At 40.1% G+C, this 72,089-nt stretch overlaps 1 long non-coding RNA gene across 2 annotated transcripts; it reads right to left on the bottom strand.

Moving 5' to 3' along the window:
- Nucleotides 1–59,223: 59,223 nt before the first annotated feature.
- Nucleotides 59,224–62,158, bottom strand: LOC119030313. Of its 2 annotated transcripts, XR_005078234.1 has the most exons (5): nucleotides 62,095–62,151; nucleotides 60,735–60,869; nucleotides 60,014–60,141; nucleotides 59,856–59,900; nucleotides 59,224–59,685 (listed from the first exon to the last, which is right to left on the bottom strand). It is a non-coding gene; the product is annotated as an uncharacterized LOC119030313 (long non-coding RNA). The 2 variants fall into 2 exon arrangements; XR_005078233.1 differs by lacking the exon at nucleotides 60,735–60,869 and having other exon boundaries at nucleotides 62,095–62,158.
- Between the last annotated feature and the right edge of the window lie 9,931 nt (nucleotides 62,159–72,089).

The raw sequence follows: 72,089 nt of genomic DNA, 5'->3' as shown, positions 1-72,089 counted from the left end.
CTGTCTGTGCGTTGGAAATTAACACAGTCATCCGCTTTATTACTCAGCTGTTTGTCCAGGCACACACACACACAGTGTAGAATATAAACAAACATACACATTAGTTATTTTCGTAGGCAAAGTAGCAGAAAAACAAGGCAGCAATACCCTGGGGCGGCTATTAATATTGAATGTCTGCATTAATTTCCACAGGTGAACACACACACATATTAACAGTGAATGCACCTCGGGGAGTCCGAATAAACAATGTAGTAGTTTACCCCTTCAGCAAACAAAAGTAAGGATGCACTGATTTCATATTCTCACTGCAGACAGTTTGAATGCTGACCTTTACAAGTTTGCCAATGCTGAGTTCCAGTCCAATTAATTATATTCACTGGACACTTATAACATTTGACACAGAGTAGAGAGGAGATATTTCCTATCGGTGGATTGTTTTTTTTTTTTTGTTGTTTTTTTTTGTTTTTTCTCTGTTATTGTTATCAAGCAACAGTTTGAGAAAAGTTAAGAAATGTCCTGTGCCATAATGAATGGAAGTTGAAAGTTGAATTTGATGTGGATTGCAGTGGCATTCATTATTCAACACCCAACGCACACTACCATGTAAACAGCGCGGTCATCATGATAAAATGTTGGCAGTTAACATACCACAATGACATTTCCACATATATGTGTCATATCACGTCCACATTGCACGTTGATGTCCTGACTTTCACATGGAGGTGGAGGGGACGCTGGTGGTGTTATAGGTATATAGGTACTTTATGACCACAGAGTGACACTGCTGGACATCTTGGACAAGAGACCAATGGCTATCAAATGTGTAAGTGTGACATTACTGGATGTTTCAAAGTAGACTTTGGGAGAATTTCCAGCCATGCTTGTGACAATGTATCTTGGGCCAACCAAAGCTGGAATTTTAAGCCAACAAACAATCTTTTGTGAACCCTGACCAAGTGGTTTTTGTGCCTAAGCCTTTTTCCTACATCATGACATTGAAAACTGAACCCAAAGAAGTGCAAAGTTGCAGCATAAAGAAATTAACACTTTCAGCATATCTTTCTCTTTTCTCTTTTTGCATTAAAAATATCTTTGTTGTGTTTTCATCAAAAGTCTCCTGGCCAATTTAATCTTCTCCTTGCTGGCAACTACATAGTATAAGAAAAATATGCCATTATATTTTTTGAACTATAAACTAAATGTACAAAGTAAATGTCACTGCACATCATGCAGACTGTGACCGGGTAGCAACTATCCAACACATCCTTATACCTAAACAAATGGGACATGAACAGCAGTCTGTTCATGTCCCTTGGGTGAGAGTCCTGTCTTTGTCTGACCCATCCATCCACCCCAGCCTCCTCCATATGCAGACTGTTTTGCACATTGCACCATTCACCTGACTGCTTCCTTTGTGAGTATAATTTTACCTATAGCCACTAAGGTCATCGCCTCACAACGCATGTGTATTTTGGTTGTCATAAACTGCTGGCACAGTTTTTTGCTCACGTTTTTCATGGTGAGGGTGCTGTAACTGTCATCAGTGGTCCCCAGTGTTTCATTCAGTGTTTAATGGAATCAGAATATGAATATAGTGTAGTTATTGTTCAAATGGGCTTTGAGTGAAGCCATGTGCTGCCAAAAAAAAAAAAAGTACGCTGAGTTTGTCTTTTCTCTCCAAATACAAGTCAATCCGACCTTGAACTTTACTGAACTTGCACTGCTGGCAAGTCACGTAAGCCTGTGGGGACAGGAGACAGACTTGACCCAGCCACAACCCTCCTCTTCCCCCTCTCTTCCTCCAATCCGTCCCTTCCTATTTTTCTTTATCACTTTGCCTCCTCTCGACATGTAGCATTAGTCTCGTCCTCCCTGTGTCTCTGCACTCTCTGCGGTCACCTCCATCTGCTCATTGACTCTCTACCCTTCAGTCTTTACGTTGTATGATGTTTCCAATTCCTTCTTGCACTAAGTTAAAAGAAGGGTCAGGGAAAGAATGGTGTCATGCAGCAAAGGTTGTGAGCAATTAATGAAATCCATAAAGGCAGATTTTTCTGCAGACTGCACCATACATAGCTAGGGAAGTTAGCTATAATGCCATCATTAAATTAAAAGCAGTATGGGATGCTGTAGAGAATGGAAATAATGAGTATAACACATGTTTGAGCATGCTATACATTTGCATTCACACATCATTTTCAGCTTCACATAAACATGCCTCCACTTGCTACTAATATCCTTGATTTTCTTCATGCCCATGGCAAGGCGAATGGATTTGTATGGCGCCGTGCAACAGCAAGGAAGTTAAACATTTCCTGTACATAGAAGATTCAAAGGCATTAAGACTTCACACGTGGATACTTCACACCTATTTGTGTCATTCTATGGACTTTGAATGCAGTTGAACTGACTTTGAAATTCACCTTGCATTCTGTCTGAACACAGCTTCCTCTTAAGTCTAACTGCAAACAAACAAGACACAAACTTTTTGTTTTCAACTTTTGACTGTATTATTGTCATTTATGGGCAGCAGACATTGCTTTTAACTTTTGGTAAATTCTTGCTCTACTGACCCCCCCAGCATAAGTTTTGCATGTGAAGAGCTCAGAAATCAAGTTAACCATGTAATGTATAATAGACAACATCAGGTTAGACTATCAAAATTAAGCTATCTGACAATCGGTTCACAAATTCTGATGTACTGATGTTACGGAATCTGAAGTGACTCTGTAACTGTTGTTAAGGTCATGAAATGGTCATGATTTGGATAGGCTTAGGCACCAAAACTACTACTGAAACTACTATCGATGCATTTTGCTTCAACCAGCAGTGACTGGTTGGCCAGAGCTGAAAGGGGGAGCAACCAACACAACAGAGTAGATTTCAGCAATAGCAGTATGAAGTATGGGTATTAGAGATGACAGAAAGGCAGACAACAGAAATTCTAATGTTTGTTGGAATGTGGGAGAATGTGAGGAAACTTAATAACTACTTCAAGGGAATGTAAAACTATTTCAGCAGAAAAAAAAGGACAGACAACTCTTATTGCTTTCCAGTGTCTTTATTATTCCATAATACATCATGCTTTGTGGCTCCATCATCTGTGTCATAATTTACAATCAAGAGAGTTTTCGCTTGGCCAGAAGTTTGTTTATTTTTGGAGAGATGGGAAGAATAGAGTGGAAACAGTGAGATACCTCAACAGAAGGAAAACAGAGTAAAATGGTATGAGGGTCTAGTGAAGTATGCCCAAAGGAAGGAAGCACAGGTCACTGGGTGTGAGCGAGAGAGTAAAAAAGATGGAAAAGGAAAGTGAGAAAGAGAGTGAGAGAGCCTTTGTTTAGTGTTGTCAAGGGAAGGACAGGTCTTTGTAGGTTTTTCTGTAGAACAGGAAGACTATTAATCTGTCCAGGCTGAGGAAGGGAGGGGGGAGAAATGGCCGAACAGAGGACGGGAGGAAAAAAAAAAGGAATGCAGGGACAAGGGGAAGACGAGATGGAGCGTCAACCCGCCGAGAGAAGGACAAGAAGGTGGGAGGAACTGATGCAGTGCTGGACAGTTGGGAAGAATGAATGATGAAGGAAAAGAGGTATGGAGCTGGAATTAATGCACAGAGGAAGAGGGGAAGAAATGTGCAAAGGGCAGTGCAGAGTCAGGTTTGAACATCATCAATCTGCCCCAAAACTTCACCCTGAGGAGCAACAGATCATGTAAGAGTACAAAAAAGGGGGGGTAAAGGAAGGAGAGAGAGGAGAGGAGGAGGTGAGATCGAAGGATACAAGAGGGATGGGGAGGGGAAGGGAGTGGAAAGAAGACATCGAGGGGACTGAGGGGAGAGGTCTTTAAGGAATTATTAAGCACCATGAGCACTAAACACTGCAGAAACTGACAAACCTGTTGCCATACTCCTACGTTATGCTCAGGGTGGGAAGCTCACATGCAAAGATAATGGTGTGCTGCTGCTGTCAAGATGTATAAAGGTCCTGTTGTCCAAATAGCGGAACAGCGGAAAAACCTATAGACCCTGGCTAAAATTAGCATTCAACCACTTCAACCATAGCTAACATTACCATTTAATTACATCCAGTGTTCTTCACTTGCTTGTTTAAATAAAAGCGTCCAAGAGATGTGTTGATATTTCTCAACTGATTTACTCATTAGCTCGTGTATCACTTTCAAAGAGTAATGGTAGCTACAATGAGGCTTCTCCTGGTTAATGGCAGGTCAGGTCAGGTCAGAAAAAGAAATGTACAAATGAGACTCAGGTTGGTCATACAAGGGGTAATCAGGTCCAATGGAGCACAGGACTACAGCTAAACAAGGAAAGGCAGACTCAGTGTTTATAGCATTGGTGCTCACACGCAGTCAAAGTAGATGGACAGTGTTTTCCTGATGTCGCACTCTTGATGTGAGGATGACCATGTTGTCAATACCAGTTACCCCAACGCAAATTCAAAAGATACTCTATGTGTTCATGTATTCTCACTCGAATTGAGGGTGTAAGGACAGAACATGTCATTCAGTGTACAGTTTGTAAAGCCCACTGAGGCAGTGTGATTCTAATTTTGGGCTACATAGATAGAATTGATTTGATGTATATTTTACATATAAGTAACTGTATATGTTCTGTAATTTATGTAGCACAAAGGAGTTTATGACCTTCCATTTCATTTTGCAACCCTGCATTGCATAACAGTGACTGAATTAGCCCACCTAGTATTACCTAGATTTGAGTCAGTTCTGGTTTATTTGGCTTGCTCTTGGCTTGACGTGGCCATGGGACAGCCTACTTGCTGGCTCAGATCTGGAGCAAAACAACACAAGTACCATCATTCCACGCGGTATGTGGGCTGGATGACGGTGCCTTGTACAATTTTGCAATTTGCTGCATAGAGACATAAAACAGTACAAAAACAGTACTACGTAAACACAACTGATCATGGGAGCCAAAGATTGGATTTGTCGCTCTCTAGCAGCAACAAAAGACACATGGGCAACGACTGTACATGGTGGATGTTCTCGCCTTTCCCTCTTGGATCAAATAACAGAGGGGGGGATAGTTTCTTGTACTTACAATATCTATATTTCTAGGTAGTTGGTCAGCAGCATTTGTGGTGAGCAAAAGTCAGCAGGAGAAAAACAATGCAGAGACAGTCTTGCTTGGGGCAATCTGATAGGGTCAATAAAGCCGATCAAACCTAGAGTTTACAAGGGAGTATGTAAAAAAGAAGTTACCATTCAGGTTTAGAACTAGCTACACTCAGGTCAGAGAACACAAATTACCATCCATGACTGTAAATCGCTGGACATAAGTAGACAGCATCAAACTAACCCCTGCAACTATAATTGTAGATAGGACAGAAATTATGTGCTTGGCTCAAGAGACCTGAGCAGCAGTTTCTTGAGGGAGAGTAGAACTTACCTGTCATCTCCTCTTAATTAGGCTAAGAAAAAGATCTGAGGTGATTTTCTCATGGCTAATAAATCAGTCATTAGCATGACATAAGTTGTGCAATAAAAATCACATGCGTTTAAAGAAGGAAACGCCCCCTAAAGTATCATAGGGTGAGCGCAACGGCCAGTTGGAGAGTAGAAATTTTTAACGTGAGTGAGGGTTGGAGTAAAGAATCTGTGAAGACAGAAGGGCAGCCACCCATATCTCCTGTGCTGCCATGATTTATGTGCACACAGACGCACCTGCAGATCAGCACGTGTGGTTACATGTGAAAAAAAAAAAAACAAAACAAAAAAAAAAAACGTATACATCTTGTTCACATCATCTTGTTGTACATGTTCACATTGATGACCTCGGCACACAAGAAACAAAAACAAAAAGGGCAATTTTTTACATTGGCAATGGGAAAAGAGTCAATCACCTTTTTTAGCAATCTAGAAAAATCTATACAAAAACGCTATGGCATTGCTCTCATACGCACTTAAAAAGAATTATGTTCAAAGAAAACTGATGAAAGAACTGAAAAGCTTCAAAATCTTGTAAAAACAAACATCAGTGATTTGATTTTTTTCTAGAAAAAGGTATTCAAACGCAAAAGAGCCAGTAACTTTTCTTCTTTAATGATAAACACAAAGTGAATTTCACCTCAAGTGAAGGTTTGAGTGATTCTGCCAGAATGGCAGCATACAGCATACAAAAGTAAACTACGAATACTTGCCCTACCAATACATGATACTCAAAATACATCCAGTACCACTATCACTACTGCTACAACGACCTGTTGTTAACACATTCAAGGATTTGTGAAGTCAAATGCACCACAGATATTTTTTACGCTACCATTACTAACATCATATAACCCTGAAGAGCTTCAAAGGAACAATCCAAGTGACTGTGTAAACCTTAAAGGAGACAAATTGTGCTAATTTTCAGGTTCTGAATTTATTTTGGGTTACTACTAGTATAGGTTTACATGCTTTGGTGCTCAACAAACACATCAGTTTTCTCATACTGTATTCTCTCTCTGTCTGAGATGCTCCATTTTTGCTCCTGTCTCTTTAAGGCCCCTCTCCCAAATACCCAGTCTTCTCTGATTGGTCCACTCCCACATGCCTGACCCAGCAGCGCAAACAATAACAGTGCAACTGTGCTAAATGGTTTCTTATGTGCCAAACCAGCTGCGAGGCATGGATTATGCAAATATGTGACTTCATGATGTAGTGTGATGTCACAGAATTAAAGGCGAGACACTGAAGAGGTGCTTCATGAGCTGTTTTCTGTGGGAGAGAGGAGTCTCTGTTGGTGTGGACTTTGACCTTTTTAAATTTCAAGATGCGTACATGCAGACTGAAGGAAAGGAATAAAGAAAGTGTAATGGGTCTCCTTTAAGTCCTTTAAAGTCCGTTCATTTTAGACAGGTATTAACGTGGTAAATTGCAAACATCCAGTCAAACTTTTAATTGTTGAAATATAAAAACACACAGCATGACCTGTGTTTTTGCAAGAAAATGAACTCTTACCCTGGGCATTTGAAATTAACTCTGTTACCATATACCATATTTAACATCTCTCATCAGCTGCACCTCACTGACACGTAAAAAAACTCTCTCCCTCTGCACATGGATGATCATGATATTCTTTGGGTAAATCTAAAAAAAAGGATTTGCTGAGTCTCCACACGAGGCTTCTTTTTACACTTCCTGAGTCTCTTAGAAAAACATACAAACCCAGCCGTGTTGCATTTCAATTACTGCGGGTTATAAAAGACAGAGAACATCAGTTTTACATCTCAATCGGGCCTGATTTATGGCGGCACCGCTCTCCGAGGGATCCTGCACCTGTGAGTGATATCCCTTAAGTGTGTGTGTGTGAGTGTGTGTGTGTGTGTGTGTGTGTGTGTGGGTGTGAGTGTGCCCGCATATGGAAGCGCGTGATATCCAGTCACAGCGGAGCGACATTCTCAGTCTGTAAAAGGAGTTGACGGTGCAATACAAGTAGATTTTCGCAATGAATCTCTCTCTCTCCCTCACTCTCTCTCTTTTGCACTTTCCTTTGCACACAGACACACACACACACACACACACACACACACACACACACACACACACGTACTTGCACGATTTTTAAAAACTTGAAAGAAGAGACTGATTGAGTGAGCAACCAGAAGACATTTCCTGGCTATGAATCGGACTGATGATGGAAAGTGTTGCTTTTTGGAGTGCCAGTGCACAAGTGGCGGGGACGATGCACTCTGATTGGGCTGCATTCACTCGCTGCACAGTCCCGGCTCAAAGCAGAAGGGAAGAAGAAATCAGCGCTGCTTGTCGAGAATGGCCACAGATCCTGAGAAGCTGGAGAGTCCTCAGAGTTGGAGGACGTAAATGCATGGGGGGAAAAAAAAGGGTGAATGAATGGAGTAGGCGATATAGATGGAGACCAGCCGAGAGATACAGTGTTTTTTTTTTTTTTTTTTTTTGTCCTAAAGAAAGATGGATAAACGTTTTAATGTAGACAGGAAAGACTAGGAAGGAGTGGCACAATGAATGAAACAAGCATAAAGGCTCCAGAGAAGAAATTTGCTGATTGATGGATGAATGAATGGACAGGGTGGTGAATGGTGGGATTTGGGGATGGGTGAATGAAGACAGGCACGGAGAGAGACAAAAATCAGAGAGGCAGATTGACAGTTAAATGAGTTACTCCGCTTTCATGTGAGTGTGCGCTGTCCAAGCCAAACATTTTTTACTAATTTCAATTCCCACTTCACGGGTGATTTAGCTAAATAAAAGCTGCAGCGGACAAAATATATTCTTGTGGTTTTTGGATGGTGGTCTCATTGTTTGTTTGTTTCTGGCTCCCAGGCGAGCGTTTCATAAACTAGTGAGAAAAAAAAAAAAAACAAACAAAAACATGTTTCATTGTGAATTTTATCATCATTTTGTTAAATATAAAGCCTTCCTTTCTTCCTTTGTTATTGCGTTTGCTCTGCAACCATTTTGCAAATGATCCCTCTCAAAGGAGAAGCTGACATTTGGTTGATGAGATGGAGAGCTGTATTATATTGGCTGGTTACCCTGAGAATCTTAATGCTGCAGCTGAATGTCCTGAGGTTTTTGTTTTCTTTGTTTCGTCTCCTTTTTTCAGACTGACAGTCCATCCTCCCCAGGCATCATGACTGTATGACTTTTGCAATTATCTTGGTTACTCAGTATTTTTTATTTATTTATTTATTTTTATATAAATATATTTAATGTTATGTTAATGTTATGTTTAATGATCAAAATGTCCTTTCAAGCAGGTGGCTTTTCTAACGTGATCGAATAACACTGCTGCACTTCACATTTAAGGTCACATTTTTATGATGTCAAATATTTTTTTTTAAACTCTTTGTAGAAAGCTTCAGAGTTCTACAGTATGTGCCCAGCATAGTGTACTGCCCTAGTGTTAGCTGGCTAGCAGAAGTTACATTACCTTTAGGTAGCGTTTCCAATGTTAACATTAGCTACCTTGTGTTAGTGCAAAGGCTACTAAGTGACAGCTTCTGTAGGTAGTGCAACAAAACTGGCAGCCACTTGAGCTAACAGATGATTGGAACAACAGCAGCATTGTGATGTGGATGCAGTGGAAGGGGGGAGATGGGTGCAATATTTAGGGGGTGAACGTTATCAATAGCTACCTGTTTAGAATTCACAAGTGGTACATAAATATTTACTAAATGCATATAATTCACTATAATTTAGCTATAAACAGACAATGGTTTAATGTATTTTTCGCCAACAATACCTCCTTTGTTGGTTCCCTTAACTTACAACATATCCAAGAGACGTTAATTCAATGTAATTGTCAAATGTTAAGGAGGTTTTTGTTACATCTTTCTTTACCTTGGTTATTGACATCTAAGTGACAATTAAATTGACCATTTTTTACTTAATTTAAAACATTTTTCAATGTTTCTTGTGGTTAAAAAATAATTTCATGTGGCCTTTTTCTTGGACTCACTTCAGCAAAAGTCACAGAGTGTGATCATACCATCCTTGAACTTAGTACATGGGTAATCGCTGAACTACTCAACCAGGTGAGCTAGCAGAGCACACTTCAGCTTCACTTCTTTGATTCTAATAAACTAATTCAAAAGTCCTTAATGACTAATTGAGTGCCATCCTACTTTCATTTAGTATCAGCATCTTTCGTATTAAGGCCTCGTTTTGGTCAGTAAACCTTCATCAGGTAAGCTATTGTTGCAAGAGGAGTGAATGTGAAGCAAAGGAATGACAACATTGTAAGAGTGCAACAGTTATAAATGTTTTATTATTTTTCAAATCTTCACAGGAGGTTAAATTGTTGAAAAATTCTATTATATGTTTTACTCTCCTCAAAATTCAGCTAGCTCCCAATTATTGTGTCACTCTGGCAGTTCATTTCTAGGATAGATATCAAACATTAGATAATGGCATAGCTGTGGATGAGACCTCTGTAAAACCCAGTGTTTTTTATTATTCTGCTGACGATTCATCTAAACATGAATTTGTGTGACATATTTCATTTTAATCCAAAGCAGCACATTAGAAAGCCACCATTTCCATACTGTGGAGCCACGTTGCTAACAAGTGTAATTTCAAACGAACGACATGGTTTTCTTCAAGAGAGAAATTGAGAAGTTGATGAGCTGGCAGACGAATAGCTCTGCCACTTGATGTAAATGAGCACACGGTCTGCTACAGAATGCCTTTCTAATATTTTGCTGTGCTACTTAAGTCTTTGGCCAGGACATTACAGAATGAACATTTGTGAATTTGGCGAGCTGAATTTTGATTTTGGACAGTCAACCCTAAATAACACAGTATTTAATCAGTTCCGCTTCAGTTAACAATACACCACAAAAAGCCACTTCTGACATACTGTCGGACTGAGACTCAGTTTGAAGCCATTTGGCCGTTACAGCTGTATGCATAAAATCAGCCAGCCATATTTTATTATATTTTAGAAAATATGACTTTGTCCTGTTCCCTTAAAAAAAAACAAAACAAAAAAAACAGTCGGTCAGTCTTTGTCAGATTACACTGCAGGGATACAAATGGGGACGGGGGGGAGGCAGAGACAAAGACACCAAGTTTGCATGCTCCTGCACATGTGCTGTGAGCGGAGGGAATGACAGGTTGGTGGTCTGGTGCCACTTGATGCCGATGAATATTGAACCGGTTGGACTGCGAGAGATTGTCTTCATCACTCTGCCCATAACAATTCTTGTTGTCACTGTGTGCTGAGCATTTGTCAGTTTGGCAGACTTTCTCTTGGGCTGCTCCCTCCACCATAGCATTGTTTTGGAAAATGATTTTTGACAGCTGTGCTTTAGTATGCATCGGGGAGTTTATGGGAGATGAGATATGGCGGAGGAAGTTGAGGCGAAGAGTGCAAAAGTGATTAGGGATGCCACTGTAATGCCTCAATTCAGCTAAATTCTGTCCTGCTGAAGTGTCTTTGGGCCAAGTAATGAATTCCTACCAGCTGCAGTAATGCTGCTCAGAAAATGATGCAGAATTCCTGCAGCTATGAGCGTGGAAAGCTGTGATATACAGTCAGTGGACTCTTTATTACTTTATTGTACATTTAACACAATTCAGTAAAAAAGCTGAGCCATAACATCTATCTTTACACTGTGTAGTTATTAGTTGCCATTGTTGAGAATGTGTAGAATCACTCAATAATTAAAGGTGTTTTTTTTGTGTTTGTTTGTTGTTTGTTTACTAGACTGTATTAAATTGAGTTTTTTCTAAATCTTTCTCTTGTCTGTTTTTATATGCATGAACACGGCAGAAACCAAGCATCTGTTGCATCTATAATGCAGTATAGCAAAGAGCACCACCACTGTTACCATGACCCAAATGGTCATATATGTTTCTCACTGCAGCCCAGTCTCCAGGATCAAACGACAGCAACTCAAGATTGGGTTTCAATACTTGTAAGTGTGACATCACTATTTTCAGGGAGATCTCGAGACAATTTATGGCCATGTTTATGATAACAAAAACATATATTTTAGGCCCAAACTTGATCTTTTACTAAACCTAACCAGATCATCAACACAGCATAGCCACAAAATCTGAACCTTGCAACATAAAGAAGTTCAACAAATCCTGCAGGATTGGTTTGGACACTGTCAAATTAAACATTATAGGCAGCATAAAAGTAGACCTTATGGCAAAACCATTTGAATACATATATATTTGATTGCATCAGATTAGCAGGGTGTACCTTATGAAATGCGTACTACATAAGACAAGCTGGAATCTCAGACATTGCAAGAAATGCATACATGTATGTTTTGCCGGTGCTGGTGGTACTTGCTTCTTATTACACATGCAGCAGTATCAAAATCTACTTGTGCGCATTCACTGGACATTTACACATGAGAGAGAGAAGACAGAATGAGTGACGGCAAATGGTTTGAAGAAAGGCTCGGCAACTTAAGAAAGATGAATTTTAACTCAGTGGGAATAGGTAGATTTTGAAATTCATAATTGGGTAAAAAAAAACAAAAAAAAAAACTGACAAATACTGTTTGAGACTGTCTCCCAGTGCAGCCTAACATAAGTTATAGATGTCTTACTTATTTATACTAGAGGCTCCACTCAACGGAGCAGGATTTTTCCTAGTGACATGTCAGGATCGTGCCCATAACAGATCATATGAATTGACATATCAGTTCTAACCTTCCAACCAACTGTCACACCCAGTGTCTGTTTACTTTATTAAATATAGGATTATTACTTCACTATGACAACGGCGGCGCATGAAGATACAGTGACCGGCAGCTCCTCCATATTATATTTTTTTCATTGTCATGTCACATACTACATATGTCAGAAACACTTTTCGTCAGCTTTGAAGAAGAATAGGGAGTGTTCTGGACTCTCAGGGCCCGCAGTGTCTTTCAACAATCCTGTCCAGCTGGACCGCCCAAGGGTGGAACAGAGTCAAAATAAGAGCCATGCTAAACCAGCATAGTTTAAGGCTGCTCCTGGCCAGTGTCTGGTCACAGGAAAAGAGGGGGACAAACTGGACTCAAAAATGTGAAATCAGAGACTGCTGTGCCCACAGAGACGTTTCTCCAACACAAGATGTTGGATCAAGCTTTTGTGCTCAACTCTGCATGGGTGAACAGAGCGCAGGACTACAGTGTAAGGAGGAGAGGTGGACTTTGTGTTTATAGCATTGATGCTTGGTACTCACTCTGATGTTGAACCTTAGATATGAAGATTTTGATCACATTATCATCACCATCATTTTGCTACACTTTACATTTATCCTGATGCAAATTATTATGGTGCACTACGTGTTTATGTATATTTGTATATAACTAACTGCACATGGTCTGTAATTTATGTAGAGTTAATGGATTGATAAAGCCCCATTTCGTTATGTAACCCTGTGTGACCCTGATGACTATTGTACCTTGTACCTTGCACCGTGTATTATAGGTATGCTCACCCTACTTGTGTTTCTAGTTTCTCTCCAACTAACACCATTATGACAGGGTGTCCTTTTTATAAGAAGGCCCCTCGACTGTGAATGTGTCTGGTGTCCATACTTGAGCAAGAGTATGTCATTACCATGACTCCCACTCACAGTTGGCCAACGATCTTGGCAAAGCTGTCAGAACTTTTTTGAATAAGATGTTTCTCAACAACAGTCATTGCTCGGTTATGCTTCTGACATGTGTCGCCTCTACGTAAAGTGTAAGAGTAGTCAGTGTTTTCAGCCACCAGGCCTACATTTCAAGAGGGAACATTTTGAATGTCAGATAGCAGTGAGAGGCCTTTTCTACTTGTTTCCCTGCTATATTTTACATAATTGATGTGGGCATGGATGTTTTATAAGACATGAGTCAAAGCGACATGCTCAAAAACAAACTTTGTGTATTTGATTTTTTTCAGATTAAACTGATATGAAAAATTAAAGGGAATTTAGTGAAACAAAATGTTATGCTTAGGATAGCTCCCAAATGGTTGGACAGGGTCGGAGTTAGTTGTCAGTCCCTCTAATGCTTTCCTACAAGCCATGTTTACCAGGCGGCAGGCAGCTCGTGCTTCCGTTGTGTCTCCACCTAAGGCCACGATGTGTCTCTGCCACCCAACAGAGATTAGGCCAAGACCCTTTGCTATAGGATGCAGTGCACTGGTTTTATATGCAACACAAAAGGGAGAGAATCCTCATTTCAAATGGTGATTATGTCAAGACACATTGTGTAAGCCCCAGGCCACTTTACACACAAAAGGAACTGGGAAAATCCTCAGCTGCAGCCTCCGCACTTCCATGAGATATTTAGTCGTGAGTGAGTCATCAGCGAGCTCTGTGCTCCATCAAAATTGACCATTTTAAATTCATGACTGATGAGAGTGGTTGAGGTATGTGCGTGCCATTAGAGATGACAGTTGTTTGATTCTTGATGTGGGAGAAGAGAGCTCAGCCAATTTAGACTCAGACCCACATTAAGCTAGAAAGCTCTGATCACCTGATTGCATAGATGTTTTATTTATGATCTAGCTGAATTGCCCCTTAAACTGAGAAGGGCTATTAATGCACTCCCATAGACCAAAATGTTCCTTGGCAAATTGATCTGAGTATGTGTGTTATGCATTGTTATGGAGTGACGGACAGTGCAAACAGACTGAGTTACTTGTACATGTGAGAAAAGTTGGATAAAAATAGACGGGAAACAATGTATGATTTGAATTTTGGAGCATCCAGAGTTACTTCTCCTCTTTACAACTAACAGGTGAGATGGCTGTTTCACCTTCATCAACAAAAGTAATATGCTCAGTTTTGCCTTGTGCAGTGGTGAGGATAATTCTCTGCTCTGGCTTCTTACAACAATATTTCCCAGGAAATACAAACTGTGTACAGCCACACTGTGCTCAGAATTTAACCCCTCACTTCTTGTGTAGCAGGGAGTCTGCAACCTCACAGTTAAAAGCTTGTGTACGTGGTTACTACATCTTCCAGCACACGTCTCCTGTTGGATCGGATCCTCTAACCCTGGCAATGTCAGTGTCCTTTACTTGGAGAGAACTATTTACCAGCAGGAATTATTATGCATCCCTTTCATCTTCCCCAATCTCCCACCTATTTAACAACAATTTATTTTGTAACCAATTAAACTCAGCAACACAAAGGACCTGTGTTGTTTCGTGCAAGGGGAAATGTATCATTTGAATGCAAATGGTGATATCCAATCCATTTAGCGCTCAGCTGGGAGGTATCGGTCACAGATGAACTGTATTAAGAAACAACCTCCCTTCTGATGGCTTGAAAAATCAGCAGGCCTTGATCAGCGCTACAAATTTCCCCATCACTTACGGTGGTGTCAGACACATCAAAGAGACCGTTCAGATCCTGTGATAATCGTCGGGCCAGCAGCAACACGACTTCATAGGAGAAATGGAAATGAAACTCAACGCAGCGGTGAGGTGAAAAGAGGAAAATAGGTTTTTTTGTTATAATGGCCCTCTGATCACCGTTGAGAAGCTGTTACTGTGAGCCTGAACATGGAAAACCAGTTACAACAAATATTCCCCTCGCCACAAAAAATAAAGTGACAAATGAAAATTGAGCAACAGGGGAACATCTTAGGATCACAGTAGAGGTTATAATGGTAGAAATTATGGATGAAAACAACCCAGTTGCCAGAATAAATGTTCGCCAAGTATGTTTCTGCAAAACCACTGATAAAACTTCACATTTCTGTCTTACTTTATATTTTATTTAGGATCAATTTTCAATTTCTGTCTTGCCACAATGCTCTGCATATAGTCTGCTTAGGGTTAGGCATAAACACATCAGGAAAACATCATGGTTTAGCTTAAAATAGCTTTCCTATTCAGGTATCCTTAATAAAACACCACGTTTTCTCGCCACAGAAATAGCTGGAGATATCCCCACAGAGTCAAACTGTGGCGATCAGCTTGGCAGCCTTGTGGCTTGTAATGCCACCATCCATTCTGTCTCCTTATGCGAAAGGTGGCTAATAAGCATAATGTGAAAGTGATGTGCCACGTTTGATACACATCTTCACCATGGACATATCTGTGGTTTGCAGAAAGGTTAATTTCTTACATTATATTCCAGCGACTGGGTTCATGAAAAGTACTGAGGCTTTGGGTTGGAGGCCAGCCAGCCCGACTGACCAACCCAAAGCGGAATTTGACAAATTAGGAATGAGACTCAATAATCAAATGTCTTTCAAATTGGATCTTTTAATACAATTTCAAAGATAACAAGCTCCTGTGAGCTCCTTTCCATCTAACTTTCCATTGACATTCTTGAAGTGTACAGCTACAAGACATTTCGCAGACGCCTTCCCTATCAGATGGTCGGTGGTTCAATTCCTCTGGTCTGCATGTCGACATGTCCTCGGGCAAGGTACCGAACCCCAAAGCTCCTGTTGTGCTGGTCAGGATCTTGCATGGTAGTCACCACCATTAGTGTGTGAACTGAATTACTGTAAGTCGCTTTGGACAAAAGCATCTGCTAAATGCCCTAAAATGTAAAATGTAAAACAACTTTGATTGCTGTTTGTCACAGAAAAGGAGAAGATAACCGGTTGTTCCTGTAAATTCTTCATTGTCTTTATGCCCAACATTCAGATGATGTCATGTGTATATAGTCTGTAGGCTCCCTGAAGTCTTGTTATGTTTACCTGAGCCTGTTCCCATGTCTCCCAGTGTCTCCTTGTGGTATGTTCCTGGTTTTTTGTTCCTCGTGGTTTTACTGGCTTGACATTAACTTTTGGTTGCGCTTTGTTTAGCTTTTGCTTTTGGCCTTTGTATTTTTGATTTTTTGCACTTTTTTTTGGATTCCATGTTTTTCAGATTTTTTAGCTTGTCATTAAAAACTTGTTTTTTTGTATCTTAATCCTGCCTGCGTTTGGGTCCTCACAATTTTTGCCAAAACTCGACACCAGCCTTTCACCCAGAGCAATAAAGCAAAAGATTATGAATGTTAAATTAAAGAAACACCACTGAAACCAGTAACCTTAAAAGGGGGGGAGGGTTGCCAGGATTTTTCATGCTTTGGCTCCCACGTTTTTACACAAAAGCAATAACGCAGCCATCCAGAAAACATATTAAGAACCAAAATAAAATAAACTCCTATAAATTCCTTAAGCCTTTCTTGGTGCCCAGAGAGGATGTAGGCGGCCACAAGCAGAAAGGGGGAAGGGAGTGACTGTCGAAGTCTATGTGTGTGTGTATGTATCTGTGTATATGAGTGTGTTTGTGCGTTAAGGTGAGAGGAGGAGGAAAAACATTTCCTGTTCTTTACTGTCCGAAGACTGGAGGTAATAAACACGCTTACAGGCTCCAGCTCTAGACTGCGAGTGTGTGTGGGGAGCTGGCATCTGGCATCCAGCACCAGGACATAAAAAATGTACAAAAGGGAGGTGTAATCTCTCTCACACACATACAAACACACACGAGCATGTGCACTCACCCATACTCACTCAGGATAGTACTTGAGGTCAGACTGCGGGACACAGAGGACAAGCGGCGTGGTGAGGCCCGTTCTACCGAGCTCCAGCAGCACACTTCAAAAGGACCACGCCAATGTTTTGCATGTTTTAGCCCATTTACGACAACTCACCCATACTTTACACTACGGCTGACCGTTTTCCAAAACATTCCACACTGTTTTAGAGTTTGATGAAGTTGTTTTTCCATCCTGCCAGGCTTGCCACTGGTTTCAGGTCAAGTCAGTACAATATCATAATGCTCCTGCAGGGACTTGAAACTTGCTGCAGGTCAGTAATCCATCAAAGTGAGCATTCACTTGGGTGTTGTCACGGTATACGTATGCATTCGTTGAGTCAAAGATACGTAACTGTCGATTAAAAGTGCAGTTGAAAATTGATTTAGAAAGTCATCAAATGCTCTAATGCGCTACAAGCTTGAACTGTGTTAGCTTGGTACACACATTTCATGACGCTGTGATGACATATCCTTAAATGGCACTCGATTTCTGGATGTTAATGAGTGTTTCCTGAACTGTGCATCTTGAGCCAAAATGGGTATTTGTGGGTCTTGACATTATTCCAGGATATTGTTACGTATCCATTTGCATTTCAGTTTGCAGTGAAATGTTCCTACAGTGGCTCATTCACAACTGTCATCTGTTTATATTAATTAGATTGTATGTCATCTGGGCACTACACAACCAAAGGGTCATTTTTGCCCTCTCCTTAAAGGTCCAATTGGTAAAAAGTTGATTTTTGAGTCTTATTCCCAACTTGTCAAATATTGACTCTGTGGGTTGGCGGCCGACCTGACCTACAATCCCAAAGCGTCAGTGTTTGACGAGCTGGAAAACCCAAAGCATCAGTATTTGATGAGTTGGGAATGAGACTTAAAATCCCCCTTCTTACAAATTGGACCTTTGATTGATGTCAAACCATAAAGATCTTTAAAGGTCCACTTTGTGAGTAGATTTGTTAAATCTCATTCCCAACTCATCAAATACTGACTTTTAGGTTTTGCAACTTGTCAAACACAGCTGCTTTTGGAATTGTAGGCCAGGTCAGTCCCCATCCTAAAGCTTCAGTATTTGACAAGTCAAAAATCTACTTTCTTACAAAGTGAACCATTCATAAGATTTTATCCTACTTAACAATGATCTGCACTAGGCATGTGTATTGTGTGTGGAATCACTGTTTCAACTGAGGATATGTAAGGTGCTGGTAATCTCCAGAGGTATTTTAACACTAGTTAGCAAACTCAGCTGGTAACGTGGAATGATAGCCCTGATTTGAATGCATGTATCTCATGTAAAACACATCAGACATAATGCATAAAAGACAATGTCACGACAGGTGCAACCTTAATGGTTTGGTTTGTGTCCTTTTTATGACCTCTTATTTTGTCTCTTCTTGTAGCTTTGCTGTGTGAGAACACATCGATGCTTCAACTCACCAACAGAATATATAGCCAATCGAGTGTGACAATCAAAAGAGACAAATGGGCCTCACTGCCCACAATTGTTCACTGGAGCATGGACAATATATCTACACGGAGAACAGAACTATAAAAGATTCCCAACACCACTGCTGCCATCATAAAAATGAGTTTCTAAAAGAGGGTGACCTTAACCGAAATGATGCTTGAATGTGATATTCACGCATCATATATTGTTAGAAAAACACATCCATTCTCATGTCATGAAAGTTTGTATCCTCAGCTTTTCCTTAAAAATTGACACACTGTCATTATTTATAACTTACTTTTGTATCATCTGAACGTTACAAAAGGATAAAACTCTGGATCAGAAGTGTTCAGGGTTGAGTCCTTTACCTGACATGCTGCAGTCTCAGCCAAACACGGTCATCTGTTTTTTTGTTTTTTTTTCTATTTTCCAGAGTTTGGTCTGACTGCCACTCTGGCCAAATGTAGGCCTGTAATCTGAAACTATCTTAAATATCCTCTCTCCTTTTTGGAGGACTTTCCATTTCTGCTGCCAGTGCGGTAACATATTTCCCCGCTCACATTCTTCCTGTCCCCAAGGGAACGACTGGCCCTGGAATTGATTTTAAGTTAATAAAGCCGACCGTATAAAAGATGCTGGTATGCTGGTAGTAAAAGGGGAGGCGGGTGAGGGAAATCCTGTTTTATGTGATGCTGTTATTTTTTTCTTCATCAGCGTTCAGGCTGAATTGATTTTGTTATAGGGATGGAAAGGACAGTGTATCCGAAGTATAAAAAGCTGGATGGGTTTAACAGATGAGACTAGGGCAGAGGAGATTAGAGCACTATATCTCAATATACAGAAATGATCCAGCCCAGGTTTCATTAAGCATCCAATTAGATCAAGTTTACATACTAGCCTTGTTACGCTCTTAAAAAAATGTAAACAAATGCAGCAAATTTTGATTAAATTAACTAGTTATTCAACTAATCAGCAGTGCAGTTTAAAGGAATAGCTTGGCATGCCTGTTGAGTAAATGTGAAACTACCGTAAACCATGAAGTTACTTTCTAGAGCCTTGTTAACACAGTGAGGGTCCAGGCAACGAGAGACTCCAGAGACGGGATGTTAATACCTTGGCCAAGACAGTCAGTTCTAAAATGGCACACTGTCATTTTTACATCAGTTTAGATATAGATTACACAAATGAAATGTAATGCATTAGTATTTTGTAAGGTTTACTGTACACGTTATAATACAGAGAATCACATCCTCACATCAAAACGACTAAATACGTCGAATGCCAGTGACCCCGAAAAAGACGTAAATCACCATTCCCATAACAACATGTCTGTTGCAGTGTACCAGTGAGCAACATACCGGACCTTTGCCATGCACTTGTAGTTTGGTTATGTTTAAGCAAGGAAACTACTTGGTTAGGTTTTGGAAAATATTGTGGTTTGGCTTAAACATTATGCAAGAATTGGTATTTGGGGCAATTTGGCCACAGTCTCTGAATGCAGCACCACCATGGAAAATATAAATTTCAGGATTCTGTAACCATATTATCAGATGTACTGTCGGATGGTTAACTAGCTAATGGTAGCTAGAGTTAGGAGCAGTTGGCAGTTAGACTTAAGATGTCCAGAAACCAAGAAACCACCTTTTTAAGTATGATCAACTTTCATGATTCAGAAAACATATTTTTGAATATCATCAGGTTTCATGATCCAGAATCCAAACACAGAGATTGTGTTATCCCCCCAATCTAAAAGATTGACATAAGTCAAGTAAATCATAAATTAAGACATTACACTTGTCAATTTGGTTTTAACATGTTTTTGCTTTGACAGCTCCTGCCAGTTATCTAATGTGCACCACAACAATATTTACAGTTGATGCTATTAAATGTTAGATGTAATGTATTAGCCTCAGTTCCTGGGCAAATGCATAATTTTTTTAAGTACACAAATGCCATCATCTAAACTGATATGAATGTTTCCATTTCACTGTAGCTTAAATAAACCATAAACTTGACAGACAACCTCATCTAAAATCTTAGAAAAATATTGCTTCAGGATTGCTTCGGTACATAACCCCAAAATGATGATTAATTTTAGAAAATGCTGCCTAACTTTGCTTCTGGGTATATCCACAACTTTTTTTTAATCACTCATGTTTGTCTCAATATGAGGGAAATGCTCCATTCTGGAGTCCCTGCTGAGATCCCCAAAACATTTTTCTGTGTCAAGTAAATTGCTGAAAAGATCGCCCAGGGTGTCACTGCTCTCTCTGTCTTTGGCTGTATGGCTGTCTCGCTCTGTCTTATTGAGTTCCAGCATCCTTTATTCAGTCCTGTCATTTTTAGTCTGTGTTTTCCGCTCACTCTCTTCCCTCTGCTGGGATGCTTTCGAAGACCTGTCGCTGTCTCTTTTAATTCATTTGACACCCTTTCTCCGACTCTCTTCTTTAGCTCGGTATGAGAAAATATCCATCTGTTTTTGTTCTCTGTTTTTAATAATTCCGTCTTAGAATTCCTTCATAAGTTTCATGCTCATTTCTGTTTGCGCTTCACAGTACACTACATTTTACAAACTGATTTAGTCGTGGTTTGTTGCAGCTGCTATCTGTCTTTGGCCCTTCATTTAGAGAACATCTGTATTTTGTTTGGCAGTGAGACTTAACATTTAAATCGAGACAATGAGAATAAGCAGAAACAAAGCTTCTTTCTTTTCATGTTTTTTTTTTATTGGCTCACATAGTGGTAGTTACTTCCTCTCTGCTCTCCACTGGAAAATACTTAAACACACACCAACACAAGCCAAAAACAATTGTCAGGATTCTGAGTGCTCCATAGTCAGCCCCTGAAGCAGCAGGTAATTGTCTTTTTAGATGTATACTCACATTTAAAGGGGACACGTTATGCTCATTTTCAGGTTCATAATTTTAATTTGGATTACTATTAGGGAAGGTTTACATGTTTCAGTACTTAGAAATCATCAGTTTTATAATACCCCGTCTCCTCTGGTTGGTCAGCTCACACAGAACCTGAACCAGCACTGCTAACAACAACAGGCAGCTGTGCTTAATCAACTCTTACTTTCCAAATTTGCCACATACATTATGGGAATGTATGCCATGGTGACCTAGTGTGATATCACAAAGTCATGGACATAAAGGTGTGACTACTGATAAGGCGTGTCAGGAGCAGCGGTTACTGGGGGGAGAGAGGAGCATCTGCTGGTGTGGATGTTTGCCTTTTCAATGTTTAAGACCTTTTAGATGCAGAAGAACTTATCTGATACCTTTTAGAATATTGACCAAGTACAAGAGTACAACATTGCCGTTGAAATAAATAATATAGATTATTATTATGTGTATGCATTTATAAGAGGTACAGTCTGTGCTGTGGTGGCTAAAATATGTTTCAGACTCTTCCAAACAGCATCTTCCTTCAGCACAATGAATGAAGAACACAATGAAACATTTGTTTCTGCCTTTGTTCTCAGCCCTTTCATCAAGGGATTTAAGTCATAAAGACAGACATTGACGTGCTTGTATAGCAGTGGCAGCTGTTGACTCTTTTGAGGACAGGAGGAAAATCAACCCACTGCTTTTTGTTATTTTACACTAGTTGCCTACTTTCTGTACTTTACTCTAAAATAAAGGAGTTAACAATATCCTGCAATAATTCTCAAAAACAATATAATTTTATTCAATCATTTTTTAAAGCTTAACCATGCAGGCCAAATAGAGGATAGCGTATTTATCAGTGGTGTACATATACAGATTTAGATTACAACACAAACCACAACAATAATATAGGTTACATTTAGCTGCCATGTTTATGAGCAGATGCAGTATATTACAACAACAATTCAATTAGGTCTAAGCCTATGAATAAAGAGGTGAGATTTAAGTGTCTACGGCCTCAAAGGATAAAAGTAAAATGAAATCCTCCCTGCATCCCCGCAGCAGCCAGCAGCAGTCCATCGCCCATTCCATCATACCAGCCCTTGGTGTGTGGGTCTCCGCCGTGGTCCCACTGTGATTCTGGCCCAGACAGCTGAGCAGAGCTCTTCATTCACTGCCCTGCAACACCCTGCCACTGCAGAAACCCCCAGTCCAAATCTACCCTCAGCTGTTAGCTTCAGTCCCCCAGGCTGCTACAACAGGCTAACTGTTGCATTGGCAGGACAGGCAGCTTGATCCAAAAAAAGGAAAACATAATTCTGATAAAAAGAAATGTGGAATCTTTAGAAACCTGTGTAGAACATGTAATTTGCAATTTGCACACTTCTAATATGCTACTGTATGAAACATGGTGGTTGTGGATTGGTCTTCCTTCCTTCGTCCTTTCCTTATAACAAATCCACATTAAAAAAATATGAGGTGGATTAAATTGATAAGAGAAGTCCTGCCCTCAGTAGGACAGCAGGAAGCTGTCCTCCTCTGCCCTCCACCACCACTTCACAATGACTGCCCTTTACTTTCTCGCCTGGTTTGGCTTTTGTTCTTCCTTTTTGCTCTCAGAAATACAGAAGAAGCTCTTCTGCCTTTATCTGGACCATACTCCTCTGGTGGATAGAGACATAAAGTAGCACACACACACACACACGTACCTTATTACTCAAATGGATAGATCCTGACAGGCATATCTTTGTCCTTTCAACTCTCTAGAAAGCGGCTAATCTGCTCAAACTATCAGCTTGCAGTGGCTGTTAATTAGCTGTCTTCTCAGTATTCGCTGATTATCTCGGCATCCTGCCAGTGGGGTTGGTCCTCGATTGTCATCTGTTCTGGAACAGGTGTGTGTGTGTGTGTGTGTGTCTGTTTGTGAGTGTGTGAATGTCAGAGTGTATAATGGGACATTTTACAGCTTTGTGAGGACCCAGTGGGAGAAAGGGGTTTGTGCAGTGTAACCTGATATTTAGAATTTTCAAACATTCTTAATGATCTGATGAACCGGTTTTGATCATTTTAGTCAACCTGTCTGCGTCACATGCATCACATGACAGACAGGTTATCATAGCTCGCTCATACTGATCATCTTTTTCGCGCAGCCTAAATCGGAGCTCAACCTGTCCATCCTTTACACAAAGATCGTCACTTGTAAAATACTCTTTCAGTGTCAGTGTCAGCCCTTAAAAAGTGCCTGGTATGCACTTATAACACCTACAGCACACCTCCAACAGCTCATCACGTATTCAAGCACATCATCAGTCTGTATGATTATAATTAGTACATTATAATTGCACACTCATAATTAAAAGGTAGGCACATTAAAGAGCAAGAACTATTCTTTAAAAATGTTTTAATAAATGTCAGAGTAGAAATTGCATTAAAAAAAACAGTTTAAAAGCTCAATCGCATTTATTAACTTTGCTGTTTTCCGTGATGAGAATGCAACTGTCAGTGCTGAGATATCAGCTTGATTTCGAGACAGTCTGACTAACAAGCCAGCAAAACTTTAACAAGTACACTGTGTGGGTGATATTAAGCACTCCTGCATTCTCATCAAGGCTCATTGCTTTTAAATTTAACTACCCACACGAGCAGCACCAGCTGAGATTCACTTGCTTCCACACCACCAGGGGGTTACCTCATTTGCCACCCTAGTTGTTCAGACTAGCTGGTGCAAAAGGCTTTTTTTTTTTTTAAACCATCAAATCTTTTCAAAAAATGTTTTATTGCTTAAAGTAGTGCATTTCAAACTTTGCAATTCTCCACATCACAGCATAAAGTGTAAGAGTGCTGCACAAAACAGGAGACTTGTTAAAGATGAATTTCAATCATTTATTAAAACTCTATTTTTAATGCTTTAAATTTGCAACCTATTTGCAAAATAAGAAGTTATTGAAAAGCAGCAGTCAACTAAATGTACGAAGTACTGGGAGACAACAGGTAGTGTGGGGTAAAATGTTTGCCAATGTGTTTGATTCCAGGCATCTGTACTTCCGGGTCAGCCATGTGAATGAAGGGACACATCTGGCAGTGTTTGAAGTTGGGAAGCCAGTGAGGTCTTATGTCTGTGGTGCCTACACTGAATGGTTTAGGAACTAGCTTTAATGTCTCTCTCTTTTTAAGAATTCATATCATGTACATTTTCATGTTCATACTTTTATCTGGTGGTCCTAGTAGAATAGGTTCATATTAAAGTAACTTTATTTTTCTCATATGTTCAATCCTTGAGTTACACATATATTTTGTGTTGCACATATGCATTACTTACCAGGCATTACTTACCAGGCAGGATGTAACCAATCAGAGGCCGAGTAATAATGCTGCTATAGCTCGTAACCATGGCTGCGGTACATTTGTATATATATAGAGAGAGAAAGGTGACTCACATAAGTGTCGCTACCCTCGCTACTGTGAGAGAGAGTAACTCCCTTTGTCTTGGACGCACTTTGCAGACGTTTTACATGCACAAAAATGATACATAACAGGGCAAAACCCCCAAAAAGCTAAACATGACCTCTTTAAAATATGTAAATTTAGTTTAAAGTGTTTGAACTGTGTGATCTTTAAATACTGTTACAGTCTATGATCAGTTTAATAATTTTCAGATTGTTACACGATTATTGTCATCTCCCCTCTGTTTTTTTGTAATTCAAGTGGCATATGATAGAGATTCATCAGATGTTAATTTATTTATAGGCTTTCATCCCCAATGAATTATTACTGAGACAGGGTCAATGTCAGAGCTGTTATCTTTAATATTTTGATAACCATTTGTTTTGGGGCATTTGATTGATTTGTGAGCCCCAACACTGAAATTAAGATTGCATCCTGACACTGATCAGCCGGGACAGTCTCTTTAACCTCTCTACACTCTATTTACACAACAGAGGCCTGACATCAAATTATGTAATGGCACAGCTAAAATCCACAAGGCTCTGACCACACATCATGAATGTGTAATAGTCAGGTGTAAAAAGAGGGGTTTGGGGAGGATTGCAACCTCAGTGTTTTGAATATAACACTGTAATCATTGTGTGACACCTTAACACTATTTCAAGGTTTAAAAAAACACTGATCAGATGTACAAAAAGTGGACCACACAGCAGGCCTAATGAGTCAGCAGGTTTTTCAATGCCACTGTCATTATACTGTATTTCAGTGCATAATAGATTTGCGTAATGACACACTATGGGTGATTTGGCATGGTTAGGGGACATTGCTAATGTTCAACTGTGAGAGTAAGCAGACACCTCATGTATTTGTGCACATTGTCACTATGACCGAGATGTGAATCTTAAGCACAGGACAATGCATCCACAGGATTTTTCTAAAGCTGGGCCAGGACTACTGTCAGTGACAAGAATGCACAGTGTGATTTTCAAGTGGATGAGTTTTATTAACAAAAACTGCAATTACAAAGTATTCAATAAAGTTCTGGGCCTCTAAAATAGGTCAACCAAATAGAACTTAACCTAACCCAAAAATAACCTGGCTCAAGACTGACTAAAAACAACCTGAGTTTAAAACAACTGAGACATAAGGGTTCACATCTTCACTGGTTGATCAGGCCATTTTACACACACAGGGAGGAAAGACAGGGACATAACCATTTGAATAAAACTACAATAACCACAAATAAGGGAAGAAAAATAATAATCATTAATGTGATAATAATTTTCACTGAAATAGCATCTACCAAACAAACCATAAACCATGGCCCCTCCCCATGAATCAGGAGGCCAATGGTACAGTCCACTTAGCAGCCATCACAATGTAACTCCAGTTTATGCAGCTCGGCCTTCTGTTGTTGGTCAGCCAGGATGTCCATTGCAAGTCCGAGGAACTGGTAACTCAAAGAATGGTTTATAAACTTCCAAGAGAATCAAGTAACTGGAATTACTGAGACAAAAATAGCAAAATTGACCAAGAAAAGTTACCTAAATGTGTTCACAGCCATTCTGTCAAAACTTCTAATAAAAAGGAGTGTTATAATGAAACTCAAAACCTGTGTCCAGTTACCCTCCTTAGTGTGTTAGTTCACTGTGGGGTTGCTACTGTGGCCATCACAACTACAGACAGTTCAGTGCAAATCTGCACATTTATGCATCCAGCCTCAGGATGACAACCTTTATCCTCCACCGTTAGTTCTCTGTTCAGGATGTCAGTCAGAGATCTTGCTTGCCAGGATGGATTTAAACTTGCCTCCCTGAAATGTGTCCTTTCTGTCACTTTAATGTGCGCACAGCTTCAATCCTCCACCGCTCCACACTATAGCTACTGTATTAAGATCAAAATGACGAAAGGGATGTCTTCGTGTTTGTATTCCTCAAAACTACAGTGGTTGAAAACTTGGATGTTTAAAACCCAGAAATCACATGGTACATCATCTGAAAACTGTACATAGTACTATGTTTAACAACTTGGCCACTCTATGATTTGAGAGAGATAGGCAAAGATCGAGAGGACACCCAAATATATTTAGGCTTTTTCCGGATAGGATATTTGCTCGGTCCCCTACAGAACATTTCATATTCAAACAAGGACTTGGAACACATGTCCACACTGGATTAGGCTCAGTGAGGCACCAGATGGCGTTTACATTGAATATGTAAAAATGTGCTGTTCTTTCTCTAATTGTCGACTTCTCCTCTGTTTGCGAACCCTATGTAATTTCACTTAAGTTACTATCACTACTATCTACTACTACTACTACTCACTATCAAAGTTAAATCTTAAATTGAATAGCTTGTTAACCTGCAACTCTATGCAAAAAGGACTCATGTTAACTACAATTCCCTCGATCAAAAGTCAAACCGTTGTTTTATTCAGCCTAAATCTACGCTCTGGTCTAGGCAACTGACTAGTTTGGGACTGATTTGGGATGTCAGTGTTTCATTAAACAGTGGAAGCAGGCGAAGCTGCAATCCTTCATCTTTTGTCAGCTCTAATCATTATTGCAATCCAGTTATGTCCAAGTCATTTTCACTAAATGTGCAGCATTACATTCCTGCTGATATTGTGTCGCCATTATGTGGAATGTAAATCACCGTAATGCCTCTCGCTGGGTCAATCTGTCAAGCCCAGGAGAGCCCTAGAGCTCTGGAGGTGTTTATTAACAATACCTACCTGGCTCTGAGAGCGAGAGGAGAAGAGCAGGTAAACAATAGACACAGTCTAAAGTGAAAAACAAAGCACTCGGAGGTAGGTATAATTGAAATGTGATACAAGAAAATAATTACAGAGGGGAAGACAGTTAGGGAGTGTAAGAATGAAATGAGTCTCCAGTTTATCATCCACTGTGATGGGGAATTTAATATTATCCAAAACGGGATTGGGAATTATAAGAATTACAGTCTGACGTGCTGTGTTTAACTGGATGCACTGGGACCATTAAAGCCTCCATTCTTCTGATGTGTAAATAATTGTAGAGAAAAAGGAAAAACAAATACATGCTTTTAGGCCAAACGTTGTACTTACCTAACCTTTATCATACCTTAATACTTCTTGAGTAATATTAATCATACCTTAGCCTGATTTATAAAGTGGATAGAGTAATGTACCACAAACGATTATAATTTTGATTTATCTTTTGTGACATAGGCTACACAAGTTAAGCAGCAATTCCCACAAGTCATTTTTTAGCATCAAAGCAAACCCCTTGCTCAAGGTGCCTTAAATAAAAACATATTCAAATGACTTTTATGCAAAGGTATGAGACTGGGCCAACTCAGTCGCATGAATAAATGTGAAGTACGTTTCCACAAACCATGTTGAAACTTGGATTTCTTTAGGTTCGACTGAATAAGTCAATTGTCAGCATCTCTCAAAATGACTGCAACATGATCATTGCAGCTTATGGCAACATAGGTAAAGGACCTTCTACCACGATTGCAGTTTGGTTGGGTTTAGGCAAGAACACTACTTGGTTAAGTTGAGGAAAACATTGCTGTTTATGTATGTTACCTAACTTATGCCACTTCATGTTTTTGGCGTAACTTCATCAGTAACTGACCATTGCTTTCTGGTCTCACACTGGACACAAACAGTCTCCTGAATCCAGTCCTCCCTTACTTTCTGCTGGAATAATTGATAACATCACAATAGATCAGCACATAACAACAGACTCCCCTCATTTTCTTGATGAGGACAGGCTTCTGGTCGGGTAAGATCCAGGTAAAAACACTGTATCATTGATTTTGAGTCAGTGGGTCAAATGACCTAGAAGCTGCTGAAAAAGACGTGTCCCTATGCAAAGTGAATGGGATGGATCGGATGTGAAATGTGTCAAACGCTATTCATATTATTCTGAAATTTAACCTTAGGTCAAATTAATTCCTTAATAGGTTAGCTCATCATTGTCTTTTCATATTTTTCCTGATGCCTTACTCTATCACAGGTACACATTTGGTTACATTTCACTGAGGCAATGTGGAGAAATCTCACCCCAAAATCACCTCCAAATGAATGAACTCTATTTACAGTATTCTGACCTTTGACCTAAGATATTTGTGAAAAAAAGAAATTCCACCAAAATCCAATATAAACAATTGCGTCTCATTCAACTACTAAAGACATTGTGACATTGACTTTGAGTCAATGGGTCAAATGACCTGGAGGTTATTTAAAAAAAAAATAATAATAAAAAAATAACTGACCCTAAGAGAATGGGATGGATCAGAGGTGACATTTGACCCGAGAAATGTAACCAAAGGCATTAGGAAGAAGATGCCAAGACAAAGTTGAACTAACCTATGAAGAAATTGATTTGACATAAGGCCAAAGGTCAGAATAATAAAAATAGGGTTTATTCATTTTGGAGGTGATTTTGAGGTGAGATCTCGCCACATTGCTGCAGAAAAATATTCCTCCATAAAGTTTTTAGGAGTGTGTTTGGAGGCCATTTGGAGTCGATATGCATAGTGAATGAAAAAAATCTCAGTCACTGACTGAGGGTTAGGCCTGCGGTGCTGGGTTAGGTCAGAAGCAGAAGATTGTCTTCGTCAGTGTCTGAGGGTTAGGGCTAGGGTTGGAAATATCTCTTGGTTTGGCTTAAATTATTTGTATTTGTTGACGTAAAATCAGACTGTTACACATTACACTGTCTCATTTAAAACACCCAGTTTTTGTCACTACAAACAATGCTTGAAATTGTCAGGAGGTCTCCTTAATAATATCCACTTGTTTCACATGTACAATCATTGGAACACAGTCTCGAATTCTGCCTTGTCAGTCTTTTCGCCTTGATTTAACTTCATTGCTATCCCTTCCACCTCCAGACTAACTGCCATACTTTTATCCTGGCAACTGATCTGATTGGGAGATATCCTGTGTTTAAGCTTTTGTATTGGACTCTGAAGGTCACTCAGTCAGCCCACTCCAGGTCTGAAGCCTTTAGACTCCACACATAAGGGAACCCTCAAATACCATAGCACAAATTGCATGCAATTTAAAAAAAGCGAGAAAAAAAAAAAAAAAAAAAAGCTAGCTGGAAACTAAATGCTGACAAAGCACAGTCCACTGCCCCCGTTTCCACAAAGTCTGAAGCACCTAGTGTATAACGCACACAGCTTTAACATTGTAAAATACCAAACCTAATCTGTGCAGAATCAGCAACTGAGAGAGGCAACTTACAAAATCATTACAGCCTCCCTCTCAAACTAAATATAGTTCCCCTGCGTGGATATCAACCTCCTCTTGTACAATATGGGCTAGGGTTTCAGGTGCTATGATGTTTCACACAGCGACTCCAAACCTTTTTTCGAGTGAAGAACTGTGACCCAGTGAGTCAGTCCCCACATATAACTGCACTATAAGTTGGTGTAAAGATGAACTCTTCACTCAGGGTACCATCACACTCATACTCACACTTTCAATACATATACAAACAAAATGTGTGTGTTTTTTTTTTGTTTTTTTTTTGTTTTTTTATCTCCTGGAAGTCTGGCAGTTTAGAGGACCTCAAACAGAGACTTCATTGTTGTGTATAGAGGAAAGATTTGACATCAACTCAAGCTGTGGCTGCTGTCAACTGTGCAACGATACTTGCAGAATAAAATGGAAAAATGGCCTTAAAACAATCAGATTCAAAACAGACCATTTGGTGAAGTGCTCACGCTTCATCTCTTTATGAAATCAGCAGCACCACAGTTAGTTTCCCCCACTAGCAGAGCCAGGGACTCTGTACTTGTGAAACCAGCTTATTTTTAACTCAGAATATATACAATGTCTGCACTGACAGACAGAGAGACGATTGGGAGATTAAGTGTTGTCAAAGAAAGACTTAATAGCAGCAGAACGTTTGGGATATACAGAGCAATGGTTTGATTTTATACCTGTACATGACATGACAGCTGCCTGCAACGTGGTAGGGGCCAAGGATGTGACGACATTCTAGTTAGCATCGTGTACTTCCCGCAGATCTTTCAGTCATGGCTCGATGTGGTAAAACCTCATTTCAGTTCGTCCTCAGTGCTCGATTCGGTTGAGATCTGGAGACTGGGCAGGCCATTGGAGCAAATTACAGTCAGCACAATGTTCCTGGAACAATTTTGAGAGGTTGAGTGCTTTGTGAAAAAGTGTCTCATCCTGCCAGGATAGCTAATTTGGAAAAAGCCAAGACTGGCCACGTAAGAACGCAGCTGGGGCCTGTTTTATCAAATTTGCAGCATGCAGTCTCACATTTCCAACATCGCTCTCACCGATTTTGATGCGTCCCATAAATTACCTGCACCTCAAAATGCACGTTCGGGGGGATTTCGAGAGTTAGTCACCCAGCAATTATTTCATTTTCATTTCCTCTGCATCTATTTGTTATGATTCAGTGTAAAATGAATCTAATTGATAGAATGCTGTAAATTGATAAATGACACACTAAATGCCATGGCTTTCCTGAGGCTGTTTATTACTTTGGACGATTAAAATGAACAAGCAAGAAATAGAAATCCAACGTCTAAGTGGTTTTGGAGGGTTCTGTCCAAATTTTCCACGCTGTCAAAATAATCCAAGCTTTTTTTCAGCAGCAGGAGGACACTGAGGTCAGCTTAAAGGACCAAGACAAGGCATGTAAGGAAGAATGTTAAACAGAAAATGAGATGCTGTCCTCAAATCCCCTGTGCTGACTTGTATTCATTAACAAATCAGATTTACTGTTCAAACTGCGGGTGAAAGGAAAGATGTGCTCATACGTTCCTCTCTACCCACTGCATTCAAATTTTCATCTGCTCTATAGAGTGCTAAGCCAGACCTGAAAACTATATTGCAAAAATGGAAAAATACTTTTTTGGTTAGCTTCATAGGTGCAGTGTGATTCATCGGCCTGGTGTAAGCTGTGGCTATGGCGGTGGACTAGTAACAAGGTGTAGCCTGCTAAAAGGCCAGTGGCACTGCCTGTTCACCTCACAGAGCTTTTGTTTGCCTGGAGAAGATAATTCTTCCACATTAAAATGGTCACAATAGATTCAGGGTATTCATTTTGTCTTGTTTTGCCTAATGCTCTTTTAGGCTGAGGCAGAAATTTCTTTCAACATTTAGGAAATGTACTTCAGCTCATGAATATGATATTGCAGTCTAACAGGATCATCCATCTAAAAAAGTACCTCCTTTTCCCGTGGGGTGCTCCAACAGCAAAAAGATTCCAAACTTCCTCACATTTTCTTCCAATCAGTTAAATACGTTTCTCAATACTTTCCAAAGCTATTTATGGTCGTCAGCACAACAGACATCAACTGTGGATCGCTTTTTCATTTGTCTTTACATTTAACAACATTCAACAACTTGACTAAAGTTAGTTATCCTCTGCATAAATTACATTTAAAAAAGTTAAAATAAAGTGCAAAACCTCTTAACATGGGTACATATGGGACATACAAGGTCCAAGAGGGACGTAAAATTGAGCAATCTAAGAAATACATCCCTTTTTATCTTTGTTGTCATGGAGTTTTGGTTTACAACAAATGAGAGATTGACAGACTAACAACATCAGTAATACATACGGTGGTCATAAAATGAGAGGCAAGGTGTTACTGTTGACACACTGTTGCTTTCAGTGCACCGGTACAAATGTTGATCTTCAAATGTATATGAAGTGTTCTGGTTGCATTTGTGCATCTACAATACACCTTGAATGCTCCCAACCCCGACAAACTTGCACAGGTGGGGCGTGAGAGAGGACCCATTGTGCAAGCTTTGTGGGGAAGGTGGTGCCACGACAAGGTGCACTCGCTAATACGTTAGAGGAGGAGAGAAAAAAGAAATGCCAACCAGTTCAGAAAACAACATCAATCCAGTTTGAACAGGAGGGGAAAAAGCCACCAACCACAGTAACAGCCAGAGCCAGTTTGCTACACAAAGCCCAATCATGGGAAATGAAGGTCAACCTGGGAGGAAGGCTGAAGTTCCCCCAGATTGTCTAGATAACCATGAGGCCGGATATGGTACTGTGGTCAGAAGAGGCAAAAAAGATCATCCTCATAGAGCTTACAGTCCCATGGGAAGAGGGGTGTGAACAGGCCTTTGAAAGGGAGAGTGCCAAATACCAAGACCTTCTGCATGACTGCAGGGGGAAAGGATGGCAGGCATGGCTGTTCCCGGTCGAGGATTCCCTGCTCAGCCAGTGTGGGGAATGCTCACAGCCATTGGAATGACAGGGAAGGAGAGAAAGACAGCAGCTCACAGGATGGGGGAGGCAGCAGATAGAGCCTCTTGCTGGTTATGGACCAGCAGAGAGGAGTTAAGCTGGAAGCCAAGAGGAGTAGATGGGCAGTGACTTGGCCACCACTGCTGACCCACCATCGGGAGGGTGTTGCGGATAAGGGTCGAAACACCCAATGAACGATGGGTACCGCCTGATGACATCAAGTCCTCCTGGCCAAGGCTACATTCACTCAAGGTGAATGAAGTCGAGAAGCACCTCTGGATGTATTTGTAATCTGGAGATTCATTGGCGCGCTGAGGTGTGTTTGAGTAGAAAAGCGTGTGACAAGTTTTAAAAGTGAAATCAGTTCAGAGAAATGTTTTTAATTCAGCTGTAAAAAGAAAAAGATGATGACATCCCTGTAAGGCCAGGGGATGAGGGGAGCAACATTGGAAAAATAAAACCGAGCATAATGGAGGGAAAAGAGACAGGAGGTAGTTCATCTAGAAAATTATTTATTCACAAAAAAAAAAACAAAAAAACATAGCACTGAACAAAGATTAATTTGTCTCCAAAAGAAGAGGTTCAGCATGTAGCTCAGTCAGTCTGGCTCCTGCACACCACAGCTGCCCAGCCCACTAACACCAGCAGCACTTTATATCACCCAGCCTAAGTGGCAAGTAAGGTCAGGTGTGGACCTCCACACACAGTCAAGGAGGAGGGGGGAGAACAAGGGTGACACCTGAGCGGAAACAAAAACACAAAACAAACATGACCACAACAACAACAAAACAAAGACTTGAATCCACCATTCTGAAAAAAAAAAGAATAATAAAAGAATGTGTTCCTGTTCCTGCAATGAGCACATCTGAAAATACATATAACCCTTGCTGGTGTTCCTGCAGGGCCACAGAGTGGCATATATACATCTCACAATTCCGAGACGTGTCTCAAAATGTTCATTTTTTTCTTGGTACCTTTAGTTGGATGACAGGCTGGAGTTTTTTGTCAAATCATTTGTACGTCTGTGTGTGTATGTGTGTGCACACGTTTCCAGCTGAGTAATAAAAACGCAGAGAGGCACTATTACTGTCACACACAGAGATGCTTTTTCTGCTCCACTTAACATGCGGATCTTAGGCTGCACAAATTGACAATAGAGGTTACGGCACACACTGCACATCTCCCTTCATACTGTCACACACACACACACACACACACACACACTTACACTCTCTCATTAGTAATCAGCCTACACGTATGCATCTGTACCAAAATACACAAAGTACTCACACTCAATATTGTGTTGCCTGCACATGCATAGGCATACAGTGCAAACTCTCGCAAACACACGCTGTGTCATATGAATTTTGGAATGGAGGCACGGCTGGATGGCAGCCAGCGTATCGCTGTGGAAACCCAGCAAGTGATGGCAATGCATTTACATATTTATTATTTCATTTCAGCTCTCAGAGTTCTAGCTTACCGCAAACCTGCTCTCTCTCTCTCCCTTACACACACGCACAATATACAGCTTTGGGTTTCGAAAAGCATTCGCATCCAAATCATCAACAGCAGTCCTGAAGAAATAAGAAAGACTTGTGTATTTCCTTGAGTTTTGGGAACAGGATTTGATGAAAAAGGGCGAAAATGCAAAATAACAAACAGGAAGTAGGCCAAATGCTGGCTCAGTTTGAAGCGTAGCATAAAGGATTTTGTTGGTGGCCAGATAGGCGTCACAGTTAAAGGCAACAGTAATGGGAGAGAGCTGGCTTGAGCTGTCGCCTGTGTCACATTCTCAGAGAGATTTAACATCAAAGGAGTGAGGCAGTGCAAGAATACATGGTACTTTGGATCGATGCCTTCTGATCGCCTCAATCACATTCTGAAACAATGTAGTCTTTATCAATTGCTAGAAGGAAAGGGTCGACCAGAAGTTTTTTACAGCCTGCAGTACCAACATGCATCATGGCCTAACCAGTAATCTCACCCCCAAAACTCACTCAAACCACCAAAACCCTTCGTATACGTCTCAAAAATAAGCTTACAAAAGCATGGCAACCCTTTGGGGACGCTCATTTCTCATTGCCCTCTCTAGACACATTTTTGCATCTTTCTTCCCTTCTCAACTTGTTCTTGGCACTGGACAGTGTGTATTTTACCATACTGATGCAACTTGTCCTCCTCAGTAAGTGAGAGACAGAGAAATGAAAATGGAGGAGAGCAATATAATACTCTAGCTAATTTAAGATTCCCTGGAAAGTTGCAGAACTTATGGGAAGTTTAAACGGCTTCAGTATTTTAGAATCTTCGTTGGAGATGTTCAATAGAAGAAATTTATAAATTAATTAAATTTATATTTAATGAAATAAGCATGCTAACCAGCTAGCTGTGGCCTCATCCTGCTTTAAAGCTCCTGTGCCAGCAGTTATACACCAAAACTACCCTGGGCCCTGAGGTGCTAGTCCTGGATGCTAACTGTTTAGCTAACAGAGTAGCCAAAGCCACTTACAGTCAGAAGCAGGTAGTGCTACTCTGGTGTTATGCTGCTGTTTATTTTGAGTATGAAACAAAAAAGGCAGCCAATTCTTACATATTGCATGTAAACGAAAAGGACTTTGCCATACCGTTGGGCCCCCTGTGGATAATTGTGTCTGTACTTTTGCGCAGTTTCTTGATACATTTTGATATTTTCTTGCTAATTATCCTCCAGGTCACCACTGTGGTGAGGAGGTCATGTGGCTTGTGCACCACTCGTTGACTTTGATTCAGTCGTCCTCCTGGATCCACATTCTTCACTTATGTTTTGTATGTTTTACTTGGATTGGATGTTTTGTCAGATGAGATTTTTTTTTTGTTTTTTTTTTTTGTTCTATGTTTCTGAGTAGTGTTTCTCATTTCTTAAATCTCTCAGTCTAAGGATGGAGGATTTTGTTTACTGTGCAGCGCAGACTTGACCTGCATTTTGTCAAATCTGCTGCATCTATTTTTCTGTCGATCACAGGGGTCGCCCTGACATCGTTCGCCATTGAGAGGCTGACAAATACACGGGGTGTGCATGGACTGAGAACTGATGAATATTAGTAAGCATATGTTCAGGAGGTTCAATTAAGTCCAAATCATCCCAATTTTTTTAGGTCTCAAGGTTGGAAAGTATGACTGACAACGCACTGACCTTAAAAGCACTCAGAACAAGGAGTATTTCATTACTGATGAAGTTTTAGTTTTGATGTTTGAAAGACATTTCTTTTACAAATCAATCTTTCACTTTGGAATAACACTTTTTCCACATTGTTGACTGGACTGTTAAAGTGTATGTGGCAAGAATGAATCAGAAAGTTGCTTCAGTATCCTTTATTTTGTCTTTGCATTGGCATTTACCAATTCACTTGTGGAAAAGAAAGTTGAAACAAGAAAAACAATTTCCTGGAATTCTGGGGCTGCAGTAATGGCAACAAAAAAACAACTCATTAACAACATGTATAGTGTGATCAGTCATGCTGTCGAGTGCTGTGAGTGTTCCAGCCCTCGCTTTCTCCTGTAATCTGCAGTTCAATTAACACTGAAGGATGCATATCTCGCCTCTTCTTTTGCTGTAAAATGTGTACTATTTTGGGAGCTGTTGAACGCTGCAGATTTGGTTGCACCCTGTCTCAAAGAAGAGTCTGTGATTTTCAATGCGGTCATTAATTGTGGCTCTTATCTCATCAGAGACGACCGCTCTTGGTCTTCCCCTCTCCCTTGTCCTCCACACGTTCTCCCTTTTCATTCTAAAGCTGTCCCTCTTTTTTTTTTTTCTGTTCAGTAAAGAGTTTAAAAACAGGACACCTGGGTTGGCTTTCAGCTCAAATTGCAATCAGCTGTGTTTGGATTGATCATTATTTTATTTTTGCCTGAATATGTTCCCAAGATGTTTTAAATATGTCAGCATGGTTCGCTGCAGGAGTACACAGACGTTGCCATCACCTGTTTTTAATGTTTTTTTTTTTGTTGTTGTTGCTGTGTTTTTTTTTACTTTACAGTTTGCAGACAGTGGAGTGTGACCAGGAAGTGCTCATGGAGTTTGGTAAATGTGCTGGTTATGTATCATCATGCTGTAATTTGCTGCAAATTGCTCACTTATATGTTGATGTTAAAACATGTTATGTTTTTTTTTTTTTTTTTTTTTCTGTAAAACGTTCCATGTATGTATGTATGTAACTTTAAAAAAAGTTAAACCTTCATGCCAAAGAGCTCATTTAAATAGAATTCCATTGTTTATATCTGTTGAAAATTGATTTCTAATTATGATTAGAAACTGAATTATTTTTCATCCCTTTATGTAAAAGGAGTTAGCTTCACAATCTGATACATCGGCCTTGGCTGAGCATGAGTCATTTATCTCCATCACGTCCGTGTTGTGATGAAGCAACAGTCCCCTGGTCACGGAGCAAAAGTGCAGTAAAAACGCTGCTTGAATTAGAGCTGGAACTGTAAACACTCGTGCATAATCAGCCACTGCCTTGTGGGCTTTTAGCTGATTAGGCTTCATGAAACGCTGTGTTTTCCGCCCTTAAAACCGCCATCTGTTACAGCGTTTTGACTGACACTCTCTTAGCTTTGACACAAGATCTATCACAGGTTTCTACCTGGGAAGAACGGCAGGTGTGGGGACGTTTCTCCATCTCTTTCTCCCTATCTCTCCTGCTCCTCTCGCTCTCTCCCGAACTTGGCAGGAGATCGATTTCCTTCCTGAGGCAAAGTGTTCAAATGACTGATGCTAAGAACGGCAGAGAGCACGGCGCTCCCATCAGTTCTAGCACCAAAGCACTGTTGACAGGATCCTAAGAACTGCAGCCTCAGAACTGATGAGGCAGCAGGGAGGAGGACAGGCGTGGAGCGCACCGTCAGAAGAAGCAGGTGGAGCCTGAAAGAGATGAAATAACAAAGCAGCATGCAATTAAAACAAGGGTTTATGCACTGTATGTATATATGTAAATCTATCTGTCTTTCTCTCTATCTATATACTTTTCTTTTAGGCTCTTTTACCAAACTAAGATTAGCTAAAATGCCTTGTAAAACACATTTCATTAAAACTAGACAACAACAAAAAAATCACCAAAGCTAACCTGAGCTTTACACTGTCACCTCTCTGGCCCTTTGGTAAGAATAAATCCTTAATTCACAGGGTTAGATGTAAAATATTGCAGCTCGACACACCTTTTTCACACTTTGCTGTCCCCACCTGTGGCGTTTCCTTGTTCCCGAGATACAGTCCTGTTCAGAGCTGCTGTAAATCACCTCTGTACCTCATCCTGTGTCTTCAACCTGACATTGGTCAGCCCGGTCAAGCTGAATCTTGTGGACCACAACGACTTAACCCCTCATCTGACGTTGCGGTGCAGGCGGATACCAGTTAGTCGTGGCGAATTCACCTATAACCCGGAGCAAACTTGAACATTTTTAAGTTTGCTCGAGGTGAAAATGCAAAAGTTCAGGCAGGCTGGAGCAGAAGAGGCAAACTTGTGCAGAAGCACAATAGACGATCTGGCGGGGACTGAATGGAAGTGTGCTGGTATGCTGCTGGACTAAAGAAGAAGTTGGAATTTAGCAACTTCCTTACCAGCCTACTTGTGTCATATGAGGAGAAGTGTGAGAATTGCATGCCCTTGTGACGTCCACACCTATTGTGAGTAGAAGGCCAACATTCAAAACCATTTGTATGTTTAAATTTTGTTTTCCATTCATGGTCTTTATATTCTGGTTGAATAACAGAGATGCTGCAGTATGTACAAACATGGAAACAAAGAACACTGTATGCACGAGAGGGGGAAAGTATGACACAGCATACAATCAAACTATCAACACTTCCCTGATTTGACAAAAGCCTATTGTCAGTAAATAGGCGGCGCATTTGTAAAGCATACAGATGTAAGCACCACTACAATGGAAACCACAGTCACGCAGGGCCTTGGCAGTTCCTTTTGGAAAGGCGCTCCGGCCCGCTCCGAGGTACAGCATGATGCTGCATAAGCAAAACATAACTTACCTAACTGTCAGGGAAAAGCCTGGGCCTGAACTTTCAATCACAAATACTGCTTGAAGCAATTATAGTCACAATAATATCAATAAATGCTATCTAGTTAAGGGGCAAGGAATGATCTGACATCAGTGCAGGGAGTGTTTTTATGCTGCGAGGCTATGCTAATAATTGATTTGTGGCTTCGGTTGTCATATATTATGTGAGTCTTTCGTGTTTGTATCAGAAAAAAAGCTCTGACTGTGGGCTGAAAGTACACAAAGCCCAACAGCGAAGTAAGCAATGACATTTTGAAAAGTATCAACTTGGCTGAATGCCACGGGCTACTGTAGGTTGAAAATGAATTGAAGTAGCCTTTTGATCCTACTCTGTTTCTGCTCACATTTTTTTTTTTTTTTTCAGTCGAGGTAAAGCAAGGTTGCTGTTTTAAGAAAATGGCCTGTCGATTTTAGCTTATCATCTCTATACATGTTTGGGTGGCCATATCAAGTTAGTTTGTTATTCGTTTGTCAGTATCAGTACGTGCTGCTTGTTGATCGTCCTATGACACAGATAACGTTTAACTTACCTGTTGCAGTTGCAATTATGGGTATTTGAGAGAAACCTCTGTTGCCCAGAGCACTGTAGGAAGAGGAAAGATAGCACTTTTGTAACCATCCCTGCAGCTTCATTATAAGGTTTACTGATGAATAGGATTTTGAATGGGAACGTGCTTGTAAGTTGAGCGTTCTCAACATAACAGCACTTGACAAAAGACTCCAAGGTTTGCAAGAACACTGACAGCCTTCTAGTTCTGCCAATGCTTGTAGTCATTGTGTCTTTTCAGATTGAAATGATGGCTGAATCACTGTTTTACTACTGCTTACATCACGCCAGTCTCTCAGATCCTGGACTCTTCTCTCATGCACTGTATTTTTGTTTTCATTTCACTTTATACCCAGGCAATACAATTGTATTCACACATCCAATTATATTAGTTTATTAGTTTATGTTTCCATAGTCAACTTTCTTTACAGCAGTCATGACTTGTGAGCAAAGACTTTAAACCAGTAGTATCCAGGGTTGGTTGGTTATGTTACAGCTTCATCTGCTGAGAAAATGAACATGTTGGAAGACTTTTGCTTTCCAGAAAAAATACAAAAAACCCCTCATCTTCCTTTAAATGTATTGACTCTACAGAAATTTGAAAGGCATATTCTACGACCCATAATCTGTAACACTGCAGGCTAATAAAATAAGGAATGACAGATGCAATATCTCCCTCACACCTTGACAAGTTCATGCAGTGCAACGTTTTGCAATTCAACAGCAACGAAAAAAAAAGAGGCTGCAGGGGAAGCAAGACAATTTAGAAGACAGAATAGAGAAAGGCACAACTCAGAATGTTCAGCTTATTTCATGATTTGAAATCTCAGTCTGACAGACAGTTCCTTGGACGACATAACTCAGACGTGTAGGTATTTGTTGCTACACAATGATAAATCCTAATGACTTTAGTGATCCCCTTGCTTTTTCTGCTGCAGCACCACCAGCATTCTGATTCTCATTTTTTGGCTTTTAGTGGCATGTCATGACAGCTATTGGATGACTTCTCGTGAGATTTGCTACTCATACTCATGAATTAATCAGGATACTTTTAGTCCCATCAGCACCATGCTATACTTTTATTCCCATCAGCACCATGCTATACCAATCACAGTTAGCTAATATTAGCATGCTAACTAGCTAAACCTATTTGGCAAGCAGACTAAGTATACTACAGTAAGTGATGCAATGAAGGACATCAACGACTTACAGGTACGCCATCTACAAACAGCTCGGCAAAATTATGCTTGATCAGCTTGATGAATCTTTTACATTTAATGAATTATTACACATGTGGCTTTCATTAATTTCACATGATGACATTCGTACATGATGCTCTGAGTCGAGGAAACTGCTGGATGCACTTACTTGCCATATTCAAGATATTTTAGGTTCTACAAAAAAAAAAAAAAAAAAAAACTCCTGACAGAATTGTTTTGCTCTGTATTTTTTCGAGCTTTATGCCATCTACGCAAGTGCTTATTTCATACTTGAGCTCTTTTGACTTGCGGTGAAAGAGGTCCACACATCCATCTCTCTCACCAGCATCCTCTCGCTTTTACCTCCTTTATTTCCCATCCTATCTCCGCCCTCCTCTGCTACATTACACACCTCGTCTCTGTACTTCCCCCTCACTCTGTTTCTCTCCCACCTATACTCCCCCTCCCTGTCCGCTGTCGTCTCTCCCTGTCGGTCCTTTTATTGATTGCAGCGTTGCTGTGATGGCGTGTTGCTAACAGCAAGAACTCACAGTTTGTGATAGCAGGGAGGTCTCTTTGAGCTAATGATGTTTTTCTGCGCACCAATGAGCGAGCGTCTGGGTGTACATAGGACACCGCGAGTGTGTTTTTGTACGTGAAGGACTGGGAGAGTAAGAGAGGGTGGGTTTGTGTGTGTCTGTCTGTGCCGTTCATTGCGGTGTGTGGAGGTAGCTGTGGCTGACTGATTAGGCCCTTTAGTGAGTGTACCCACCTCTCACCAGTCATCCCTCACACTGACAGCTGGGCCGTGGAAGTGTATGCCTCCCTGCGTCTGAGTGTGACTGCTTCTCTTTTATGAGCATTTGGGAGTGTTTTCAGGTGTGTGTGTGTGTCTGTGTGTGTGTGTGTCTGTGTGTGTGTGTGTTTCAGTGTGCGTGCATTTTAACGCCACGTTTCGTTGGTATCAGTAGGTATTTTTACATACGTTCGGATAGATGTGAAGTGGATAGTCTGAGTGTGTCTAATCTGACTCCCACAGTCATCACTTACAGGCTTCTACGCGGCAACCGGGTGAATTGCTTAGGCCCCGATCAAACCTACAATTACCATCCATCCTGAGTGATCCAATTGTCTCCAGTGACTACTTATGATCGGATCTCTCTTCCCCACACTGTATGCAAATAAACACATACATCACTGGGAAATGTCACAATGAAAGAAAGAAGTGAACGCATGCATTTCTACAGCCCTGCTGTCAGTGTCTTTGTTTTGTGTGTTATCTTTAATGAATGTTGCCTACCACATTACAAGTGAACAAAAAAGAACATTTTGCTAAATTACACACATTATTATTCTGAATCACTGCTAAAAATGGTTAAAAAAAAAAAGAATTATGTTTGGTCCTAGCTGTAAATGTCACAGAACAGCGTGGTGTGTCACAGAATAATGTGTGTGATGTGTCACAGAGTAGTGTGATGTCACAGAATCTCTGTGCACCGTGTCGCACACTTTTATTTGATTTTGTTCCGTTTTCTAAATGACAATCTTTCCCTTACCTCGACACTGCCACGGTTGCCATGTGCAACAAATGTTGAATCTGCAGTTTTGTTGAGTTCAAAATCATTCTTCTTGTCTGGGAAAAGGGTTAAAGCTCATACACACCTGTGTGGTACGTATAGGTATCACAGTCACACTGCCACAGCAAACTTTACAATCCTTCACATCCTCTGTCCTTAGACCCTCGATTTGAGCGAGGAAAAACGTGCCACTTTGAGAGAGAAAAAAAAAAAAACAGCTTTTAACAATTTAACAATTTGACAGAATAGCTGATGCAAACTATAATATATGTAAAGTGTGTGGATCCTCCTCTCCACCGTGGTGACCTGGAAGAGGGCAGGACACACATTTCCCCTGCTGGACTTTAACTGGGGACTATGCAGTTGATGGTCAGCAACCCTCAAATCATGGTTCAGCTGTGATATACCTGCAGGTAAAAACATAAAATCTTTACTGTGACCAATTATTTGCTTTACCCCCAAAGCTAAATTCAGCATAATGAAACAAAAATTCCAGTATTTTATTTTTTAACGGTACAGTACTGGCACAGATTGTTGGCTGACCTTGAGAAATTGTTATATGTACATATTAGCTGCTTGTTACAGCTGAAAAATCAAAACTACTACAGTACAAAAGCACGGGACAATGTGTTTCTGCGTAATTTAAAATCTGTCTCATTACTGTACCAGCAAACTTCTCCTTGTTGTTTTTAAAAGGTCAAATTTAATGTTTTGTGGCCCAGTGTTGCCAGCGCTACGGTCTGATACACTGATTGTATGTAGCAACACTGTGTTGAGATACTTCTCTCCTACGCATGATACTCCTCCATGAGAGAGGATGAAGGATAAGCAGATTATTATCTTATAAACAAGTCAAGGATGTGCAGGAGAAGGGTAAAAAGTGATGATTGAGAGGGTTGATGTAGCAGTTCACTGTGTCTGTGTGTGGCGTGTACAGTCTGTGCAGCAGAAATGCATCTCTCTCTGGCACTCTCTTTCTCTCTGCCAGTCTCGCGTCGAAGCATCTCTCCTTCACAGTTTTGTCAACCTTAGACACCACCCTCTTATTTGTCTCGGGGTGCATTTCGTTTTCATGAATGCATATCACATCATTAAGTCTTTCTGACTGGTAGCAGGCACCATGAACCAAAACAGAACCACAGCAGCTTCAAATGTTTTTTTTTTTTTTTTCTCTCCCTTACCACCAGCCCTCGCCATGCCGATTTTGACTTTCAATTAGCTCCTCTACCTGTGTGCCCCATTAGTATTTCAGTGTTGTTGGTTATTTCACCACTATTGCAGCCTGTGCAAATTATTACCTATTCCTTCGGACGGATTCACATCTCACGGCAAGTGATGCTACTTTGTCTTGCAATCAAATCACAAAGAAAGTGAGTCACTGGAATTTTGGCCTTTTGCTGTGACTCATCGTAGGCTGTTAATCGTATCTACCGAGTCAGAGGAATACATTTTGGCATTGTGCTTATCTGCAAATCACAAATATATCATGGGTGCCTAGGTTGGCGGCCATCTTGCCTAGCTGTGCAGAGCCTCATACATGTCATGTAATGTGAACATGATATGTCATGTGTTATACCATAACTGACATGATACTTATCAAAACAGAAATGTATTGGCATCCATCATTGAAATGCAAAGTGACATTTGACCTTGACTACTGCAATGTCTTTGCATGTGACATCGTGGCCCTGGAGACATTGGCTGTAGAGGGAACGCGCACATAAGCAGCTTTGAATATTTTGCCAGGGGTTTATATGTCTGTCTGTGGACATATTTTTGTCAGCCTGCTAACGTCACAACTGTGCAAGATACCGTCACAAAAATGAAGAGTTGTGTAGTTGAGTTTGATGGTGGCCGTGGTCCAAGCAAGGGGCCTGGAGGTAGATTGATATGTCCCAACTTTACACCCCAGGCCCACATTTGTGGACTTCTGGAGACATCTGTCATATCATCTAAATGGTTTTGAGAACTTTTGTTTGACTGTCAGCATCAAACGGTGCGAGATGTAGTCATGAAACTTTACAATTATGCAGTTCAGATCAAATAACCGCTGTGTTCTGTTCAATGGTCTGTTTACCGACAGCAATGACAAATCCTGCAGAGTAAACCTACATTAAAAGACATAAAATAACAAAATACGAGACTTTAATTATTAATATAACATGTGTATGTATAGATCATGGACAAGTCACAATGAAATAAGCAAAAATTATCATGAATTTTGGATTTATTTTGACATCGGACTGATGACTCAAGTGTTCTGGACACAAAGTCAAACATGTCCCTGCTTATCAGTGTTCTAGTAATGTCCAGACTTGTTGGAAATTCAATGTTGTGCCAATCGAAAAAAAAAAAAAAATAAATAAAAAAAAATCAACGGAATACCGTGTACACGTCTTTCTCTGGATATTGGCAATCTCCAGTTTGGAGAAATAGCGGGCTCATCAAGAGTTGTGTATATGTTTGATACTATCGGGGATAAGCTCACGTAAGTCGCCAAGCTGCTCAGAGTGCTAGGATTAAGCCTACAAATCCTTCGCACTAGGGTTTGGCGACAATCAGGATTTGGCCTGCCATTGTCAAGATGGTCGAAACTGATTACGCCTAGCTGAATATTGGTGTAGTGCGTCTCCATCCTGAGAATGTCAGCTCGAATAAAACACGTCCACCACACAATTTAAACAAAAAGATCTTTCTTGTTTGACTTGTGTCCCCAGGAGCCAGTTGCTCTTGAAGGAAATGTAATTGCTGTCTGGATTATATTCAGTGGCATCCTTTTGTTAAGTGAAGAGGGTGTTGTGTTTTTGTACTGCGCAGATTTTTAAGGGATGTGGTTGGGTTGTATGAGCTACAGTTTCTTTGGCACGAGAGACAGTGTTCAGACAAGAAAAGCACTTTGGGCAGAAAAACACCCAAATCCTCATTTAAATTCACTCTGACACTACTGGCCTTGGCTGTGGCCCCGTAAAAACCAAACCTTAACCTTGTCCATTGATCCACTTCTCCTCATTAATTAACTCCTATCAAACACAAATTATTTGTTGTTTTTGAAGAGGGATGAAGAACAAATTTTCAGACAATGGAGCAGAGATTAAATATGCACAAGCACTTTGTGACACATGGCGGGCAGCATTTTATGTGGTATGCATAACTTTGCATAACAAAATTAATACTAATCCAGCTCTAAAGTGCAATTCCAGCAAAGCAAACGCTGTCCAGATAATTCAGACAAACAACTTTGACATTTCCTATGACGCAAAAACACAGTTAGGAATAATGTGGAGGAGGAAAATGTAGCACTTTGATTTTGCCACGATGAAAACGACAGAGAATCCGTTTTGTTTGACAAGGTTCTCGACTATTTTTTTTCTTCTTCTTTTGATGTAGAGGATCCATTCAGCAATGTGTTTTCGCTGCTTTTGTCTGTGGAGGCAAACAGATTTTTGTCACTTCTCATCCTGTCTCTTTTTATGTCCCTGCGAAAGAGGCCTTGCGAGCGCGGCTGTTTGGCAGATTGTGCGGTCAATTCTCTCTACGGATAAGAGCTCATCATAACCATCTGTATGCAAGAGCAGACACTGTAGCAGCGTTGAGGCGACTCGTGCTCATAGTTGTCTCTAATCATGACATAGATGTACCACCAATTTACATTTGGATATACATTTGGCACAAAACCTTTTTGCCACCTGGATTGGCCATGTTATGGCATAGAAACATTTGCTGTAACACAGAATAGATGCATCATCTCATTGCAGCCTTTGACACAGTTGGTGACACCAGCCTCTTTCCTGTGTAAAGCAGTGAGTGGGCATCGGTTGGGCAGCCCTTTATTGGATTTGACACATAATGTACAGATGTGACTTGAATTGTTTGAATTGAGTCTGTCCTTTACCTCGAGCCTGGGGCCTTCAGGGTCTGGTGCTTGGCTAGATTCTGTTCACAACTTACATGCTGCTATGCGACACCTCGTAAGATCACACAACATCAGATTACATTTTCATGGATATGATACCTCAGCTGAGGTTTACCTCTGAGGTTTACCTCAGCTCTGACCCTAGTAACTTCAAATCAGTTTTCTTCACTTACGAATTGTCTTGAGTGCATTGATAAATGGATGGCTCAAAATCCCCTTTTTTTCAATCAATCATCACGTTTTCTTCATATTTACATTGGCTTTAGTTTTCAGGAATGACTCTTCTTATAACTTGTAAAGACCGCAAATGTTTGGCCTCAAGCTAAATTTCAGGCCTTGTGACTCCCAATGCACTGACACGGGCATAATCCAGACTAAAAAACAAAGGCCCTTTTACTTTGAAACAGTCTTACTAAGGAGTTTAGGATGGCAAAGTCTATTATCATTATCATTATTATTATTATTATTGTTATTATTGTAGGTTTTCAGAGATTGCGCTTCCCTCAGTAATATTCAGCCTCACAGAAATCTATTGCATTCACAGTAACATTAGTTTCCCTTTTGCCATCAACATTTTTTGATATAATCCTGAAGATTTCTGATTACGCCAGGCAGTTAAAGGAATAAACAAACATGCCAGTCAGCTAATCTACAAAAAAAACTAGCTCCTTTAATTGAGATGCCCTTATCCGTCCCCTGCACTCTTTCTGCAAGCATAAAGTAAGCAGTCATTAGTACAATTTGTTTCCAAAATCATCAAAAGCTCTGTGCTGAGGTGAATTTCGGTGTTTGCATTTCACAGTATCTTATGAAACAGATCTGAACGGAAGCAACCTAAAGCTATACAGTTAGCATTTTTCTGGCAACAGGTCTTTGATGAGCCAAAACAATGGAGCCTCTGTGTGTCTTTCTCTGAAAATGAAGAAAAAAAGAAATCATCATTCTGTTTTCTGCCCTTCAGTCCTATCTTTTTACATACTGTCTTAGTCTGTATATCACCGCCTCTGCATCACAAACGCTTAAGATCAAGCTGTCTTCAGGCCAGGGAGTCTATTTCAAGCTCATGAGATAAATTTAAAAAAAAGCCTTTCTGAAAGGGGAAAATCTGTCACCAGCAACAACGTAAAAACAAAACCCAAGCAAAGAAACAGAGATGGAGGGACAAAACGGTACGTAACATTCATTGAACCCTGCTTAGAGCTTTGTACTACAAAGAAACGCAGCGGATCAGGGTAGAGAGATGGATGGAGATTGGATCTTCAAACCCTGACAGTGAAAGTGCATGACGAACCTGGATAGAAGATTGCTGTCTCAACCATTAGCAACAGTCCCACTTAAATCCAGGCTGAACAATCATAATACTTGATTTTTGGCCCTATTAATGATGTGCTTTTACACTCCAGACCACTTAGTTTGAGACTAAATTCTACCACTGGATATTAAATACATTCATAGCTACTGACTTTTGGCTCTAGTACATGTAACATGTCATCATCCTCAACATCTGCAAAAGATTGTTTTGTGTTTTACAGCTCCGCTGGCTTTGTTCAGAGTATTTCATACCTTGTGTCGTATGATTTTTGATTTACTCAGACAAAATAATAAAAGTTGTGCTGACACTTTAAAGAAAAGAGGTATGAAGGTATTCTTGGTGCAAAAGGTTTGAGCGCCTGTAACAGTGGAATTTGTAGATGTGTACAGTGATTGTGTATGTGTATGTATCAGTAAATTTGAGGTCACATACTCTGTGAGTTGTGTACTTGTAGAATTTTTTTCTCTCCACAAACACAACACAACACTTAAGCATTCACAAATTCTTAATTAAAGGTACATTAAAGATACACAATCACTGTACACAGCTACAAATTCTACTGTTACAGGTGCTCAAACCTTTTGCATCAATAACACCTTCATACAGAGGGGACTGACAGCCTGCATACACCTACCACCATAAGCACTTATCAAACAGAGAAGCAGAATGACATCAGAACAGAGGCTGACATGGCTGAATTAACCTTTTGTTCCAGAGGGAGGATAAGGAAACGGTCTCAAAGATTTCAGAGATGGTCTCCTGACAAGCAGCCGATATTGTCAAAGGGTTCAAATTCTACCTCAAACCTTTTCTACTGGATTTGATGTTTTGACACTCATCATTCACACACACACACATACACGTAATTGTTATTAAAAACAACAAATCTGTTCATCACATTTTCTCCTCTTAGAGGGCCAAAACCTCCTCTCGAAAAACAAACTTGTCTGTAAAGTCGAGCACACATACTCTTACTTGTCCTATAGGGAGTGGAGTCCTTAGTAGTTCTAAAGCCTCTTGATTTTGTCCTCCAACACATTGCACCCCAATGTTAGGGGGATAATAATGTTTTTGAAAAGCTGCACTGGTGTAAACAAGTCTTAATTAGCTCAATATTGAAGCAGTTGTTCGGTTGTTACTCATCAAACATGATAGCCTTCTACGCTTAAAAAGAAAAAAAAAAAACTTGCATGTCCTTGTTTGACACAATAAGTTGGAGAAAAGAATGAGTATTTTTCTACGGTCCACTCTTGCACCATTTACTCGAGGCGCATGCACATGGGGAAAAAAAAAATTACCTACATATATATATTTTTGCCGTTTGGAAAGGTTGTCTCAGCATTAGTGTTCCATATTGATCTTGGGATGAGTAGGTTGATAAGATAACCAAAAATCATCTTAACACTTTTACATTACCAGGCCTGCGCTACAAAGGTGAGATGGTGGCAGAGAGCAGTATGCATGCATTTTGCTGGAAAAAATGGAGGAGTAGGGATGTTGCTTTAGCAGGTTGCAAACAAAACCTGAGGAACTCCCAGGCACTAGCCGTCTGCTGCCTTAATGTACTTGTAATTATAATTTTCACAGCAGGCCAAACACCAGTTCAAGAAGTGCCCAGTTGCCAGGATGCGATATAGCATTTAACATTTCTGCAAACCAAAAATATGTCCGTCGTTGACACCAAATGTCATATCACATTCACATTACATGCTTATTGGACTCCTGTCCATCAGGATATGAAGGGGATGGTGGTGGTGTTAATCCGAGCTAGGAACACTAACCAAGTGGATTCCATGTATGAACTCAACCAGACAGACGCACAGTATTGTGACAAGAAGGAAATAAAGATGGGTAGATGTGTGCCAACAAGATGGTAAACAATACGGACTAACTGACAATCACATTCCATGCTGTGGCTGAAATAGAGAAGGCACCAACACTGGTAAAATCTGTGAATAGTTTACATTTTCTAGTTTACTATAGTATCCCTACCATCTACTCTTAACAGCAAATGGAGATTCATCATCATACCTGTGGCCCTGAACACCACCTGTACACAATTATAGAAGGTTTTCCCACCCTCACCAATTCATACTAAGAAGCACAACCAAATGGAGCACAGCCATAACAATCCAAGCCTGTACCAAATCTCACTAACTTTCCTCCAAGTTAAGTCGCATTCGAAAATCGACACTTCTCCACTGCCATGACGGCAGCTAGCGGAACAAGCATGTGCTAATGTGAATTGTTCAAAAACAATGTTCTCAATGCTCGAGTTCATGTGTAGAGACCCTGATGATACTACGAGCAAAGTTTCATGTTGTGTCGAGCCTTCTTAGTGTTTTAAAAGTAGCGAATTTGATGCTATCTCTAAAGTGCCCTTGGTACTCCCACTGAAAATGAGTTTGACCTGAAAACGAAAACACGGTCAATCTTAAAAGTGCCTCTTTCGTCGTAATTATGCTTTTATACAAAGGTTTGACTCAGGTACATTCACAAAAAAAGTCTAGGTTGCATTTTAGCGAGAGTTTCGCTTTAAGTTTCCTCATGCGGTTGCGTCTTTTTGCATTATTTTCTAACCACCCAACATCACCCTGCTGAGGAGCAGCGCTGCAGTATGGTACTAGCAGGCGAGTAGGAGGAACATCCTGTGATGCTAATCTCTTCGCGGGTGGTGCTGCTGCTGCCACTTTAGTGTTTACTTCTGCTAACAAGCAGCGCAGCCTCTCCCTTCTCCTCCGTCAGTCTCGCATCAAATGAGGGATTCTCCTTCTGTTCCTCTCTGTGTTCTCCTTCTCCCTGCCATTACTACAAACTACTGAAGGCGTCGGTTCGCTCCAAAACCCCGACTCATCAACCAGACAGCGCTGTATGGTTCTGTCCGACTCTCAGAGTATCTGTGAGGCTGATGTCATATAGTGATGAGAGTCCTCAGAAGCAGCGCTGCTTCAATGATGAGTCAGTTATTCGTCTCAGTCTTCGCCTTTTCTGCTTTAGTGTAAATTGAATGCCTTCGGAAATTGGACTGCCAGTCAGTGAAAGCAGCACAATTCAGGATTGTCTCAGCAAAGCAGAAAATATAGACGCAATTATGCCATTTAATTGGGTTTTAAACTGCTTAATTTCTGTTTGTCTACTTTAAGGTCATTTCCATCCCCATTAGCTGTTGTAAAAACATTAGAGTTCCTCAGTGAATATGTCTAGCATCCACAGCAGAGCAGGTAAAAGTAAACAGGGCTTAAAAAGGAGTGAAGTATAGAGAAAGATTGGATGTGGAACACAAGGTGAAAGAGACAGAGTGGGGAAGCAGGCACATGATAAGAGGCCGAGACAGAACCAGATAGAAAGAGTGCGATTCTTCTTCACTCGGCGGTGAAGGTCAACAGCCTGCTGTCCCCGCATAAAGCAGCGCTCACCGCTGGTCCTCGCCGCACTTGTTTCTCAACGTGAGCTTGGCTCAGTCTCTTTCTCTGGTTTGATGTTGCACAGAGACAAAGAGAAGAAAACACAGGTGGCCGAAACCGAAAAGCGCCAACTTCTGAAAAGAAAGTAAAGCAAGTTTGTTGAAGTCCCTAGATGGGCATTTGTGAAATGTCAGTGCATCAGCCATGCCTTCTGATGCGCGTGCATATGTGTGTGTGTGTGAGTGTGTGCGCGCGCGTGTGCACGTGTTTGTGCGACAAAGGGAGTCAAAAGCAAGCGGATTGCCGGAGCAATCAGGAAGCTGAAGAGTAACACTGGAGCTGCTATAATAACAATGAGGCTCTTTTGTTCTTTTTCGACATGGAATGTGAAACCACGCCTGAATAATTTGCCTTAAAACACAGACAGTAGAAACTGAAGAGGAAAAAAAGAAGATTTATTCAGATTAAAGAATAGATATGACAAGAAAAGTTATTTGAATTTTCGGTGCTGCTCTGCTGGTTCTGTGTTTTGGATGTTGCCTTCAAAATAATGAATTGTGCTGCATGCCCCCTAGGCTTTTGTAATTGGAAACTTTTGGGGTTGTCATTGTTCATCGGATGAAATTTGCTCATTTCATCTACAACAAAGACTGATTAGATAATCAGAACTTGGGTCGGACGTTTGCTGTTTTGGAGATCATGTTAATCGGTGACGACAACGCTGAATAAAATTGTACTGTGCAGAGTGAATGGTGAGATCTGCGATTGATACAGCAAAGTCCGAAACAGGAAACGACTGGTCAGACTTTTTTTTTTAGAAAATCTCAGTAGTTGCTGAATACAGGGTCACCATTTTTGGGTAATATGATGGTTAAAACTGTTAACCAGATTTGCTCTTTAATAAAAGAAACCACTGATTGGCCTCATTGTTGGCCTCACAGCTGTGGCTCATAAATGTTCAAACACAGGCTCGTATTTGCTCGATCAAATCGCCTGATTATGTGGACGTTTGTTTTGAGGAGGTGCTTAAACCCAGATCGATCTCCAAGGGTTACTCCAGTCCTGATTGCTTTTCTGCTTTTCTTTTGTAGAATGGCTCAAAGGTGCTGAGGCTTCTGGCTTTCAAATTCAATTTCTGGTCTTTGCTGTGCTTCAGAACAGAAGAAAATAAATACAAAATGGATGTTTAAAACTATTAGTTTTCTCCTAATGAGATTATTGCAGCACAATCTAGACTAAAGGAAGGAGGTATTATGAGGAGGCAACAACTTGAATATGTTATATGTTTATTATTGATTCATTTTTAAAAGTAAAAAGAAAATGCAAATGGACTGCCAATAGCTCAGATAAAGTGAGCCAGTGAGTGAAGGAGTGTGTGTATTTTTCAGCCAAATATGCAGCCAGATTTGAGTGTTTCATGATTTTGCCTCAAATTCTCACTTACTGTAAATAAATAACTTGAAGCACGGAGATGTTTCCAGATTTTTAAATAATAAAATGGAAATAATGAGCGCCGCAGTCTATGGAGTGAGTGGTGTCCCATTGAAGACATGCTGCTCTCGCTGGTAAAGACTGTCACTGTAGTTGCTCCAGCAGATCTCAGTAGATGTCTCCCACCAAGTTCAAATGAAATTCACACTCTTGCTGCGTTCGCATGTGTTTTTCCCATTCTGCCATTAAGAATGGCTGTGGAGTGTCTCAGTCGTGTATGTCCCTTCATGGATTGGGTGTTCCTGCTTTTATGTCTATGTGACTGGTGTGTGTATGTGTGTGTGTTGCCTCTCATTCAGTACGCTCATATGAACATGTGTTGTATGGTCACAGCATGGAAGCCGCTCACTTCACCAATGTGTGTGGGTCTCCTGTGTTCTGGGCGTCCTCTGTGTGTGTGTGTGTGTGGTGCGGTCGCGGACGGAAAGCAGCCCTCTTTTGCATCTGCGTGTGTGTCTGGACGCGTCTGTGTGTGGTGTGGTCAAAGGCTGAAAAGAGAGCCTCGGTTCACATGGGAACAAATGACAGGATCTGGTTTAAGTGAGCTCTATCTGTAAAAAAGATGAAAGAAACCAAACTAGTAAAGACTGGAGCCGAGACCCTGCCAGAACTCCTACAGAGATTTCACTGCAGCGTCAGATGGTCAGTTGATGGTCACCATTTTTTTTCTTTTTTTTTGGTCTCTGCATCTGCCTTCAAAATATGTGACATAAACTGATGACAAACCAAATTTGGGACTGGTACCAAACAACACTGGGGAAATGCAGCGCAAACAAAAAACAACCAAATTACCCTCAAATTACTGCCTGAATCAGAAAATGACAAACAAGCGCATATAATTTGTGGGGTTGCTACATAAATATTACTAGAGACGCCTCTTGTCAAGATGGGATGCTGACAATTAAATAAAAACAACCATGCCTAATACGAAGCTTATCACCGAGAGAGCACAGAGATGCAAATATTTATCTCTTTTTAGCACTCGTCCTTTTTGTTTCACATACGTACAAGAAACCCGACATATGATCCTGCTTCGGAAACGTCACGTCAGCAAGGAAAATGGGACGGCAAACTTGTGATTTTCCTCCCAGAAGAGAGAGGGGAGGAGAAAGACAGCAATTTGTCTCCAAAAATACCGTTTTCTCTTTGGCACATTTAAAACATCCCTTCAACCTATCACGCATCAAGATGAACCCATCGCAGCAGTACAGTCAAAAGTGGATAGCAAGATGTGAACAGCCTGAAACATTTTTACTTCACATTTATTAGTAGTAGTAGTAAAACAATCAGTGAATTGTTCTAGAAACCATTTATTAAGCAATTTTTATGTATATCACTAACTTCACAACGGCCATGCAAAATAACGTCTGTAAATGAACTACACACTCTTTATGAATCATAAAAATCAGAAATTAGAAATAGTTTGACAAAGCATTTCATTATGTGGTAACTGTCAAATAACTTCAATTCAATTAAGTAAGTTCAATTCACTTTATAGTTAACATTTACTATAGATGGTTGTTGCAAAGACTTACCTGAATTTTCTTTAATACACTGAGACTGAAAAGTTTAGTGTCATACTTAGATGTTGTACTTTAGTTGATGAGATGTTGTCGAATGAATAAAAAATAAAGTCACAATGTTGACAAGGTTAGGGATAATGATTTTTGCTTGAAATGATAATTTCGTCCTTCAGACTTCACTTTTGTCAAAGAATTCTTGATTTGCAGCGGCGACATCCTCGCTGACCTTTTGAGAATTTTGGCTTTCAGTTTGTTAAGGTAATCTAAATAAACTTCACCCGAAACGCTTCAGCGATGTATTACAGTTACTCTTCATCCAAGTCACCCCAATTGAATCTCAACACAGAGGCTGCTGGTTTTTATCGCTAAAGTTTTAACCTGGTTAATTTGGGTTATTCACAAACCCAGCAGTCTGCAGTTTCACAGTTCAGGGGCTATTCCTCAACTAAATACATATAAATAGTTAATCATGCAGCAGATGGTCGTCTCCTGACTCTCTGTTCCCAAAGCAACTTCTTAAAAGATTTTTAAACATAGCAGATTATAAAGTAGAGAGTCTGATGATTAATGTGCATTGGCTGCAATCAAAGACACAATCTAGTTGTGAATGTAGCCGAGTGCACACTCTAAATAGGGTCTTTTCTAAACTACAACCTCGACAGCCTCTAGTTTTCTACATGCCAACATCACCATGGTGCATGAGTGTATCTCTTCATATCCCCGCTGGCTTTACATCCCTGTCATGCTGCACATTTTTATGCCTGAGAGCCACATTTTTGAATCTCTGCTGGCGTGGCGTTGCCTTGAAATGAGAATTTGAAGGATTTAACACTTTGTCAAAGAAAATAGTTTTGCATTTGAATACAATAATGCACTACAGTGCACGGCTCTCGACAGCACTGTTGGGAAAAGCTGGCAATCGCGGTGGTCAGTACAGCAGCAGAGTCGTCCCTGGTGACTGCTGCGTCTCAGGAGCGGTATGGCTCCTTTCTGCTCAAGACTTTCACTGTTGTCTTTAGGTTTTTAATCAACCTCCTGCCTGTGTGTTTTATAGTTGGGTGGACACGTACAGTCCTCCCTTGGAACACATACACAATATGTTTTGAGTTTTCATTTACTGTAAATCGATTATATATACATATATAGATCTCTTTCAGGGAGCTACCCTGATTATACTTGAAGTCCATGCACAGGACTTTTTTTTTCCTCCACAGACCAGGATTTGCATCTTGTTTGTGTTCATATGTAAAACTGACACCAGAGGGGTGGATAGAGTCATAGTTTGTAGCCTCGGGGCATTGATGGGGTTTCTGAATCTGACGAGCTGGCAGTGAGAGCGTGTTGACGATGAGGCCGTGGTATGGTGAGCAAGGCGATGCATGAGCTGCATGAAACATGTTTTTTTCCCCCTGTCACTATGTATTGGTCTCAGGAAGGGTAAACGAAATATCGTGTTTATGTCCTAACTGGGATAGGGATTTTGTGCTGATATGTGGGTGATTGTTCGTCTTTGTGTTTTGCCTGACTTCACCTTTTTTTTAAACATTTGTTTCCTTAAGACTCTTTCAATAAATGATTTCACTTACCTTTCTTTATCTAACTCGTTTTATAAAACAGTTATTTTAACAGTGCCTTTCCTTTCTTCTGTTACTGCTGGTATGTTGGTTGTCTTCTTCTGTCTTTTTCACATCCTTGCACAGATGGTTCTTGGAGCTGCTCCACTGGAGCACTTGAGGGTTAAGTTTGTTGTTAAAGGGCACCTTCACGGTGTGTTCAGGGCGGAGAAAACCTGAAGCCTTCCTTCCTTCAAACAGCTTTTTCCCTATTGGTTTTCGGCTGGTAACCTTATGGTCGGGAGGTCTTGCACTCGCCCTCAGGCAGCTGCTTCGTTACTTCTGTTCAGCGATTTGGACCATGTATGATCTCAACGATGCGTCGCTTTCAAATTAAAGCACCGGGGCAGCGCTGCAACTGAGGAGATTCAGCCCAAAGTCGGAAGTGTCAGGCTTGATCCTTGCCTCTCGCTGAAGATGAACATTTTCCAGGGCTGCTGTCTGCCATCTAAATGTGAATGCTTTTGAGAAAGGCTTTTGCAATGTTTTGACCTTGCTGGTATAGAGAAGTGAGGCACAGACTGAAGGCAAACATAGTGAGTTTATTCAACAGCTCTTGAAACGGTCATTGTTCTGACAAGGAGACATGCGAAAGAGTGATGAGGATGAAGGGGCTGAAGCGGAGATGAAATGCAATATATCAGAGGGAATAAAGGTAAAATATATAGCCACTCAACATCTTATTAGATTCTTTGCTTTTTTGCTGGGGAGTTCAAAGAAAATACTCTACTGATGTTACATGAGATTCTACCATCCATGATAAGAAATATATTTTAGGGATTTTAGAGGATGCAGGATTAGAGAGGCATACAGAGGGTGGTCCCATGAAGGAATGCATGAGAAAAGAGTTCAAGTTAACTCAGTGTTGCAGAATAATAGACAGAAGAGAGGTGAAATAGGTTACACTACTGTGTTTTTGTTTCATCTTTGTATAAAATAACATAATAACGGCACTTCAGAACTAGAGATCAGGTCAGATAAGACTTGTTCTCTCAGCATTGGCAGCAGTGTTCAATGACTTTGACAAAATTTGGCGCACATTTTTACATTCAGTTTGGAGGAATGTTGAGTTATAGGCGATACTGGCATCTCAGTTCACTATTATCACTGTTCAGTGCAAAGAAGCTGACAAAAGTTTTGGGATAAATGAAGATTTTTACCTTCAGAAAACGTTTTCTTTGTTTTTAATTGAACAAATTCACTCTTGTAAAAGGGTCGCAAAGATGGATTTAATGAAGACACCCCAACTATGTGGCCTGCCAGTGTTGGTTTACAATGTCATTATCCAGCAGGGAGTTAATTACAGGGGCCGCATTTTTTCCCCAGCCCATGTTAAAATATGATAAAAAAAAAAAAAAAAGCTCAGTCATGTTGTGCAGTTAATTTAAGCCACTTGACACACAGAGCCTTCTCCAATGATACGGAAATCATTTCACACCATGAATAATTTAGCTATAATGGACTTAGTGTGATTAATAATTTCTTCACATATCCACAGTCAAAGCCTGCTGTATCATTTTCCATGCGGCTTACTCACTCCCTGAATCAGCCTATTGTATACGAGTGTTTATGTTTTTCCATCCTCCAGGGTGAGTAGTTTAAAGAGGATATTGATGAGATGGAAATGTTTGCATCCTTTGACGATGACTAAAAGAAGATTTTCTTTTTTTTAACTGTAGTGAACAGGTGTCCTTCTTTAGCTGTCCTGTTCTTTCTGTTGGTTCCTCACGGTCACTTTTCCCTTTGCACTGCATTGTATGAACTCTGTCCAGAGTGCTGATCTCTGTCAATGGACCAGTAAGTAAGACTTCCCACACTGTCGGGCTCCAGTGGCCAATAATTCGTCTGACTCTTTGATCCAACAATTTGCATTTACCTGTTTACTCCTCTTAATGTTTTTTTTTCCAAGACTCCTGTGCCTCTGCCAGCTGAAGTGCTACATGTTATGGTCATTTCAAGTGAGTGTGTCCATTCCTTCTTTTTTCTTGTGCTACAAATATCTGTAGAATGTAAACCATGGTTATGCCTGTTGAGTCTTTTCTGCATGTGCATTACATTCAGCAACTTCAAAATCAACACATCCTTATAGCAAAACGACTGAATAGGTTGGTTGACTGTGTCTCCTACAACAACATATATGACTGTTGAAGAGAATTTAGCTACACTCACATCGGACCTTTGTCATATGGCCACAGTTTGGTTAGGTATAGGCCTTCATGACTTGGTTAGGTTTACGCAATAATTCTCCTCAGTTATGTTTAGGCAAGAAAACTAATTAATTAAGGTTAAGGGAAGAAAACTTATCAGTAAGGTTTAGGAAGGAAAACTCCTCAGTTAAGTTATAGCAATAAATCTGCTTGGTGAGGTCTAGGTGAGAAATAAAGACTTGGTTTGGGTTAGGGTTAGGGTTTAGGAAAACATTAGGGTTGGGATTAAAATCACTACATTACCTCTATGACTTCCATTAAAATGAATTAACGTTACTTAATAAGCTTATCTTACCTTATATAAGTGATATTATGTCACAGAACTCATCGTGGACATCATACACTGTTGCTCCACTTGTCTATCCTCTCATTGTCTCTTCTGCCAGAATCATACTTTATCAATTACTAGAAACCAACAAACCTCTGCCAATTGTATCATTATTTTCAAACTTGAGAATGAGACAGTGTGACCGAGAGAGTCTCATTCACAGTATCCCGTGCTTGTGCATAATATTCCAAATCAGCAGAAAAAAGTCAGGCTGAAGCTCAGACCAGGAAAATACAGTAATTTGGCTTGCGGTGGCAGGCTTCTGCACATTTTGGTCACAGACTTGACGGATGTAAGATGGCTGCATTCTTACCAACACATGTTGACATGCAGATGTGTATATAGATATGTATAGATATGTGTATATCTTTTTTACATAGGACAAGATTATGGTGATATTTTACTACTGAGGCTCTATTAAAGTACAGTTAAAAAGACTTAATCAGGTTGTCTGATTGTCAACCCCCATCGATGGCACACAGGTTACCAAGTCTCTCAAAAAGTATTTTAACATCTGTTAGGTCAGGTACAGAGAGTGACAGACACACAAAAGAATGATTTTGGACAGAAATAAAGACTATGTGTGACAAAGTATGTATGAGCCACATATAAAGAGGGCGCCTAAAATAAAGTCTGTGTTCCTTCCATAAAGAAATGTGAAGTGTGAGGGGATGCATGGGATTTGGTTAGTGACACCCAGAATGTCAGGCATCAGAATAAATCCCACATTGTCTGGCAGGTTGTGTTTTGGCTCTCATGAAATGTCTGCATATCAGTCCTTGTGTGCGGAAATACCACATTATCATGAGCAGAATGGCAGCAAAGCAAGGAAGAAAAAAAAACAAAAACAAAAAACAAAAAGGGCTTTCAAGACATCCACACAGCAGCTGAAAGGAAGTGGGGCTGTGTCGGCGATAGACATCCTTCACTGCGATCATTTATTAAGTAATAACACACATAAATGCACTTTCAAGTCAATTCCGGTTGCTTTATTCTAGCTGCTGCAGTTGATTTCATTAAATCACCAGGGTACACCGAGAAATTTCATTATAGGAACGCGTAGAAAAGGCTGAGATATGATCTGCTTCTACAGAAAGACTGCAGGATTAATTAACATATTATGACATGAAAGATACAGTAACTGCTTAATTTAACCAATCATTTATTTAGCAAAATGAATGAATGTCCTCATTTTGTTCCAATATATACTTGGGGTGTTAAGATTCATCGAATTCTTGATTCAATTTGACTTGCGATTTGATTGGAAAACATTTTTTCAGCACTGACAGCTCTGTCAATGCTAGAAATGTAAAGATCAACAGATCACTGATTTTACCTCCACATACATATTTCTGGTGGCTTGGGAAGGTTGGTCATATTTTTTGTGCACCCTCAAAATCCCAACGCTTCCAATTTTGTCCAAGTTACTTCTGGCACCAGTCAGCCATTTATCTTCATTCAAATGGTATAACTGTCTGGAAGGGATGGCTGCAGGCTACCAGAAATGTTTCCCCCTCTGGAAAAAAAAAAAAAAAAAAAAAATCATCATTTATTATGACAATTCTTTCAATTGTTCACCAATTGTGACACCCCAAACAAATATGTGTTCCCAAAAGAGGCTGCAGCAGAACCTCCCATTCTACAAATAATCTTAACACCAGAGCCACCCGGCAGCATTTTACCCACCTGAGATGTGGAATGGTGCCATTAATAATCTGCCATTTGGTCCACCTGTGTCATTCAATGAAAAACAAGCAGAATGATTCATAGTTTTGCACCAGAGACATCCAGTCAGTGCATCTATCTGATTCTGAAGAAGAAACGGCAGGGAGACAAAAGCTCACCCAAGAAGAATGGAAACAGGTGGACCACAACAGGAGATGATCTTTGGCAGGTGAAGACGTCCCTGGCTCAAGCTTTCTGAGACACGGTTGTGGAGCCGACCACCCACAAAAAGCTCATCTCCGATTGGCTGCTTGCACCCAACGTGCAAAAAAGGAGCAACACATATTGCAAATCGAGAGAGCCAGTCACATTTTGGACAGGAACAGATGGTTGTGAAAAAAGACGAAGGAAGAACAAAAGTGTCCATTTTATTTATTTACCACATAATCCTTGTCTAGATAGAAAAGCAAGACTATGTAATATGAAAGCGGAGAAGGGCAGGGGAGAGAGGGGTGTGAATGGAGCGGTGGAAAAGTGAGACTTGAAGATGCCACAGTGCATGATGCACACTGCGATGCTGTATAAGTGCCAAGAATACACACACACACACACACACACACACACACACACACACACATTCACACAAATATTTTCGAGACACATGCACAGTCATTCAGCTCCATCGCGCGATTACATTCAACACTTTTTTTTTTTTAATGCGAGTTGTGTGCATTGCTGTTATTTCGAGGGGCGTACATTCAGTCATGACAGTTACGCTAAGGAGGACAAAGAGGTCGTGACATGTAGTTAATTTGCACAAGATAAAAGCTGCGGTAAGTGTCATTCCAGCATGCATTTCCCTAACAGAGTCTGCGTTTATTTAAAGAAAAATTGAGTCACCTCATTATAAAAAGTCCCGACACTGGACAGACGTTCAAATAATCCAAACCTTGTGTTGTCATTCTGGCGAATTCCTGTAGCGCCTTTCAGCAAATGTCTGCATAACACGCTGAACTTCAGGGGGGGGAAGTGCGACTGGGATTTAAAAAGAGTGGAAGAATATGTGGAAGGAAGATAAAACCATTAATTATTTCTAATGAAAATGCATTTGATTATCAGCTTCTGAGTGGGCAGGCAGCCACTTTGTGTCTTATGCCGTGTCTTCAGTCATTAGGCTCAGCCGGGGTTTGCTGTTCACTATTTGAGCACATTGCACTTCACAAAGCCACCCAGGTCCAACCGCTGAATAAAATCTCCCCTTTTTTTGCTGAACTTGTTGTGCGAGCTGTAAATATTCATGGATGTGTCACAATGGGGATGTTGAATAGCCGTGTGGCTGACTGTGCTGAGATTGTGAATATGGCTGTGCATGTTAAACTAGTCCAGCAGACTATAACAGAAGATAACATGTCACCATCTGTAACTCGCTTCACTCGGGGTCATCTGTGGCCTTTTTCTCGGCAACTGCCTGAGCACCACTGCAGCATTTGTGCTTGCACCTAAATAATGTTACTTCTGGAACAATTTTACAAACAGATTTTTTTTTTTTTTTTTTTCTATGCGGTCATTCATTAAATTGTAGCCATAATATTGTTCAATTAATATCAACATAGGGATTTGACAGGGCTGTGTTTTTTTACATGAGGTAATGGAGTGTGCAGCATACGGCAACATATTGCAATTCAAAATGTGTCTCTTTAAACCAAATGTTTTGTACATTTTTGGGATATTTCTTTACAAGCAACATAGTGTAACTTGGCATATGAGTTTATTTAAGATTAAGGAACAGTGCACCCAACAAGAGCACTTGGGTCCATCATGTAAATGTCCCAGATTAAGTCATTCAAGCTAATAAGATGCAGTCTCTGGCAGGTTGATGGTATAAAGATATTAAAGACAACATATAAAAGCACCTAAGCACAAAGAAAAGGGAAGTAAGATGTAAGAAAATGTGGCAACCGGGCGACAAGACTCCACTGGATATTCTGAGGGAGACCGTGGGACAAATTTTCAGTCGAAAGCATGTGTTACAGCTCGCGAAAACAGCGAGGACCCCAAACACAAGACACACTCAGGCAGGCAGGCAGGCTGAAAACAGGAAGCTGTTGTCCAAAATCTAGCAACAGGAGGAACACACACAAAATAAATACAAAAACCCAAAAGAAGTTCAAACCAGAAGCTTGAGGGGGCAGAGGCAGGAATCCAAAACACAACAACAGAAGCAACACAGAGACACAAGGAACAAAACAGAAGAGCTTACCAAGAAAGAGCGAGGGACAAGGACTTGAATACACAGGAGACTAATCAGGGACGGCTGAAACTTTTCAGGGCTCACAAAGGGAGGGGAACAAGAGGGAAGTGATGAACCTACGAAACAAAACCAGGAAACAAAAACTTCACCAAAAGCCCAAACCATGACAGCATGTAAGCCAAAGACAAACGCTGTAAGACAATACCTACACCCAACCAGACCATAAGTACAGTATTCAGTAAGACAGAAAACATAAAGTTGCAAATGTAAATTCTTTAACATATCTAAATATAATATATCATCAGATTTTTCTAATGAACCAATGCATCAGTGGAGTCACCGACCAGTCAACAACCAAAAGAAGCCAATTTATGTTCAAGACAGAAAAAGTCCACTGTTAGATGCCTAAACTATTTTATTAATCGATCTGTCCGTCACTGAAATCCGTTTGTTGCCTGCACCTCACCACACACAGGATGTGAACAGCTGCGAGTCCTCGCCTCATGCAAGCGGGATCTCTTAAAACCTCATCATAGCCGTTAAAACCTGCACGCTGTAGATTTGGAGAGCTGCCAGCATCCGTGTTATATCATATCAAATTACATCAGAGGCAAAATAAGGCCAGAGAAAAGCGCAAAATCAGCACTCTGAGAGGTTTTGTGTTTTTTTGACCCGTCATTTTCTGTGTAGCTGTTATGTTTGCCGGATCACAGGTCTGCTGATCCGCTGTTGTTGTCTTCTTACATCTGCTTTTCCTGCAATGCCTGTTTTTTTTTTTTTTTGTTTTGTTTTTCTGGTTTTTGTTCTTTTTTTACTAGAATGAAACATGCTACAGGGCTGGGATTACTTTTCTGTCTACATCAGCCTTCAAATGTTGATACAAAATCTGACAGCTGATCTCTCGCTTTTCAAGAAACTCGCTCGCTGACGCCTGCTTGACAACCTTTCCTCTGTTACAGCCGGTGGTAAAAAGGAAGCAGTGGATTTTCCTTCATCTTTTTTTTTTTTTTTGATTTTTGTGTGCTTTTTTTCAGTCAAGAGTTTCTGGTACAGCCTAAACTCAAATCCATGATGGATGAGCTTATATTGAAGGAGAGGACGCAAGTTGTGGCTGCAATGCATTTGTTATTGTTTTGGCTTTTGGACTCCTGAAATGAAACGGTAACTGAGGTTAAACTGCTGACTTCAGCTTTAGGGGTGTTTGAGGGTGTTCAAGCCAACAATGAAAACAAAAAAAAAAAAATCACCATGGCCTCCCTATTGCGTACTGAACATAAGAACCTTTGTGTAGGTAGGATTCATTGCAGGGATTATGCTCTGTAATAGACTGCATTAGTTATAGCTGCAGTAGGTGGACCTATGAGTATAAACTGTTTCTCAGTTATATCCCTTCTAACACTTGCCCAAGCTCTTTAAAACAGCACATTTTGAGCCAGCCAAGTGACATGTTATTATAATACAAAACAGCACGGTTTATCATTTTTGGATGCTGCTAATCTGATAATGAGTCTGATAGGATGCCCAGAGAGACTGTCGGCCTGCTATCAGTCAGGGGATTAGGGAGGAATTTGTCCAGCGTCACTTATTTTTGGGTACTTTAGTGAGCAGATGGTTGCGTATTTTAGAAAGAGTTAAATGTAAAATCTGTTAGTTTCGGTCATGTTTGGGACCACCTAAACAAACACCCACATGTGTGAAACTATTCTTTTTTTCCCTTCTCGTTTTGCTATTATTGTTTTTTACAATAGATAAGGCAATATTGTTATTTACTTAATACGGACATGGCATGCAGAGTAAGGAATTTAACTTAATTCTGAATTGATATAAAAAAAAACAAACAAAAAAAAACAAAAAACAAAACATTGATTAATTTATTTTCAATTAGTGTAATCCAGATCCTTAAAGGTGGACTACATAGTTTTTGGGAAGATATTTTAATCAGGTTCAAGTTCAGATTGCTGTATTTCATTTATATTTGGTGGACCCTGCCTACTTTCCAGTTTATAAACAGTGTTCTGGGGAACTTATTGAAAAAAGAAAATATTTCTGAGTTTGTATTATTATCTCATTTATATTATACATGAATATAAATTGTGTTTGAATTTCTTTTCCAAAACTACATAGTGCCCTTTTGATAGGTGTTCTTATGTTTGCTCTTTATTTTAATGAAGACTGACATCCTGTCATTACCATATGCATTCTATATCCAACGCACAACACACATTTTTCTCCTGAAAGCCAATGACTTAATGCGCTTTCTGCAAGACGAACATGGCATTTGTTATGAAAGCCTGAAACATTACAATGTTTTTCTAAGTGCTGTATCATAGGCAACTGGATGTGTTTTCAGTTTAACCAGTTGCCTACGATACAGCACTGAGAGCAGCATAACAATGTTTTGAATTATGGTGCAAGAGAAAGCTGTTAATTTTGCTCTGGATTTGGTGTTTTTTTTTTTTTTTTTTCCTCATTCATGAAATTAACTGACCTAAAATAAAAGTCAAAAGTTAAGCCTACCTACAGTAATAGTAACAGATAGTTGAAGTTCTGAGATGTATACCGCATCTGGTTGTTTTTAAATTCAACGCTAACTTTAAAAGAATAAAATGTTTTAGAAGACACCTTAAGACACTTTGGGGCTTGTGGCAGTGCCGTCAACTTAAACTCAAACCTCAAGAGGATCATTTTGATATTTCTAGTGCCATAATAGTATTGCTCCAGAAAATTAAAACAGGTTTGTTTTTTGTTTTTTTGTTTCTGAATGTCATAGAGGTAAATATACAGTTTCTCCGCAAAAGTATATGTGGGGAACAAAACTAAACTTCAAACCACTGGCCTCATTTTGCACTGAGGCTGTGTGCTTTTGAAACTCGCCGCCTTTTAACAAACTCTTCATCATGACGTGTTACACAGTGACTTTATGACCTTGTAAATGGTCTTTTGTGCCGTGGAAAATATAATTGGCTCTGCAGCCAAAAAACAGCTTTGTCTGTAGGAAGAGTGCAAATTCAAGGCTTGCTTCTGCTACTGTGCATGTTTTATTGGTTACTGCATTATCTGTGGCATTGTGTTCTGTTGCATTGCTTTCAGACCTGTATACCTTTATTGATGCAGTGACAGATTATTCCATTTGTCACCACACATGACACTTCATGCAGCCTGTTATGAGATTTTAAGTTGAACTACTGTTGATTAAATTGCCCTTTGCTGCTGGTTGACGCCGTCAAAATGACAACCAGAAAATGTGAAGGTCATTTTTAATGCGCCCCTCTCTCAGGTTCAGGTATCTGCATTACCAGCGAAATTAGGAATCCAAACACTTATTAATTGGGTCAGTAACCTTTTTACTGGTGGAAATGTTTCTGCTCAGCATTGTGATGATGTAATGTGTCATGTTTGAATTAGAAGGTTTTAGATAGGTTTTATCTATGTTTATATATATATATATATATATATATATATATATATATATATATATATATATATATATATATATATATGGACATGTAGCATATTTGGTATATGGGAATTCTGTATATCTAAATATATTGCCTTTGCATATGGTAAAGCCCTTATTGTTTAGTTAAATAGAAATCTACAGTATTAAAAGGACAAATTGAACAGAGAGGCATTTTTGGCACCACACAGATCTCAAACAACAAACTCGCCTGAAGTTCTTGGATCAGATTGACAACATTTGATTCAACTCCCATATAATTCCTCAGACCTGCACCGTTAAACTAACCTGAGGCACCAGATTGTTTGTTAGCATGGACCTAAACTTCGTGGACACAGCCTTGGAGGCAGAGCCTCGTTTATTCCTATGAAAGCTGCTCAGTGGCGCATGAAGCCAAAGAGGCTCGACTTCCAGCCAGGGCTCTTCCACATAGCCACCACGTTGTGCAGCCCATAGAGCACGCAGACTGAAAACTTCTGCTGACCGGGCCAGCTAACTACCTGTTTAGGGCCCATCTAACAAGAATGGGGACGATATCATTTAATCATGCGGCTCTTCTAGACCCTTAAATGTTAATGGACCACACTACCAGATAAAGGAGCAGTTGGTAGATTAAAATGTTATTGACCCATGTTGACAGTGGAGACGTATTCATTGTATGAGAGCCTCGAACAGAGTGTCAGTAATATATATTTGTTTTTGGACAAGTGGGCTGTGCGCCTGCAACCTGGACCTGGTCTTGGGCAGAGGACGTGGCCCATGGCTCGGATGATTTCCCTCTGCAGGTCCATGCAGCTCTGGAGCAGAGGACGACTTGTTGCCGGGAAGGAGAAGCAGTTATTCTTGCTACTGTTAGGAGCTACCATTTCATACGGAGAGGGGTTATTCAAAATGAATCGATTTATGATTAAAGTATGTGTGTTGCTGTTGGAGATCTTACCTGTGTAACACTCCACCCCATCTAGGCTTTTTCCTCTCTGTCTTTTCTGTCTCTTGTGTGACTTTGGGCTCAGGTTCGTCCTTGCTTGATCTCTCCAAATTCCCTTCTGTTTTTTTTTCTAAAAGAACAAATATTTAAACCTCTTGAATATTAAAGCATGATTATTAATGGTCAGTAAAGGATTGAGACACCCACAGGATTTTTTTTTCAGCCATGTCCTTTCCCATCTAGTATTCTCTATGTCTTGTCAGGGCTCAGGCTGACTCGGGCTGATTCTTTCCAAGTCCCTTTTTTTCAAATGATTACACCTCTTGAATCTTTCAGTCTAGGACATTTGTGATTGTCTGGCCATCTTTGTTGGGGGCTGCACACAGAGGTGGACCCTGTTGTCCACTTGCACATAGTCCAGCCATGGCAGCAACAAGGTCATCACATAGATCACAGGGACCACTGGGAAAAAAAAATACAGTAATGACATTGAAAATCAGTTGTAAAAAGACACTGACCTCTGAATATTTAAAAACAAAGACAATTTGTGGCTGGTCATAAGCAAAAGAGAAGAGAAGGGGGGTTTTGACCTTTAACGAAAGACCAATCTGTTCTATTCTATTACTTGGAGTGATCATTAAGTATTGCCAATGCCTCACCAACACACTGCTATTACACAGAGTGATTTGAAGATCTAATATCCCTTCATAATACACAACATTCAACAAGAATTTAGAAGGATAGAATTGAGATGGTTGAAGGCATAATTCTAAATCAGCGAGGATGTTCATGTAGTATCGAAGCATAAGTGTGTGTGTGTGTGTGTGTGTGCGTGTGTGTGTGTGTGTGTGTGCGATGAAGACGTACTGAAAAGAATATAACTGAAACAAATGTGTTTGACTGGGAGCAAATGGGAGCACAGAAGCAAAGAAGTAAGATCGATTATCTATAAAATGAAGAAAAGGACTTTTTGTTCATTTTTCCTTCTTAAATATTGTGATTTAACAAGAGATATGTCGTCCCCTTTTTTAGCATCCCTGAAGCCTGTTCGACTGAGACGGTTATGCCGCTGCAGATAAATGTGCTTAATGTGCCACCAAATATTCCCTCCTGAGTACATATTCATATCACTGAGCCGCTGGGTAATCTCCGCGTGTATCTGTATATCTCCTCAATGCTCACATGTCACAAACCAACCTAAATGAAATCGGAGGTTTAAACAGAGTCTGACGGTATCAACAGTGTCTGACAGGCAAAGATATGCACATAATTAAAGGCTAAAATATAGCTATTTTTCATGGCAATGGTTAAATTTTTCATATGAGCTGGCACAAAACGAGGTAAATTACATCAGCAAAGACAGCTCATTAGTCTCAGTGAATGATGAGAGCACTGCTTAGGGCTACAGCTTAAAAGACAGGCTCTGCTAAGTGATGTACAATTTCGAAACCAAGTAAAAATAGCTCCTCACTAAGCCACTTGGTAGCTGGCAACATAGCTGAACAACAGGCACATAGCTGAACAACAGGCATTTCACAGTGGTTACATTTCCTCAACGGCAACATACAAACACATTTTTGCAGTGCTCATTTATATTTCATTACCAGGTCACACAAGTTCATTGGCAGCTTATGTTATGTTATCATCATATATATATATATATATATATATAGATATATATATACGTATATATATATATATATATATATATATATATATATATATATATATATATATATATATATATATATATATATATATATATATATATATATATATATATGCGTGTAAACGAAGAATCTGTGAGCGAGGGACACGATTTTGATACCGTAGGCGTGATGGTTTTAATTTGTAGTAGTGTTGACTAATCACATTTGATTTGGTAAAATGCAAGTGAACAGTCCAGAGGCACAACTGCAATCTCAGAACCCAACACAACACAACAACAACAGCAGCAACAACAACACAACCCTCATCTCCCACGTCCTGCTCGTTCACTGTCTCTGATTGGCTGCAGGGCCCAATTCCGTCACCCTCCCACCAGGCTCCACTCCTGGCACCCATTGCGGCCTGGGACCTGAAAACCTCCTTCTCGAGGTGGTTCAAAGCTCTTGTGATAGTGGTTCAAACATAAAATGCTCCACGGCAGTGCTCCGAACATCGTGAGCTAGCAGAGCTAACATGTAGCTCTCAGAACTTGCACGTTCACCAAAGTTATATATTGCAGAGACAAGCCATAGGGGGGTGGAGTCACTGAGACAGAGATCCTATTCACCTTATTACAAGTCACTCTAACATTGAAATGATTTTGATTCTGGCGTTTGAATCAGTTATCCAGATAACCTCTCACAAAGCCCCAAAACCCCCAAAACTAGACAAATACATCGTCACTCAAAAGCTGAGATTGAGCATTCCACAGCTCCTGCTTTTCACATACACTTCTGTCTGATTTTGATATTATCATTATATTGTTTGACAGACAGCAAACTGTAGATTAAGTGAAACTTGACAAAATATAGCTACTTATAGACACCATGTTTTCTTGTTTTAGTAAACGGTACAGCTCTTATTTAAAATTCTGCTGTTATACTTTTTCTATATTGTCACTACATTTTGTGTATAATCAAAATAATATTTCCAATAGCCATTATAACTTTAAAACAATTGCCATCTTCAATTATCTGTCTCTTGTGTCAGTCTGATTTTCTTTTTTTCATTTAACTACTGTGATCTTATAAGATTAACCATGGATGTTTGGCAGCGACTGTCTGGCTTAATTCCACTATAACACATAGCTGTCGAACATAATTTTGGCTGTTGCTTCAACTGAAGACGTCATGGTGGTTTATAATCGTGCTTAGTAATGACATGGTTTCTTTGATGATTATTGCGTGTGCGTGGTGGTGGTGGGGGGGTGTTCTCCTGTGATTGGATGGATCAAAGTAAAAGGAAATGAACAACATAGCCTACTGTCACTGTCAGAATGTAAAGGGCAGATTAAATGTAGAACTAAAGACTGTAATCAACCCAAAGGGCATCAATCAATTAACAAATGAATGCAGGTGAATAGGAGCTAAATGTATTCAAATTTATTCACCCATTGTAATTGCATCTACCGGGACTTTGGCATGGTGGCTGGCGCAGACAAAAATTGACTCGCACAAAAGGGTGCTACACAACATTAGGTGGTGTCAGTCACTCAATTTTTTTTTTTTTTTTTTTGCGTGTGTGCATTTCACATTTATGTCTTTTGTCTCCAGTTCGCGGAGAGTAATTGGAAAAAGGTCAGTATTTATGGAGGTGTGAGCTGTTGAGAGGGAAAAGTGACATCAAGGAAATGAGGGTAGAAGGGGTTGAGGAAAGCTTAATTGGGAATAGGAGGGAGTTGGACAGGGATGTAAGGAGGACAAAATGAAGGAATGAGATAAGCAAGAGGGTAACTGAAAGAAGTCACTATGCGAGAACCACAAATTAGGAAAGAAGAAGGCCACACAGAAAAAAAAAAAAAAAAATTAAAAACAAGTTTGGAGGCTTCAGAGGAAAACTTCTGAGCTGAATAACGAAGACGTAATGATATATAGCTATATGCTGTAGTTTCCCCGGTCTGAATCTCGTTAGTGTTAATTGGGCCGAGTCTATCACCTAGACAGAAGGGTTTGGACGTAGCCATCGCTTGGACATATGGCCAGCAGCATGATAGAGACAGCTGCCAAAAAGAGGGATTACCTTCACAGTGATATGGGTAATCACAGAGAATTCACTCAATACTCTCTCAACAGTAAGGACATATTGTTGCTAAGGAATTACAGCACATGGAAATGTACACTGTAGCTGTAAAAAAATACTGCATAATACAAAATTAAACTTGCTTTGACAATATTAGAGTCTGATCAAGTTCAGTAATATAGAAAAGAGAATAAACATAGACACTGCCTTAAGAACTACACAAAAATACACAACATTTCATTCTATAACAAGGTTATCAGGGCACAGTCTTAAATAAAAATAAGAGAATAAAAAGAAATACCGCTGCAAAAGAGACAGCTGCGCCATATAGATATGTAAGGAGCTATGGGTAAAGCAATAAATTGACATTTTGGTGTCTCTGCTGGTTTCCTGGCACAGTAACAACAAGACTCCAGTGATCATTGTTCCTTGCCAAGAAATGGTCCAACAGCCCAAAGTACAGAGACGAATACAGATAGGTTAGTTGTTTGAATGGATGTACTGTAGATAATCTGGCGCTTGTTCATTGTTACTCTTTTACCCTTCACAACAGCCGTGATACTAAGCTTAACTAGCTTACTGCTGATTGTAGCTTCACATTTAACAAAGTGACATGAGAGCAGTTATTTAACCATCTTCAAGAGAAATAGAGTTTGCACATTTCTTTAAATGTTGTGACTATTGCTTTAAAACAAAAATCATGTAAACAGTCTTTTTTTTTCTTTTTTTTTTTTTTCTTTTTTAGATATAAGCTAGGCTAATACTGTAAGACTGTAAAATTGAAAGGAACTTTACTAAAGTGTACTTTCAAGGAATGAAATATGATACTGACATAATGCAGTTTATTTCTACAATCAGGAAAATGTCCTGTCCCATCAATGGTCCTACATTACCAGTGAACCATAAAGGGATCCCATATTGTGAAACACACTGATATATTGACTAAACACTACCTGCCCTGGTCCAAACAGCGTCGGTGAACATAACTGCTAAAGAGCCAGAAAGAGCTAAAACAACAATGGATTGAAATGGGTTGTATAAATATCATCACATTCTCGTACCTAAATGACTGAACACTAAATAGCCAGTGACCCCCACCTTGGTTTGGTTTGGGATTCCCTTATGGTTTGTCTTTAAAGACTATGTTACATAATATCAGTTACAAACACCTAGTTACAGATGTAACTTCAGTTAAGTAATGTATGCGATGTAACTTAACGACATCAGTTAAGTTGAAATGACTTTACTGGACTTCCTCTTTCACTGCCCTAATTATCCCTATGGCCAATAGAAGTGTGCCATCTCACTTGAATATGAGTCGTGATAAACTGTCGTCACAGTCAGTTCGACTGCTACTGATATGGTTGTTTCCTCTGGTGAGGACGGCCTGGTAAATAGGCTAAAGGCCCCCCTAACATTAGTTGGATGGAATGTCAAAAAGCTGCATCGGACTGGACCTCTTTTATGCATTGCTGTTGGTAAAAGCAATTACCAAAAAATATATATATATAAACCATTAATGTAAGCACTTTAGTTTTGCTTAGAGTGTCCCATGGAGTTGTGTCGCGTTTTGACCTGGTTCAGGTCACCAGAAGTGCATTCATTAAGCTCCATGCAGCTTCAATGTCAAACTCCTGCCAATTCTGGCTGTGGCTTTTCAACATAATCCCTATATGTGTGCCACTCTCAGGACAATCATATTCATGGGTAAAACTCTCGAGATCTGGGAAGGTTTTATATCAGTGTAACTGTCTCAGAGACAGTTTCATTGTCTAAGTTCATAAAGTCATTAAAAGGTTGATAAGAAATCTAAAGGGTACTCAAACAAAAATATATTTAAAATATATTGCTCTTTATGTAAGGTTTTAACTGCAGAATGTAACCAGCAGTTAA

Source organism: Acanthopagrus latus, chromosome 12, assembly GCF_904848185.1.
Source record: "Acanthopagrus latus isolate v.2019 chromosome 12, fAcaLat1.1, whole genome shotgun sequence".
Lineage (NCBI taxonomy): Eukaryota > Metazoa > Chordata > Actinopteri > Spariformes > Sparidae > Acanthopagrus > Acanthopagrus latus.
The sequence above is the reverse complement of the archived record's forward strand: the minus strand, read 5'-3'. Positions and strand labels throughout refer to the sequence as shown.